General features: G+C 41.9%; 2 protein-coding genes across 2 annotated transcripts; both read right to left on the bottom strand.

The window, feature by feature from the left end:
- Positions 1 to 30507: 30507 nt before the first annotated feature.
- On the bottom strand, positions 30508 to 31683 carry LOC148041135 (large ribosomal subunit protein eL27-like). Its single transcript, XM_087677677.1, has 2 exons — positions 31511 to 31683; positions 30508 to 30977 (listed from the first exon to the last, which is right to left on the bottom strand). The coding sequence occupies exons 1-2, from the start codon at positions 31681 to 31683 to the stop codon at positions 30524 to 30526; spliced, it is 627 nt and encodes a 208-aa protein (XP_087533803.1). The 3' UTR covers positions 30508 to 30523.
- A 7851-nt stretch (positions 31684 to 39534) lies between these two features.
- LOC148041134 (large ribosomal subunit protein eL27-like) lies at positions 39535 to 40270 on the bottom strand. Its single transcript, XM_087677547.1, has 2 exons — positions 40244 to 40270; positions 39535 to 39956 (listed from the first exon to the last, which is right to left on the bottom strand). Exons 1-2 carry the CDS (start codon positions 40268 to 40270, stop codon positions 39549 to 39551), a joined length of 435 nt encoding a protein of 144 aa, XP_087533673.1. The 3' UTR covers positions 39535 to 39548.
- Positions 40271 to 72089: the final 31819 nt, after the last annotated feature.

The raw sequence follows: 72089 nt of genomic DNA, 5'->3' as shown, positions 1-72089 counted from the left end.
GTAAAGAGGGGTCTTTTACTACCTTTTCTTTCAGCTGGGGTTGCACCTGATAGGTCCTCCTTCAATAATGGTGGGCATGAAGGGATGCTTTTAGCCTATGTTGAGCAGGGCAAATTGGAGAATGCATTGCGATTGTATAGACAAATGCAAGAAGAAAAGGCTTAGCATTGGCGGTGTTTTGTATGATTCCTTAGTATGATCTTGTTTCATGTAATGCACTCCTTTCTGGTTATGGACAGGAAGGAAATATTGCAGCATGCCTGTAAGTATTTGAGGAAATGCAACCAGCAGATATGTTACTGGATGGTGTCACTTACCTATCCCTTCTCACTGCTTGTTGTCATGTAAGCCTTGTCGATAAAGGTGTTGAGATAGAATGTATGATCAGGGATTATGGGTTAGCTCCCAGTTTGAAAAACTATTTGGTTATCTTAGATATTTTGGGGGCGTGAGAAAGAAAAAGCAAGAAGGATTATTTTTAAAATGAGGGCTTTTTGGAGGGAAGAAAAAACGAAGATGACGAAGCGAAAAAAAGGGAGCATTATGAAGAAAAACAGACGGGGGGATAGCAGAAGAGGAGAGATCAGGCGCTAAAAATGAACATCTCTATTCGATTGTGATGAACCGGACTGCGATGAGCTAAAGCTATGTTAACCTAAAGAGTAGAAGTCTGTCGTCATGCGACGAGGCTTCATCAATGATAACCACAGCTACACGTTGGCAGCTTCTTCATCAGTAAGCGATGATTGTGAGAGGAGGACCAGCATGGTCGTTGAGCTAAAAAGGGGGAAGCCACTTTTCTGGTCTGAAAGGAGGATAGAGGGCAATGTTTTCTACTTATTCAATAGCTTTTTCTACAGAAAGCTAAGAATGACATTGATCTGATTCGGAAGCCATGGAGGTTCAATACACAGACCTTCGCCATCTTGGACCTTCGGAGTTTATGGAATGACACGGTTATTGACTTCTACATTAAGTACATCCAAAAAGAGAAGATCTCAGACGATGATAGAGGGGATTATTCTCAGTAACAGGGGAATTGAAGAGGATCTCTACAATTGAGGTGGAGAAAGAACAAAAGAGCTCGGAAGATGAAACTGAAAAGAGTCATGCAAACTCCGCGTAAAAGAAGACATTATCCAGAAAACGGCAAATAGTTAATCGTGGAAGATAGGAACAATGAAGGTGAAGTCCTGTTGTCCAACCGTGAGTAGAAAAATACGACAGAAAGGAAGGCAGCGCAGGTCACAATCGTCTTGTAGTGACAATTGTGGGAAAAATAAAGTGTTGAAATGTGTTTGTCCTTTCGAGCACAACAGTTGCAGAGCTAGATTTGCAGTGGCGGATTTTATTGGAGATGAGCAAAGATACAAAATTGTTTGAGGGCAAATAGCCATTTACATCTGTCAGGCTGTGCACAAATATCCCAGAGTTGGAACTGGCATGCCTGCTGGCAAGAATTGATTCTAAGTATCTAGACCTTTCCATCGATTGTTATCGTGAATCTCGAGAATTAACCAGAAAGGAAAGACTGCAACGGGGTGCTAGGAAGACCAAGACAATCGATAAACAGGTTGTTGGTCATGTTGCTTGCCAATCTGACACAGCTAGAATTTGAAACCAGACGCTTGCTTCAGGAGTCAGAGGTTTCGATGGTGAAGTACATCGGGTGGAAGGAGTACAATGACCTTCTAAGCAAAGGCCATCCAGATTATGTTCCGTATGAAGCTGACGGTGCATATGGAAAACTTTTTTCTTTACTGCAAACAAGAGTCCACTTGGCAGTTGCTGTTACAGAAACGTGCTGAAATTAAAGATTCATGGCCAGGGTCAGATACTGTATAGTCTACAAAGGAACAGGGGGAACAGGGGAGCTTAATGGCAAAGGACCAGGTTCGCAGAAAGGATATTATGGGAGCAGAGAGTTATAAGGACTGCAAATTCTGTCCCTGTCAAATGTGGGTTGGTGCTGCCATTCCGTCAACATTTTTATCTTTTTGATTGCACCCTTCACCTCAGAACGAAGTGGTTTTCATTCAATCCTCTTAACTTGCTTATTGAGTGTTGCTGCCTTGCATGACCCAAGAGGTGACATTGATTCAAACCCTTGTTTGATTGATTGATTGATTTCGGAAGAGCTTCATGATCACCCAAGATTTGAGTCTTGAAAGGCTTGATTCGAAGAGCATTGTTGGCCTACATCACTGTATAGGCCCAATATAAGTAGAGCATCATTCTCTGGTTGACTATTACAGATTTTTTTTTTTCATCTATATAATAGAGCTGAATGTATCTACAAAAATTGTACCTGAATACAAAGATACCTTCATGATCCTATTCCAACCCCTTAGATCTTACTTCAGATTTCCTTATTTCTTTGGAAAAGATAGGCTATTAACATGATATGAATTTTTGTCAAGATGTTTATTGGAAAGGTTTCCATTCAGATGAAGCTGAATATATGTCACATATTATCAAAAATTGAGCTTTCAAATTGAATTTGATCTCGCTAGATTGACCTTCTATCCTGAAATTATTCAAAGTCCTCTGTGGTCGCAACTTTGCTTTCGAAACCCTTCGACATCTTTGGTGAACCTGACGTGAAAGCGTCGCATAAGTTTCAGGATGGGAGATACTTCAGCATCCATTTCAGCCTCTTCTACAATTCCTGCTGTGTCCTCTACTTCAGCTCCATCATTGATTGCTGCGTCAAGTACTTCAACGGATGATCTAAAGCAGATTTTGTAGAATATGTCTATGTATATGCAGCTTCAAAATCAACAGACACAATTGTATATGTAGCAGTAGCAGCAATTGCATCAACAGCAGTTGTCTTAGCAAAGGCAACTATATTCGGGCCAGGAGAATGCAATCAGCGCGACTAAGGCGATTGAAGCAGTTGAGAATGAGAAGAAGCTATTTGATGGCTGTAACGTTTCAGCATATTTGAAGACATATGAGATCAAGGTGGGGTTTTTTGGAGTTCCAGCTGGACTTATGAGTAAGTATTTCCTTCGTCTTGTCACACCTGCCTTGAGGGCAAAAGTGACTGATCTTTTTATTCAAAATTCACATTGGCAAGATTTTAAGAAGGCCCTGAAAGAAGAGTATTTCCTTGAGGACTTTGGGATGGCTACACGGCGGTTATTCCGAGAGTGGGTCTACATGCCAAACAAAGGTCTAGCTGCTTCAGAGTTGATTCGAGAATTTGAAGAAAGGTATAGTCAGCTTGATGCCATTGAACAAAGAGCATTGGATGTTGAGAAAGTTGAGCTTTTCTTGCAAGCTGCAGATCCTGCTCTTCAGGAAGAATTAGGAGAGCTTCTTGAGGATCGCACGAAGCCTATGGGACTTAAAACGGATTGGCAAGATGCCCAGGATGCAGTCTCGACTTTGACCAAGAGGAGGATATGGAAGACCCGCCTACAGAATGGTTCTATGACACCGACACCGTCTTCTGCTCCTATGCCTGCTTCTATCCCTGTTATTTCTTCTCCTCCTCAGCCAGTTTCTTGGCCTATGCTAGTGCCTACTGTTTCTACTCCTCCTGTTCCTCCAGTTCCACGACCGATGCCAGTTCCTTCTGCTCCAAAACCATCCGCTCCATCGGTGCCTTCCTCTCTTGATGATATAATCAAAGGCATAACGGATTTGACACTGGAGTCAGTTAAAGCAGAATTGGTGGGGAAATTGAAAGAGGAGTTTGCTTCGACTGCGCCTACTATTTCTTCTGGTGCTCCTATTGCACCTAGGAGTGCTCCTAGTGCACCTAGGAGAGATCGAATATGTATTTGGTGCGATAGTACGGACCATCAGTATTGCAGGGATTGTGAATCTTTTCAGGATGCAAGGAGGAAGAATTTGGTATTTTGGGGACAAGATGGTAAGATTTGGTTGACTGAAATAGGAGCTCCGCTTGCTACCAACTTTGGGAAAGGCGGAATGAAGAAGTTAGTGGATGACATGGCTGCGCATACTTCTTATGTGGCAGGTAGAGGAGATGCTTCTGTATATGGAGTTCAGATTGAGAAGGGATCAGAGAATCAGTCAGCATTATGGACGTATGCTATGGAGACTACAAACAAGGGAAAAATTCAGCAAACTATTTTGACTAGTGCAGGCTCTAGCATCAGATCTGAGACAGGTTGGGATTCGCCTGTTGACAGGTACTCTATTTATGCCTACTTGACTGAGTCTCAGGGAGTAGATGTACTTGTTGAGGAGAAGCGTAAGAGGGATGAAGAAAATTCAAGTGCAGCTAAAAAGACTAGAGGGGGTGAGTTTGTTACTCTACCTACTACAGGACCGTCTTTGAGACCATGGCCAGAACGACAGATGGAAGATGCTCAAAAGAGAGAAAAGAGGCAAGAGCCTAGAGAGAGAAAGCAGCCAGGGTTTAGATTGATGTCTGATATTGAGACATCTGCAGACATGAAGAAAATCTTTAATGACAAGATACTTGGTAGTGAGGTGACTTTTACTATTTCTGAGGTTTTGAGCATCTCGAAAAGAGAGTTTCAAGATCAGTTTCAAGAGGTCCTGAAGAGGAAAAGACATGCATTGCCTACTATTGATACACAGGGAGTTTTGGTTGGGGAGTTAGATGAGGATGAGGATGAGGTTATGGTTGAGAATGCTTCTATTTTTCCACAGATAGAGAAGAGGGTTCAGCCTATGCATTATGCTGAAACTGATGAGCCTGTCTTGATACCGCATAGTCACTTTTCGCGGAGTCATTGGGCTAGGGCAACTACAGAGACGATGGTAAAAATTGGAGAGAAACAGGTGCCTTATGTTGCTTTGGTGGATCATGGTTCAGAGATTAATCTCATAGTTCGTGGAGTTTATGAGAGTAACAGATGGCCTATGGATGTAGAGCATGGGTGGCGTATGAGAGCTGCCAACAACACTGTAGGTGATTTGTATGCTGCATGTCCTAGTGTCAGGGTTTCTATTGGAGATGTAGAGGAGGATTTCCATTTCTTTGTGCAGGATTCATGCTCTTATCCCATAATTCTTGGACAGCCATTCATCACAGAGATGCGTATGGAAACAAAGGTAATGGATGATGGATCTGCTTATGCACGGATTCGCAGTAAAGATGGCATGAGAGCAGTTCAGTTTATGACTGTGTGTGTGAACCATGTTAGAAACAGGGATACTCTTAGAGATGCACCTTTGCCCACTGTGAGGGATTTGGGTTTTCGTTAGGTACCGCTGTTTTGCGAGACGACGGTGGTATAGAGCAGAGGAGATTGGAGTTCTCGCCTCCTGGCAGCAGTGTTTTCTCCTCCAGTTTTGTTGGGATTTCAGCAAACAGTTCGATGAGCTATCAGAAGACTTCTAAGTTGCCTAGAGCTGCCAGGCAGTACATATGCAGGAAGGAGAAAAAATTGAAAAATGCAGGAATTTTAGAGCATGATGAGCACATAGATGGGATGTATGACAGTATGATTTGTGCAGATACAATGACATAGATGGAAGATATGCTGAAAACTGATATGCAGAGTTGTCACAGTAATGTATTAGTGCAATCCCTGGACATGTTTCATGAAATTGCAGATTTTGTGTCACAGATTGAGTCAAAGGCTGAGGTGGCTCAGCAAAAAGTGTTGAGTGCTGAAGAAATTCAGCAAATAGAGTTTCCGGCTGATTATGATCATTTTACAGAGACACAGAGGGCTGAAAACTTTCAGCCAACAGAGTTTACTGCTGAAATATTTCAGCATCCAGAGTTTAGGGCTGTTCCTATGTAGTCCATAGAGTAGAGGGTTGAGGATATTCAGCCACCAGAGTGCAGAATTGCTGATTTACAACAAGATTTGAGTAATGTAGAGGATCATAATGAAGCCAGGGTTGACACGAAATACAAGACTGTGGATAAGAAGGTGGATTCTATAGGCAAGATTACAGAGTATTGTTTTACCACTTCAGAGGTACGGAGATTCATTGGAGTATGTGTGTTTTATATGATTTGGATACCCCATTTTGCACACATAGCACATTGTTTATATCAGCTGTTTCGAAAGGGGCAAAAATTATTTTGGGATGAGCGTCACACTAGAGCCATGCGAAAATTGAGGAAGTTACTGCAGATTCTTTGGAAGATGGTGAAAAGATGGTTTGGGCCGTACATAGTCAGACATGTCTTTGATAATGCAACATATGAGTTGACAGAATTGGATGGGACAGTGCTTAGAGTGCCTATTGCTGGAAAAAGAATCAAGATTTTCAAGAAAAGAGATGATGAAGATTATGCATTGGAAGAATTTGTAAGAGAAGAGCAACGAGAAGAAACTCCAATGGAAGAGATAGATGATATGACATATAATCTTGTTGATATACTAGAAATGCATAATGAAGAGATTGATCTGTTTGTGGATCTTGATGATAACGATCATGGGTAGTTGGCCCATCCGGAGGATGCGCAGGATTAGAGGGGGTGGATGTCGTATTGCTGCGCATCCGAGGTGTGGAATCCACCCAAAAGTTGTGTGTGTGGGAGTTGATATTTTGTACATACTTAGTTGTTATGTTTGCATATTTATTCTGCGTGGTAATATAGTAAAGAGGGGTCTTTTACTACCTTTTCTTTCAGCTGGGGTTGCACCTGATAGGTCCTCCTTCAATAATGGTCGGCATGAAGGGATGCTTTCAGCCTATGTTGAGCAGGGCAGATTGGAGAATGCCTTGCGATTGTATAGACAAATGCAAGAAGAAAAGGCTCAGCATTGGCGGTGTTTTGTATGATTCCTCAGTATGATCTTGTTTCATGTAATGCACTCCTTTCTGGTTATGGACAAGAAGGAAATATTGCAGCATGCCTGTAAGTATTTAAGGAAATGCAACCAGCAGGTATGTTACTGGATGGTGTCACTTACCTATCCCTTCTCACTGCTTGCTGTCATGCAAGCCTTGTCGATAAAGGTGTTGAGATAGAATGTATGATCAGGGATTATGGGTTAGCTCTCAGTTTGAAAAACTATTTGGTTATCTTAGATATTTTGGGGGCATGAGAAAGAAAAAGCAAGAAGGATTATTTTTTAAATGAGGGCTTTTTGGAGGGAAGCAAAAACGAAGATGACGAAGCGAAAAAAAAAGGAGCATTATGAAGAAAAACAGACGGGGGGATAGCAGAAGAGGAGAGATCAGGCGCTAAAAATGAACATCTCTATTGGATTGTGATGAACCGGACTGCGATGAGCTAAAGCTATGTTAACCTGAAGAGTAGAAGTCTGTCGTCATGCGACGAGGCTTCATCAATGATAACCATAGCTACACGTTGGCAGCTTCTTCATCACTAAGCGATGATTGTGAGAGGAGGACCAGCATGGTCGTTGAGCTAAAAAGGGGGAAGCCGCTTTTCTGGTCCGAAAGGAGGATAGAGGGCAATGTTTTCTACTCCTTCAATAGCTTTTTCTACAGAAAGCTAAGAATGAAATTGATCTGATCCAGAAGCCATGGAGGTTCAATACACAGACCTTCGCCATCTTGGACCTTCGGAGTTTATGGAATGACACGGTTATTGACTTCTACATTAAGTACATCCAAAAAGAGAAGATCTCAGATGATGATAGAGGGGATTATTCTCAGTAACAGGGGAATCGAAGAGGATCTCTGCAACTGAGGTGGAGGAAGAACAAAAGAGCTCGGAAGATGAAACTGAAAAGAGTCATGCAAACTCCGCGTAAAAGAAGACATTATCCAGAAAACGGCAGATAGTTAATCGTGGAAGATAGGAACAATGAAGGCTAAGTCTTGTTGTCCAATCGTGAGCAGAAAAATACGACAGAAAGGAAGGCAGCGCAGGTCACAATCGTCTTGTAGTGACAATTGTGGGAAAAATAAAGTGTCAAAATGTGTTTGTCCTTTCGAGCACAACAGTTGCAGAGCTAGATTTGCAGTGGCGGTGTTTATTGGAGATGAGCAAAGATACAGAATTGTTTGAGGGCAAACAGCCATTTACATGTGTCAGGCTGCGCACAAATATCCGAGAGTTGGAACTGGCATGCCCGTTGGCAAGAATTGATTCTAAGTATCCAGATGAATCTCGACAATTAACCAGAAAGGAAAGACTGCAACGGGGTGCTAGGAAGACCAAGACAATCGATAAACAGGTTGTTGGTCATGTTGCTTGCCAATCTGACACAGCTAGAATCTGAAACCAGACGCTTGCTTCAGGAGTCAGAGGTTTCAATGGTGAAGTACATCGGGTGGAAGGAGTACAATGACCTTCTAAGCAAAGGCCATCCAGATTATGTTCCATATGAAGCTGACGGTGCATATGGAAAACTTTTTTCTTTACTGCAAACAAGAGTCCACTTGGCAGTTGCTGTTACAGAAACGTGCTGAAATTAAAGATTCATGGCTAGGGTCAGATACTGTATAGTCTACAAAGGAATAGGGGGAACATGGGAGCTTAATGGCAAAGGACCAGGTTCGCAGAAAGGATATTATGGGAGCAGAGAGTTATAAGGACTGCAAATTCTGTCCCTGTCAAATGTGGGTTGGTGCTGCCATTCCGTCAACATTTTTATCTTTTTGATTGCACCCTTCACCTCAGAACGAAGTGGTTTTCATTCAATCCTCTTAACTTGCTTATTGAGTGTTGCTGCCTTACATGACCCAAGAGGTGACATTGATTCAAACCCTTGTTTGATTGATTGATTGATTTCGGAAGAGCTTCATGATCACCCAAGATTTGAGTCTTGAAAGGCTTGATTCGAAGAGCATTGTTGGCCTACATCACTGTATAGGCCCAATATAAGCAGAGCATCATTCTCTGGTTGACTGTTACATTTTTTTTTTCATCTATATAATAGAGCTGAATGTATCTACAAAAATTGTACCTGAATACAAAGATGCCTTCATGATCCTATTCCAACCCCTTAGATCTTACTTCATATTTCCTTGTTCCTTTGGAAAAGACAGGTTGTTAACATGACATGAATTTTTGTCAAGATGTTTATTGGAAAGGTTCCCATTCAGATGAAGCTGAATATATGTCACATATTATCAAAAATTGAGCTTTCAAATTGAATTTGATCTCACTAGATTGACCTTCTATCCTGAAATTATTCAAAGTCCTCTGTGGTCGCGACTTTGCTTTCGAAACCCTTCGACAACGCATGATGAGCACCTATTGAATTCCCCCGTCCACCATACACCCAACATCCATTTGAGGCCTTCTCCCACCCTAGGTTGGATTTCCCCCACTCTCCCTAGGAGCCCCCATGCAGCCCATATGAATCAGCCCCATCAAGGACAATATGGTACAAATGGCTGACTTGGCAATCATGGACATCATGGTTATAATGGACAACATGAGATTAATGCACCACATGGGATGTATGGACAGTAAGGCATGTATGGCCACCACCGGATGTATGGACAACAAGGATTTCATGGGCAGCATGGCCCCAATGATCTGCATGACAAGGTCATCCTAACAAAGTACAATGGGCAAGCCCCTTCGCCATCTAACTTGGAGGAATGGATGTCCAAGTTGGATTCCTACTTCAATATCTTACCTTGCACTAATGATCAGAAAATACATTTTTCTTCTCTCCACTTGGAAGGGTTTGCGCACACATGGTGGTGCTATATCAATCGAGAGAATCAACAGTTCATTGATTGGGAAGATTTTAAAATGCATATGGTCCAAGTTTTTGTGTCCCCTATAGAAAAAGAACGGTTGGCAAGATGATGGTACACTCTTGACCAATGTAACCTCACTGTACGTGAATACATAAATTAGTTCATGAACTTAGCCATGTATGTGGAGAGCATTAGCAATGATGCTCAATTACACAAGTACATCTATGGGTTGGAAGCGAGTCTATCGGCAGATGTCATGGCCCAAAAACCTACCACACAGTTTGATGCAATCAAATTGGCTGAGAGATATGCAAGAAAGTACCGTAAGAATGAGCATTTTCGGCAAGGTGTTGGGTAGCCCCGCATTCCTTCACGAGCAGCCCCATACGGAGGTGGTTTTCGAGGCACTTCTATGCCTAATAATAGCCCCAGAGTACCCACTTACCCCATCTTCCATTTTGAAAGAAAAATGGGCACTTTTGGGATAGCATTGAGCTTTAATGCTGAGAATAAGTATGCTAAAAATAAACAGTCTATTGCATCAGTGTACCATGGATCGAGTAACCAACGCTTCATCTCCCCAGATATTGTGAAGTAACCAAAGGAAAAGGCCCTATGCTTTAAGTGTGGAGATAATTACATTGTTGATTGTGCCTCCAAATGTCCGTACAAGAAAGCTAAGATCAAAGTTCATAGCATGTATGTCATGGAAGATTGGCACACTGAGGAGGATGACCTACCCATTGACTAGGTTGAGCCTATGGAGGATGTTGATCAGGAGCAGTTCTATGACCTCAAGGATAGGTTTCCATTTGACCCGGGTGGTGCTCCATCACAGATACTTGATTTGACACCCCACCCACCTCCCACTTCCCTTTGCTCGGTCTCCTTGGATGCTTGGACAGGTTCTCATAGCCCTAGTACCCTTCGCATTCAAGGCAATATCAATGGAAAGCATGTTTTTATCCTTGTGGATAGTGGAAGCACTCATAGTTTTGTCAATAAATCAGCCATTGATCGGTTGAAATGCACCCCTACGGCATTACACCACCCCTTGAGGTCCAAGTAGCAAATGGAGAAGAAGAAATCAGCATACATGTATGTGCTGCAGTTTCCTTATGCTTGGCTAAAAATTATGTGGCATTGGTTGACCTAATTGCCTTAGATATGGGCCCCATTGACATTGTCTTGGGGTGTGATTGGCTGAAACAATTGGGAAAGATTGCTATGGACTTCTCTCAGCTTTACATGGAGTTTATGATGCATCGGCAACCTATCCACCTAGATGGAGTTCAAGATCATGCTGATTTTGAGCTCATTATAACAAAGCAACTCAAATAGGAGTTTAAGAAATGCTCACAAATATTTGTTTTGTAATTAAATAAGGACAATTTCAATCAGTCCTCTGCAGTATCTCATGATTTAACCTTGTAGGCCTTAGTCTTGAGGAATACAATGACCTATTTTAGATGCCTACATCCCTCCCTCCCAAGAGACAAGTGGACCACCCACTTGACCTAGAGCCCCATTCCAAGTCAGTGAATAAACCCCCTATAGACTCTCCAAGTGTGAGCGTGAAGAGGTTGCAAAGCAAATCAAGGAGTTGTTAGAGATGGGTTTCATTAAACCGAGTTCTTCCCCTTATGCATCCCCCATCCTCTTAGTCAAAAAGAAAGATAGCTCCTTTCGCATGTGCATTGACTTTAGAGATTTGAACAAAATTACAGTAAAGAACCACCCCATCCCACGAACTGATGATTTGCTAGATGAGTTGAAAGGGGCATGCTTTTTCATTAAGATTGACTTGCACTCTGGCTACCCTTAGATTTGTATGCAGGCAGGAGATGAGGTCAAAATGGCCTTTAGGACTGATCATGGACTCTATCATTTTCTAGTAATGCCTTTTGGGTTGACTAATGCCCCCGCTACCTTTCAAAGCCTCATGAACAAAATCCTACAACCCGTTCTGTTCAAGTTTGTGCTTGTTTTCTTTGATGACATCCTCATTTATAGCAAGTCATCCACGGAGCACTTGACACATGTTCAGAGGGTGTTTGACATATTGAGAGAGCATCGACTATTTGCTAAGGAGAGAAAATGCATATTCATGCAAAAAACTATGGAGTACTTGGGACACATTGTGAGCAAAAATAGTATACAAGCCGACCCGAAGAAGATGCAATGTGTTAGAGATTGGCCTACTCCGTCGACCACCACTTCTTTGCGTGGCTTCCTTGGTCTCTCTACATTCTACAGACACTTCATTAAGCACTATGCCACCATTGCAGCACCTTTGATTGATCTCTTGAAAAAGGAGTCTTTTGGGATGCCACTGCGGATCATAGCTTCAAACAGTTAAAGGATGCACTTACTTTAGTCCCCATCCTTGTTTTCCCTGACTTCTCTAAGCTGTTTACCATTCATTCTGATGCCAATGGCTGGGGTATTGGTGCAGTATTGTTGCAAGATCATGGTGTGATTGCATTTGAGAGTTGCAAGCTTGATGAGAAGGAGATGCAAATGAATGTATATGACCAGGAGATATTGGCCATTCGCCATGCCATCAAGAAATGGCACCACTATTTGTATGGCAGCCGCTTCTAAGTAAAATGCGACCGCCGAGTCCTACAGTACTTCTTGACTCACTCTACTTTGACTTCTAAGCAAAGGTGATGGGTGGCAATCTTACAGAACTATGACTTTGTGACCAAATGTGTTCCATGCCAACAAAACAAGAATAGTACACTCAGGCCCGCTAGCCTCTTGTAGCCTCTCCCTATCCCTGAAGGGAAATGGACTCACATCACAATGGACTTTATCACTAGTGTTTCCTGTGACTAAGAAAGGGTGGAACAATATCTGTGTGGTCATTGATCGCCTCACCAAAGCTGCCCACTTTATATTGCCTCCAAGGTGGCAACTCAGTTTATGGAAAATGTCTTCAAGTTGCATTGCTTGCCACAGGTCATAGTACATGATCGGGATGCGAAGTTTATGAGTAACTTCTGGCAGACAGTTTTTACCTCCATGGGGACCAATGTCCACTACATACCGCCCTCAGACTGATGACCAGACTGAAAGAGTGAACAAATGGCTTGAGACATATTTGAGGCACTTTTGCCATGATGTACAACACAATTGGGATACGTGGCTTCACTTGGCTGAGTTTGCATGTAATAACTCCAAGCACTCTAGCATTGGAGTTTCCCCTTTTGAGGCCTTATATGGGTATAAGGTTCCCCTCCCCACAGTCTTATTTAATGATAAGATCAATCCTCAGAGTCAGGTTGACTTTGATCGCATGCAAGCTTTACTTCAGCAATGCAAAATGAACCTTCAAAAGGCCCAAACACACATGAAACTCTATGCTGATGAGAAACAAAGGCATTTGGAATTCCAAGAAGGGGAATTGGTCCTTTTGAAAGTGCCTAAGTCCCGCTACTCGACTCTCAAAGAGGGCAGCAGTAACAAGCTGGCCCACCGCTTCTATGGCCCATACCAGATCCTGAAGAGAGTTGGTGACTTGGCCTACTGCTTAGAACTCCCCCCCTTACCACCAAAATCCACAATGTGTTTCATGTCAGTCAGCTGAAACCCTTTGTAGGCTCCTCAATGGACTATGTGGAAGAACTTCCCCCCATAGATGAAGAAGGCATCACTCTCAATATATCCCTGAAGCAATCATTGGGCGGTGAGATAAGCACTTATGGTCCTGGTCCATTAAAGAATACCTCATCAAATGGCAAGGCCTACACTTGGAAGAATCCTCTTGGTGCCCAGAAACCATCATCAATGAATTTCCCTACCTCCGTGAGGTCCAACGGCTCGAAGACTAGCCGATCATGCCCCAATTGACCACCCTTTGCCCACACACTACACATTGTTTTAGAACAATTTTGTACATACTCAAATCCCAAGCATGTGCATTCTACAACCGTTGAAGGTACTCATCATAAGCTCTATTTCGACATGTGGTATGCCCTATTTGGAGCAACCTATCAAAAGTTATAACTTGTTTACTTCAGCAAACCGGTCCCAGACTGCATGTTGTCCCTAGTCTCTAGCCACCCAATTTTCATTGTCAAAGGAATCCGAGTGTACTCTGCAACCCTCCCTTTGCCCACCCATCACTTTCCTCTATTTCACCTTGTTTTTGAGGGCAAAAACCTTCCGAGTGGGGATGGATTGTAACAAGCGGGATACACACCGACTAGAGTTTAGACACCCTATCACACTGATCGGGGTATATAAGGTGTAAGAGCCCTAGATTTGGGCAATCAGTTATTATCAAGATCATACTCTTCACCTTCATCTCCAGCTTCCATGGCCTCCTCCTTCCTTCTCTCCTCTTTTCTCTCTTTCTCTCTCTTCTTCTAGTCTTCTTCATTTTTCTTCTTGGCGCTCTCTCTTCAGCTCTTCTTCTCTCTCCTCTTAGCTTCTTTCATTACACCAATACAATACAGAGTCGTGTGTGTGTGTGTGTGTGTGTGTGTGTGTGTGTGATTACACAATTATCAAGAAGTATCTATCCCTGAAGTGAAGGCTAATTGAATGAAGGGGATATGCTTTTATAATGATATGCATAAGGTATAAAATCAAATCATCAAAAGCTTCCCTTCTTCAATCACATGACATCTCAGGGAGGTCACTCTCATAAATATGTAAAGTATATCATGTGAGTTCAAATTATGAGATTTTAAAATACCATTTTTACACATTTTTTACACTCAAAAGGGTACCATATAAAAGTGTTATTCATAGTTTGAATCATAAATGGGGTGTGTTTTATCTAGACAAAATTCATAAATGTGGGTAGTTTTAATTAGGCCTTACATGCATGTGATATAAATGGTTTACATGTAGTGAACCCCTTGATAAGCTCCATCTCAAATTATTGGTGCTACACATGGTCTAGATAAGCTCCATCTCAAATTCTTGGAGTTGCATACAAGATCCATGGCTGCAAGATATGTGTTGCATGGTATAAGCTCCACCTTAAATTCCCTCCATATTTATGTGGTCGAACCTTGATAAAATCTTTGATATTACATATGGCATCCCTCCATGCATACCATATGTCAGAGATGTACACTCTAAAATTTGGTGGATTGCCTTGAAATTCAAGAGTTTGTTTATTTGTTTGCTAATCTGGTATTTGTGACTCATCGGCTCTTATAAAAAATCTTGCTCTCTCAACAAGCAACAATATGAAAAAGTGTTATTACTAAGGCTTGCTTATTTGCATGAGCGAGTGCTCTACCCTACTCTACGCCATCTTCTTGGTCTCCAATGTGTTAGCTATAGAGGGGTTTCTCTTTTCTCCGCACACTACTTGCAATTGGGAATGCATTACTTGCAATTGAAATGTGTCACATGGAGTTGCTATACACACAATTATTGACTATGATTGAACACACATTGTTGCTAGAGAAACAACTCATTAGTATTCCTCCTACTATGAACACACAATGCTATTGTTGGTTGCTAGTACACTTGCTCATTTGCATAAGCTATAAGACCAAGTAATGTAGCATTGAAAATAGAAGAAAAGGGAAGAGAGAGAGAGAGAGAGAGAGAGAGAGGAGGAGGAGGAGTAGTGGTGAAGATGGGTGGTTCTATCTCTCTTGCTCTCTCTCTCTCTCTCTCTCTCTCAGAGGATGGTGTGCATGTGAAGATGGGTGGTTCTTGTTGGACAAGCAAGGCATCAAAGAAAGCTAGTCTCATGCTTGCATAGCATGTCTCTAGAGAAAGGATGTGACACAAATAGGTTCCTCTCTCTCTCTACCAAGAGCTATCTTATGAAGTAGGTGGCTGTGCATGAACACGAATTGCTATTGTCATTTGAAGATGCAGAAAGATTGGAGGTGAACAGTAGTAGCATATGCATTTTTGCCAAAGTGACCTTAGAGGCACCACCTACATTCCCCTCCTATCTCTTAGTGTTAGGCGCCTCCAAGAAGGGTGTGAGTTAAAGGGATGACGATCCTAATCCTTTGTACTTATCAATGACAATTACTATATCAGAGGTAGAAATTGGACACTTTTGTGCGCAATGGAAGCAAGAAATGCTTTGAAGACAGTGACAAGATGATCTCCATCACATACAATCTACTTACTCACACAATGATGTGTATTAGACCTTCCCAAAACAAGTACAATCACATCCAGTTTTACTAGACTTGCATATACAACATCCATGCTAGCTGTTGTTATATAACTCAAATACTACAATCAGCACTTTAAAGAATGATGCTAACCCCTAAGGCAATCCACTCACAAAGCAATACAGACCCAAATTTCTCCTGAATTTAACTCCATTTTTAATTGCGAATGAAGAAAACGTGACTACGAAATTAATACCGAGTGTTTTTGGTAGTTTTTGTGATAACATAAAGGGATTGGATACATTTTGTTACAGACATGTTGCCAGGCGCGTGCGCGCGTGAGAGAGAGAGAGAGATCTTTTGTTTGGTGGACACGTTGGAGTTGCGCGCCTAGAAAGCCACTGTCTCGTAACAGAACTACAGAGTGATGCGGTTGTTATATGCGTATTGCTTCTATCAAAGAATGCAGGTAGCTTGGGAAAAGTTGCATTTTGATCAAATCATTCTACTGCATCACATTAGCACAACACTTTGATGCTGCTGCTGCTTGATATAAGCTTCTAATTACAGCACGGTTCTAATTTACATAAACATCGTATCGACAAGCGCCGATCTTAAAGCTCTACAAAATTAGGCAGTTGTTTGACGTTTTAAAAAGCACTGGATTTCAAAGTGCAGTACAAAACAAATGAAGAGTATCTTGCAGACCAATTTGCTGCAGATGTCTTTGCTCAGAATTACACTGGTTTTCAAAGTGCAGTACAAAACAAATGAAGAGTATCTTGCAGACCAATTTGCTGCCGATGTCTTTGCTCAGAATTACCACTTAATTGAGGGAGATGAACAAGCTGATGTTTCAGGGCATCATCCTTCCTTGACTACAACATGAATGGTGTGTTGACCATTACAGGTGCATTGATGCTTCATTGTTTTTTGCTTTCCTCCCTTAAATCCTTTTTGGGGATTATCCCTGACGTCAGGGTACCTTAGTGATCAATGCGGCCTGAGAATCAATGCGTACTGGAAGCCTGGTTTGGGCCACTGCAGGGCTGCTGATTCATTATTACTGAAACCTGGCGCAGTTGAGTACAGTTGGTTGGGGCCGCCACATATTGCATATTGATGTGCATATTGCAGGAGTTTGCCCATATTGCCCCACATTGCAGGGTACAATTGGTTGGGGCTGTCATACAGTCCATATTGCAGGAGTTTGCCCGTGTTCCCATCATGTTCAGGGAGCAGCTGCTCTGCTCACCAGTGTTTGGCCTTGTTCCTGCAGCAGATACCCGTTGTTGGTGCCTGCGTCTGTAGTACTCTGCGTCTGCATGTTGCTGCACTTAAAGTGGCAAAAGGCGGCTTTTTTGTTGCTTGCTTGTTTCTTTCTTCTTTCCTTTCTGCAGGGCATTATCCCTGATCTTGGGGTTACTGATCATCATCAATAGGTGGAACCGAACCATACAAGCCGCTGATGGCCGCGAACAGGACTATGGCCCCAAGAAGGCATACTGGAAGCCTGGTTTGGGCCACTGCAGGGTTGCTGATTCATGCTGAAACCTGCAGTCGGGTAAAATCTCTGCGGCTGCCACATGTAATTAGTTGACCTGCATGCTGCAGGACCTTGCCCATATTGCCCCATCATGGTACGGGAGCAGCTGCTGGGCTGATCAGCCGTAAAATTTGGCAGCATTGTTGCTGCAGCAGATATATGTTGTTGGTGCTCACTGTAGTACTGTGCATCTGCATGTTGCTGCCCATTGGCACTGCCATGAATGGGGTTACTAGTTCGGTATGCTGTAACTGCAAAAGCCTGCTGCTGCAGATGCTGAGTGTAAGTAGCAGCAGCACTTGAAGAGGCTGGCAGCACCGAAGAAAAATACAAGGTAGCGGCGGAGGCGATCTTCTCCGAGGTGATGGGATGTAGACGGTCCAATGCAGGGGATAGCTTGTCCGTGCTGAGGTAGAAGGACTGCCAGTGGTGACCATAGGGGGGTGGTTCTGTTGGGATCGAATGATGGTACTGATGACGATCCCTCAGTATGGTACCTTTGGAAGAAGAAGGAGAATGGTACTGACCCACCGCAGACGCAGTACAACCTGCGGAGTTCTTATCAGGAAGGGTTGCCCCTTGCTTGGCAAGCCAATCGGCGACCTCGTTGCCGGCGATGCCGCAGTGAGCCCGGACCTTCTGCAGCGTGATGCGGCACCAAGGCTCAACATCCTTAACAGCTGCCCCAATCCGCTCCAGCAACTTCAAGTCTTGGTGGTTTCGGAGAACCTGAGGGCTTTCCTGGAACACGCGAAGCAGCGATAGCGTCGCATAGGAGTCGGTGTGAATGGTCGCAGCTGCTGTTTCAATAGGAGGGTGATCAGATGGGGAGGCTGAGTACAGAGCCAAGAGCGACTCAACTGCGCAGCATATGGCCATGAGCTCCAAGCTCTGTGGGGAGCAACTGCTGACACGGCGCAGCTCTGCTTCCTGTACCTGGACTCCGATTCCGACATCCCAGGCTCGGAAGAAGACGCCGTAACCTGCAGTGATTGTTGTTGTGCCAGAATCAGTTGGTGGCATGCCTGCGGATGGCGTTGCGAGCGGTGGCGGTGGCTTCTTCTTCCATGAGCCGTCGGTGTAGATGTGGAAGCTCGTCAGCGCGGCTCTGTCAAGGATCATGTTTGCGAGTCCTGCGTAGTTATCACGGCAGTGGTTAGAGCCTATAGCTGTGCGGGTACTGGCCGTGCTGGCTACAGCAGCTTCTATTTGATGCACATAAGTGGGAGGTGATGGTGATGGCGATGCAGCAGCAGCAGCAAAGGCAGCAGAGTACTGTGGGGTATGCTCTAGGTCCCAATCGACAATCTGCATCAGCATCCGTGTAGTAGTTACTGTTCTTGTTCTGTTCGATCGAAGAACAGCTGATCTCTTCTGAAGCTGCACAGTGCAGAGGAGTGGTAGAAGCAGTAGTAGTACTCGGCCTGTCCTGCGCGAGACGATGGCAAGGAATTTGTTGAAGGTGCAGTCAGTCAGTCAGTTGTGCGACTCCTCTTCTCTGAAGGCTGCAGGTCCCAGGAGGAGTCCTCGTGAGTCGTCGACGTCTCTCCGATGAAAAGAGATTGGATTTGGCGGCGGCTCTTACGGATAATGGGAGTCTGGAGACAGGAAGTTTCGAGTCAATGCGGCCGCGTCGTCCTGGCTGGAATCTGCGTGCGGGTCACGCTGGACCTTTCCGCGTGGCGAATCGCGATCCACTGCCCAGTTATTATAATAAATTTGCTGTGAATGATATATGGAAAATGCAAAAAAGGCTTGGCCTGGGATGCGTCTCTCGCGTGAAAGTCAAAATCGGGCACGCGAAGCAGCGATAGCGTCGCATAGGAGTCGGTGTGAATGGAGACATCATAGAGAGGGAGGTTGACTAATGCACTTAACCTTAGATTCATTGATCTAGTTCCCTTTAAATAGCCATAGGCATACAGCTTAAGTTACGTTGGATACCTCCCAAGGCTAGCCCACAATCATATTCTTACCCCTTAATTGGATCGATGTACCCCTTGATTTAGGCCACTTGTTGCTAGAGTCATGTTGAGCTTGAACCTCTTCTAGACATTCTTCTACACATTACATCCTTCCTTGTGTTATTTATCGAGCACACAACCATTCTCTTGGACTAAGGTTTCATTTATCCCGAATAATATAAACCCTAATTATCCTTATTTAATCTCAACACAACTACCAATGATTGGATATGCCAAATAAAAATCAATGTGTGACCTATGATTTTCTTACAAATTGTTCTTAAGCTAAGTGCTTAGCCATGGTTATTAATTGCTCTTGTAGTAGGGAGTCAACTCTCAACTTTAACCTACTCATGGGCTATAACCCAACACCACTTACTCTGTAATTAGGATGGCCTTCACACTTAAGGAACTTATTTTCTTTGATGGAAAACATGGTGGATCACAACTATACATGCCTCCCATGCTCCACAAGCTCCATTATCGAAAGGATAATGACACTCTTGACATGTTGCAACTCCCTCAATGTCATTGACTCAATGTATAGATATTTTCCATGTATGGATGATGCCTTGGCTACCATCATCTCCATAAACATGAAAGCATAGCCATATATGGCCATATCTAATAATAGTAGCACCAACCCATCTCTTCATGAATATTTTTGGATACACAACTTTCCGGCCTATTAAGACGCACCTACCACATCACTATTGACAAGCATCACTATTATTATCCTTGTGGTAATCTTGTAAGAATAACATGGTGTCTTCATTGATAAGGTTCGGGCCACAAATCACATTTGCAATGAAAACAATGATAAAAGATAGCTTTGTATTAAAAATCTTACCATAAGTTGTTTATCTTAGACTGTAAGGCTAGTCACATGTCATCATAATCATGCAAGTTTTTTTATGATCATGCTGTGTAGGTATCTTAGCATATACCTTGATTCCATGGCGCACATACATGGAAACATATTATAAATGCTCCCATAGTCTCATATATCAATAGCTTATATCTTCATGATATATGTAATAAAGTAAAATTCACCCTTAGCCTTGTAATAACCTTAGAAACTTAGGAGCCCATATAAAAGGCAAGTGTTTGCCATTGTAAAGGATTTTTTATCATTTTTCATTTGAGCAATCTAGCTCTTGAGTCTTAAACCTTCCACTAGTCATTGAGGGTGTGTACTCATACCATGAGCTGAGTATCATGTTGCATATTTTTCCATTATACTTTTACATTTCAACTATAGCTTCTAGGTACCATGTGCTACTCATGAACATATGGTAAGATATGGATTTTGCTAGATATCTTCTAGTTATTGAGAATTTTATTTTCGGTTGAAGTCCCTTCCATTACATTGATATCAAACTACATACAAAAGTAGAAAGCTTGATGACAAAGAAAGGATGCACCATGTCTATGAGCAAGAGATGCTTGCAATCCTCTATGAAGCCATCAAGAAATGGCATCATTATCTCTATGGCAGCTAGTTCAAGGTCAAGGGTGATCATCCAATCTTAAAGTATTTCCTTTCGCAACCTAACCTTTCTCCTAAGCAAAGGTGATGATGAGCTACTTTAGAGAGTTATGACTTTGAGATCTCTCAGAAGCCATCAAGAAATGGCATCATTATCTCTATGGCAGCTAGCTCAAGGTCAAGGGCGATCATCCGATCTTAAAGTATTTCCTTTGGCAACCTAACCTTTCTCCCAACCAAAGGTGATGATTAGCTACTTTAGAGAGTTATTACTTTGAGATCTCTCACATGGCGAGGAAATATAATATAGTGACTTATGCTTTATCTAGAATGTGGGCATGTTTGATTCATGAAATTGAAGAGGACTACTTATTGGATGGCCATCCTACCATGTTAATGTAGAAATTACAGTAAGGTGACAATGAAGAACTTCTAGATTTCAAGTGGCATAATGGTCTCTTATGGTTCAAGGGACAAGTTTATTTGATGCTTCTAACCAACTTCAACCAAAAAAATATTCAATACGTGCATTCATCTCTAATGGTGGACATTTGGGCCTATTTGAGATATTTGATAAGATCCACAAAAGCTTTTATTGAAAAGGGCTTTGAAAGATGTGAATGATTATATGTCTCAATGTTTACTACTATCTGGGGATAAATGAATGAAACCTGAAACCATAGGGATTTTAGAAATAAGGGTGCAAAGAGTAAGGTTTAAAGAGATCAAGATGAGAGAAAGAATAAACAAATCACAATCTATTGAGGACTCAATTGCCTTGATTTTTGGGTTGATTTTTGTTGTGTTTGTGAGTTGAATGGTTTATTTTGAGGATTTATTGATTGATTTTGGAAGTATTTGAAGTTTTTTGGGATGGGTTGAGTAGTTTTAAGAAGCTCATGATGGTTTTGATTAACTTATGATGTTTTGATTAGTTTTGTGAATTGCTATTTAGTTCTGATAGGGTTTGTTTTGCCTCTGATTTTGATATGTTTTCTTTTTATTTGTAAGGTTGAGATTGTGAATGAGTGAGCTGAGGAATTATTGAGAGTGTTTTGGGAGGTTTTGAATGGTTTAAATTGGTTTTGGTTTAAGCTATATGGTGTTTATGCCTTCTATAGACCTTCTATAGTGTTCTATATAGAGCTTTTGTATGTGGTCTGCAAACCTTTGTTTGCTTTTATGAGTATTTTGATGGATGGATGTCTAGATTGGGGATGTTTTGCAATCTTGAAAGAGGAATAATGCAAGCTTGAAATAGCTTGAAGAAGTAGAGAAAGTAGCTTATGAAGATTTGAACTAAAGACCAAAGTGACAATGATACTGATGAGCTCTTAAGGAACACTGTAGTGGCACTGATAACTCTTCATTTTAAGCATACCTCTTGGGAGGGGTATCCATGACCAAGAGAGGATTTTTTAGAGTTATTATTTTTTATTACAATATACTACTGAGAGAAAGAATATGTGAGAGAGATAGTGTATGAGAGAGCCAATTTTCTATAAAAAATAATATATCTATGAGTGAGACTATGAGAGATATTGAGAGAAAGATTGTGATGACTATGAAGACAATGAAATATGAATACTATGTGATCAATTTCATTGAAAGTTGATCATTTCTTTGTGTCCTATTGATTATTAGATGGATTCTATGAAGAATATGAAGAATATGTTGAAGATTTTTTATGATAAATGTGTGGGATAGTTACTATATAATGTTGTGTGAAGATTGGTTGTTCTTAGTGTTTATTTTCTTATTGTGGTTGATTAAAGTATGAAGAATATACTTGTTTGTGTGACAAGATAATTTTTGCTACATTAGTTTGTCCACTTTCTTGGTGTTCCTCTCTTAGGACTCCATTTTTTTGGTGCGTAGTCGGGGAATACTACCATTAGAGGGCTGAAAACAGAAGTAGTAGCATTGTTGAAGACGAAAAAAAGTAATGAAAGAGTATACAATACCTACTACTATTGAAGAATTGGAGATCTTCATTTCTAAAGCCACTTTCTACAAGAAGTGCATTCCTCAGTGGAAGAAACATATCACCATCCTAATGTGGGCTCTATGTGACAAACTGATCCGATTGTCTTTTGAAGCTATCGAAAGTTGTTTCACTATAGTCAATTGTTTCTAAAAAATTTGAAGAGAAAAACAGACAAAATGAGTATCAATGAAAGATTTGGCCTTCATTGAAGAATTGTTTGATATCATCAACTAGGAGATTATGAAGAAGTTTTAAGAGTCCTGGACAATAGATAGAGTATTCTTCACCACCTATGCTATTGAAACCCTCTGAAGTTGGTATTATCAGGATAATGGCACTATGGCAATCCTCAGAAGAATGAATTTTGATATATTTAAAATTGAATATATTCCTCTCTCTAGTGGAATGAAAACCAAATTCAGACATGTTGAAAAGAAGGAAGTAGAAGAAATGTTAGTAAGAGAGTCATCTAGATACTGAAGCCCTTTTGATTTCTTTCTATTGAGTACAAAAATTTGGGTGGATCCAACTCCTTAATGTTAATGATGGATCAAGAGGCAAGCATTAGAACGAATCTAGAGGCATGTGAGAAGAGAGAAGAAAAAAATCGAAGCTAAGAACAAGCTAGTAGTAGAAGCTTCCTTTAATGCCTTTGTGGTACTCTTTATAGTAGTTCCATTGGAAACTCAAGGTCCCCTTTCAAGTCAGATCCATCCTAGAAATGTTGATGATATGCCATCAAATGTAGTCTTGTGTTTCCAATCTTTAAGGGAGAGTACAATGAACACATTGATCTTCATGTAGTCGGTTCATGGTAGCTTGTATGGCCAATAATGCTAGAATCCCCCAAGCATTGGTTGGAAATATTCCCCATCACTTTTAAAAGGGCGACGTTCCAGTGGTATGAGAGACAAGTAGCATGAACTTTTGGCACATGGGACAACCTAACAGTTGCCTTTCTTGCCAGATTCAGGCATGAAGGTTTTGAAGAGCAGATAGAGAGGAGTCAATCCTCTGGAGAATGAGTGAAAGCACGTGTTTCTAGAATGAAATCCATACTGAAGAGATGAACCAACCATAACTTGGATGAAGGTATTTAGAAGGGAGTTTTTCTTAGAGGCCTATAACCAAAAGTTTGTAAGTTTATGGAGTTGAGAAGACTAGTCAACCTGCAAGCTCCAGTGGAAGGTGCAAGTTTATATGATAAAGTTGAAGCAAGGCTCTTGATGACTTCAAGAAGAGGAGTCTTATATCCTCCCTTGCTAAGAATGGTATACCCACCAAATGCAATCCCAAGGATTTTTCCCTATTCCTCCCCTCAGATGCAAATAGTTCCATAGTACACTGCACCAAATCCACAATGGCCACATATAGCAGTTCCTCAAATGATGGTTCAACCACAATAATAGTGGCCTCAAACCATTCTCCCAATGGCAAGTCAACAACAACAGTGGAACCCTATCAACTAAAACAAAAAAACCAACAGTCTCAACAAGAGGTCTAAAAATCAGAATCAAGAGGACCCTTTGGACATATCCAAGTAGTCTATGTAGTGATTACAGAGACTTCCCAAAATCCTACTATGACTACTCGAGGAGGAGAAAAATTTAAGGACTATTTATCCAATTCAATTCAAGAGTTGATGGATGTTATTATAGAATAGCTATAGAAACTAAAGGTGAATATCTCCAACATCTCCAATACTATAGAACATGGAAGAGATATGACGCAATCTATTACATGGTGTGGAATGAACAATCAAGCAAGACATTTAGCCACTGAATATACTTGAAAACCAACTATCCCAGGAGCCTTCTGTTCATATTGTGTATAGAAGAACCGCGCAAAAGACATTTATTCTCTAAAGGAGATATATGAAAGAAGAAAGAAAGATGAGAAAGCAAGGTTTAACCTGCTAGAATAAGATGACAACCTAGGATATTGGCCCAAAGCCTAAAGAGTTTGGTCCTAATTTTGGCCCAAGGAAGTTTCCCTTCCAAAGCTATAGAGGAAGACAGTCTGGTGTAGCTAGAGATCAGAAGTGGAGTATTACAGATATGGAGAAAAAAAACACCATATTAGAGAATTTGGAAGTCTCTCAAGTCCCACTTTCAAATAAGGGGTAAAGATTTGGACATGTGGCTAAATCTTAACCCATGCTTCAAAGCAGGGTTTGGAAAGAACACCTATATAGTAATTAGGGTAGATTTCACTTTCAAGTAAGAGAATAAGATTTGATCATGTGGCCAAATATTAACTATACTAGGAATTTTTAAATTATATAAGAATTTCCAAATTCCCTAATATAGTATTAAGAACATATTTCACCAAATTTTTCATCGGGTAAGTTACTCATGAATATATGTGTGTATCATGTGGGTTCAAAATAAAGTATTTTTAAAATACCATTTTTATACACTTTTTACATATAGAAGGGTGCAATATAAAGGGTTTATTTATAGATTGAATAGAAAATGGTTATGTTTTATTCAAGAAAAATTCATAGATAAGGATATTTATAAATAGGCCTTGAACGCACATGATGTAGATGATATACATATAGTAACTTCCCCGATAATTTTCCAAACCCTACAAGGTCAGTGGACCATAAGCCCTTATGCAGCAGATGCAAAGGAGAAGGATATACTAAAAAGACTATCCCAATCTAGCCCCTATGAAGGTCAATGGTGCCAAAAGCTAGATCAAGGCCTAAGAACCTGCCTCCAACTTAGTGGAATTGAAAGTTTTCGCAATCACATATGCTAAGAAAAGCAAATCACTCATCCAAAAACAAAATAATCCTCTTTCCAAAACTATAAAGTCCAATCTTCCAATAGAGAAAATTCAACGGTATAGAATATAATAATGCAATACAAAGCACTGATGTGCTAGAGACAGACACAAAGACTATCTAGGAGATATGAATAGGTCTAGGAGATAGGTGATGTAGAAGTACCTCCAGTATTAGAAGAAGTTTAGATGTTGCCACTTATAGAACAAAGAGAAAAGATGAAAGTGGCTATCACCCATTTCTCTAGCCAGTTGGAGAAGTGTGTGGATCCTATCAAAGAGTACGATTTGGTCGAAGACCTAGATACCTTCAAACTAAGCCTAACACTCCGAAAGTGCTGATGTTGTCCCCTAGCTATTTCCGAAAGAAATTTAAGAGCATAATTACAAGAAGGCGTGGCCTAAGGATTGCTCCACAATTGCCATTAAGTCCAACAAGGCCCCAGAGCTAGTAATAATAGTGGATGTGGCTAATGCCTTCCTGGTTTGTGACACCTAGAGATTAACATTTGGATTGAAGGATGATTTATTACGAATGTATTGATTGACAGTGGAGACTCATCAGTGAACATAATGACGAATGTGACAATGAAGGATCTAGACTTACAATGTATGCAGTCTACACAGTGGTTTATCAAACTAGCAGACTAGAGAAGAATTAAGTCTTTGGATATTCTCCCATATGTGAAGTCAACTCTAGTGGAAAGAGACTATTAGCTAACTTATTTGGTGGTGAAACCAAATTCTTACAAGACCTCTTATCCTCTGTTTCTGGGGAAGACCATGGATTTTTGAAGTAAGAGTACAGACGGATTGGTTCAAGGAAACCCTAACCTTGGGTAGAGGACCCAACAAATTGATAGTGAAAGACCTGGGATTCAAGTGCAAAAGGACCCTAAGCGGCATAAAAGGGACATTTTTTGGTGCAAAATAAAACGGTTACAAATCAAGGAGCTCGAGTTTTTTAAGATGCATTTTGATTATAGGAACCCAACGCAAGTGTCAGTTCATCAATTAGAGTGCGTATTTGCAAGGGGTAGAGTTTAAAGCTAAAGTAAATTTCAATAAACTGAAGTCCTATTATGTATAGGGACTAATGTCAGACTTTGTGCCTTTGCAGGTCCTTCAAGATTCAACTTAAACTTATAGAGAGTACCAAGACTATTGGATGGGGAGAATCATTCTTTATCTTGAGCATCCATATTTAGAGCAGTGTTACCACCAAGCCATAATGATCTAGTGGAGTAAGGGTTATCACATTACTGAGTGGAAAGATTGATATTTTACATGGGATATTCGAGTCTATTGCTACCATTCTCATCGTGTGCTTACTAATATCCCTATTGAGTTACATACCTTACACACTCTCTCTCAATTAGATTTTAACTATCATAAGTACGAGTAAGTTGATTGCCATGGCAAGTTCCATCAATGAAGCCTCGGTTTATATGTGGTATTTTGATGGAGCTTCTGGAGGACCTCGGGGGGGGTCACTCATAAATATATGTATATATAACATGAGTTCAAAATAAGAGGTTTTTAAAACACCATTTTTATACAATTTTTACATACAGAAGGGTGTCATATAAAGGGGTTACTTACAGATTGAATAGAAAAGGGTTGTGTTTTATTTAAAAAAAATTCACATATTAGGATATTTATAAATAGGCCATGAATGCACATTATATAGAGGATATATATACATTGTGAACCCCCCCGAGTGGAGGACCCATTTAGCATGTGAGTATTGGGGTTGTCATACAAGATCCCCATTGTTGAGTAGTTTTAAGAATGGAAGTATATTTAGGAACTACTTTTACAAATAATATGGTATAATACAAGGCCTTGTTTATGAAAATAAATCTAGCCAAACATGGTGTTATTCCCCGGTTATTGGTTAAGGTGACTCGCAGTTAGTGATCAACCAATTGAATGGGACTTATAGTGTGAGAAATCTCATTCTAAGAATGTATCATCATGCAAACTAGGACATCCTTGGGATTTTTGAGGTAGTGATGTATCAACTTATGCCTTTCTTAAAGATGTCTTTCTTAATTGTGGAGCGGAGAGACTTTAACAATTGTCTCTTGATGTTAGTCCAAGGCTGGTATGAGGACTGCTTACTAACATATCCTATTTTGGTTGTCAATGGTTAGTATGGTTTATGAGCCAAGTAGTGATTGACCATCTTCCTATTCTATCATGGACACATCGGATCGTTCAATGACATATTCGTAGGACACCTCTTACCATTTATATAAGGGGTTAGCTAATAATTTGATGCATTTAGTGTAGAGCATGAGCAAGCAATCCCATTGGCCTAGTTTTTTGCTTCAATATGATTTATGTGGGGGCCAACAGTTTGTTTTCAACAATAGGATGTTGAATGGTATGCTTTGGTGGATTTATCTCATTAGGCCAAGAGGGCTGTTCTTGTTGGATTTAATGTTTGATTTCATTAGGCTAAGAGGGCCCTTTATTTTGTAGTGAATTGAATTTACCTCATTAGACCAAGAGGGCTATTTATTTGTTTGGTGCCGGTGTGGTTAATGGGTTTTTGTGTCAGTGATGCACTAAAAAAGTTCGATGGAGCATCATGAGCGAGCCTCATGCTGTGTAAAAGATTCTTCTAACCAAGTCAAGGTGATGTGCTTCCTTTATGAGGTCTTTTCCTTTATGCTTTTTGTGTATATATATACTTGGAAATTTTTTCTTTTTGTGAGGGGCTAGCATTCAAGGCATGAAGTCCCAGGGCTAGGTTTGGTGTGTCTAGGAAGGTTTTAGCAGTTGTCTGCTGCTTGTAAAGACATTGTTGGGCACTCTAAGAGCTTTTTTTGAGAGTAGTCCTAGTGACCTTGTTCTGCTAGCCTACTAGGCAATTGTTTCTAGGAGTCCCTATTAGTTATGAGATAGATAGAGAAGCCTTTCAAATATAAGAAACAGATCATGAATATATCATAAATATTTATAAGATATGGAGGTGTGTAAAAAGGAGTCCTAACTTTTGAAAAAAGAAAAGAAAGAAAGAAATTCCAAGAGTAGATGATCATGGCCTTGCGAGGAGCTGGTACTTTCTTGAGGGCGTGTTAGAGATGCAAGGCCAATGCCTTGTCTTCTTGGGGGTGGCATTTAACTGGAAAAAGAAATACAGATGGTTGGAGCTAAAACAAAAGTGAATAGAAGAAGAAAAGGATTTAGTGTCACCTTGCGAGAGCTTCGTAGGTTCTTGGATACTGAGACAGGGCCTGAGTCTAATGTCATGTTCTCCCCTTGGGTCACAATGCACTCAACTCTCTTCTTTTTACACTCCCAAGTATAAAATACTGAAGAAAAATGTGGTAAAATGGAAAAATCTGTAGACTAGGCTATAGGAGTCCTCGCCTAGTAGGAGTTCTTGGTCCAGTTCTCCTAGGCTAGGTAGGCACATTAGACCACCACTTATGATGACTCCTTTGATAGTTCTTTTTAGCGATTTGTGTTGGAGCAGTTGGTTAGTGGCTAGCTTTGGAGCTTTTCCTGATTGAGCTTGGTCTATCCCTTGTGGACTTCATGCTTTGATCTTATCATTGATAGGGTGAGAGCTGTGTTTGTGCATTATTTTGTACTTTTCTTTGTAGCAACTTGATGCTCTTTATGGTTTAAGTTTGTGCAAATTAGTTCATGGATTCCACCACTTGAGTCACCCTATCCCATGGTCGCCAATGAGAGCACATTTTAAAGTTGAGATTCAAGTACAAAAAGATCTTGAGAGGTGTGAAAGATGCATTTTTGGTGCAAAATGAAATGGTTATGGATTAAGGAGCTGTAGTCTTCCTAGATGCATTTCAATCCCAATATCCCAACACAAGTGTCCATTCGTCAATCAGAGTCCACTTGACCCCCCATTTAATGGTAGTAATGTTTGGTATTATGAAGGAACTACTATGATTCGAAAGCTGGAAAGAAATTTTGACACTGTTAACCCCCTCAACCAAGCCAAAACCACTTTACACAAGTGTGAAAACCCAAGATTGAACTAGTTATTTGAGAGACTTGTGGTAATTTTTTTAAAGAAGAGCTTAATCTCCAAGAAATGAAACACCATGGGAGAGGGGGAGACACATTTTTTGTCGTCTTCTTCTTTCCCCCAAAAAATGGATTTTTTTGAACTGCAACCATTCTCTCCCTACTCTTGGGTATTGGATGCTTCAATTTTTCACTCTCCGCTGTCGAAGGGTTTTCGAAAGCAAAGTCGCGACCACGGAGGACTTTGAATAATATCAGGATAGGAGGTTAATAATCAACTTCATCTGAATGGAAATCACTCCAATAGATCAGCTTGCTCCAGCACCAGACATCACATAAAAAATTGAATTAAATTACGAGTCTTTTCTCCTTTCTTCTTCCTTCTTTATATTTTTCACAGGATTTTGAGAAAACAGAGACAACGGGTAAGGAAGTGCTTCACTGTCTAGGATAACCCGGGTCTGAATATCATTATTGGTTACTATGTTTCCAATAGTTAGCAAAGTACTCAGGAGAATAGTGGTAACTCTTGCTGATTATCTTTACTTTGACACATCCTAGGCATTGAAGGGTAGCTGGCTTTGAAGAGTGCACATTACAGACTGTAATCCTTCTATCACTTTGAATTTGAACCACACATATTTGAGATAAATCCCAGTCACAGGTGCTGTTTCAGGGACATTGTCTGGAGTAATGGAGCCATCTGACAGTGCAAGAGAACATTGGGAATCAGCTCATAACCCACAATAGGAATCTCTGAGGGCAGGTGCATTCGCAGTACATTCAACAAGTACATTCAGCATACTTCCCACTCCCTTAACCGTGTAAACCTGTAAATTTCTGTGGCTGAAAATAGCAATGCCTTCATCTGGTTATCTTGACCAGCAATATCACGCATTGATTCATATACAAACTTGTGCCTTCTGTGTGAGGAGCTGGAGGTAGAGCTGAAGATAAAATTGAGAAAGGCTGTTGGAAACATCCGCTATCAGAAGACTACCACACTGTTCAATTCAGTAGGCAGCAGCTGTCCTACAGGCTTCAAAATCGCAGCTTGGAGAAAAACCACCTGTTCTTCCCCGTTTTGAATCTCTCTTCAAATATTGCCTTGGTCTCCTTTCTTGTTTCAACTCTCTTAGCCTTAGTCTCGAGCTTTTCAGCAGTAACAACAGTCTTAAGAACAACGTCAAGAGTGTACCTAGTTGGCATAATGTGGTTGTAGTTGACAAGTTTGATAAAAGGCTTCAAGCGAGACCTCTTGGCAATCTTCTTCTGAGAAGCCTTCTTTATCACCTTCCGGGGGTACCTGTCGATGCCTGCAACCAGAGCATGGCCATAAGAGCGGCTCTGCGTGTCATCGTCGTAGTTCTTGATGATGACAGCCTTCCGACCTGCGTAGCAGCCCTGTAGGATGACCACCACCTTGTTGGGCTTCAGGAACTTCCCCCCCCTCAGTTGCAGGTTTCCATCAACTTCCTCCTCAATGAAGTCTCCTCTTCAATTTCTCTACACGCTGGTGATAAATGATAACTTAACCACAATAATGTCGTGTTTCCTCCCTTCGGCTTCATCTCGGCTTCATCCACGCCTTTGTCATCCCGTTCCCAGCCTTCATTTCAGGAGAGTTCACCAGTTTCCTTGTCGTTGAAGCTACATCGCCTCTGTCGGCTCTCCCATTAGCTTCGTCGTGGTCTCAGATTCTCAGATTCTCGTCTTTTGCAGCAGCTTAGTCCTCACCTTCGTCCACGATTGACTGTCCGCCATCTTCAGTAGGTCTTCGCCTCATCGTCTGCCATATGCGCCCCCGTCACCTCCTTCTTCGTCTTATTCTTTAGCTGCACCATGGCCTCTTTGTCTTCTGCATCTCCTTCTGCTATGGTGCTCACAATCCGATAGCTCCGTTCATGGCGTTCCTCCCCCTATTTTCTTTCCTCATTTGTCTATTTTCCCTCTCTCCCGATTTAAAAAAAACTCTTCCTTTTTTCCCCTTAAAAAAACCTATTTTTCCTTCCTTTTTGTTCCACATGCCTCATATTTAGCACAGCACCAATCAATAGACCACCTGCACTTCTCCCATGGATACATAACTTGTCCTTAGCACCAAAATTGTGGGCCAATAGGTGTTCTGCTGAGGCAATAAAGTCAATAAACGTGTTCTTCTTTTTCAATAGCTTCCCGTCTTCATACCATTTTCCTCCCATCTCTCCCCCTCCGCGTATATGTGCAACAACATACACAAATCCTCTATCAATCAGCGCTAATCTATTTGATCAAAATTCTGGCTCAATTGGATACTCATATGATCCATAACCATACAACAACATGGAATCTGTACCATCTAGTTTCACAAGATCCTTCCTGTAGAGAATAGAAATTGGTAGTTTTGTTCTATCAACTGCCGTTTCCCATTCACGAGTTGTCACATAATTCATACATGTCCACAAGCATGTCATCAACAACAGAGTCTCTTTCTAGGCCCCTTAGGATGATCTCAGCATGTATCTCTTGGCCCAATTGGGAATGCTCCTATGCTGCCACAGCTTTCAAACGAACCCTTGGTCACAATCAAAGTGGTCCATGTAATTGCATCTCAAGTTACCAGTCTACCAAAATTCCTTATTCTTCTCTGTCTTCGGCATAGAATGAAAGAGCAAACATAACAACTAAATATGTACAAAGTATCAAATCACACACACGACTTTTAGGTGGTTTTCACACCTCGAAGGCGCAGCAGTATGACATCCACCCCCTCTAATCCTGCGCATCCTCCGAATGGGCCAACTACCCATGATCATTGACATCAAGATCCACAAACAGATCAATCTCTTCGTTATGCATTTCCGGTAGATCAACAAGATTATCTGTTATATCATGTGTCTCTTCCATTGGAGTTTCTTGTCGTTGCTCTTCTCTTGAAAATTCTTCCAATGCATAATCCTCATCATCTCTTTTCTTGAAAATCTTGATTCTTTTTCCAGCAATAGGCACTCTAAGCACTGTCCCATCCAATTCAGTCAGCTCATATGTTGCATTATCAAAGACATGTCTGACTATGTACGGCCCAAACCATCTTTTCACCATCTTCTGAAGTGCAGTATGCTGATTTTCAAGGCTGCTATCAAAGACCAATACCCAATCTCCCTCTTCTATTGCTCTAGGCCGCAAGCGATGCCTGCTGTCAAACCTGTCCTTGTTCCTTAGTCTAGCAACCTTCAACCTGTCAATAGCTAGTTGAATATCCTCTGGTCTCCTCTCCAACTGTCGAATCCGAAGAGCTAAGAGCTCTTCTCTCGTCAAATCCTCCTGCCAAGGTAAAACTGACCAAGTCAAAGCACAAGTCTCAATCGGCATAACAGGTTTTTGACCATACATCAACTCTGCAGGCATATATCATGTGGTAACACTATGAGTCGTACGATCAGCCCATAAAGCAAATGGTAGAAGTCTTGGCCATTCTCCAATCCGTCCTCTGCATGCTTTGGCTAATGCTTTCACTATCGGCGGATGCCCTCTTTCACTCTTTCCATTTCCCTCTGGATTATATGTTGTGGTTAGAGCCAACTTGATTCCTAGCTGAGAGAAAAACTCCATAGCTTCATCTGCATCCAATTCACCACGATCCGCAGTGATCTTACCCACACAACCATACCTGCAGAAAATTTCCTCCAATAAGAATTTACACACTGCACTAGTGGTCTTCGTTCTCAAAGATCTGCCCTCAACATGATTGGTAAGATCCTCTCTAGCCAAAACAATGTACCTCATCTGCCATAGACCCATAGGCATGGTAACCAAATCAACTACCCACTTATAATGAATGCATAGTGGATAGGTCGGATGAAGCTCATCTCGATGACGCACTACTGAATACATCTGGCAGTCTCTGCAAGTCTCAACAAAATGAGAAACATCTCTATACATGCCTTTCCACCAATATTTCTCCTTGATTTTCTCATAAGTAGCCCATACTCCTCTATGACCAGCCCAAGGACTCTCATGAAACTCCCTCATCACCTGTAACTGTGTCCCTCTATCGCAGACAACCCGCAAAGGTAATCCGCCTCTTTTCTTCGGATGCTTCCAAAGAAATCCATCCTTGAGAAAATAACCATAGGATTTCCTTCTGATCTTCTTGAAATCTTCATCTGTCCATTCATCTCTTTTGCTTAATGTATTAAGGTACCTGCCAATCTGCAACCAATCTCCAACATAGAGTTCTTCTATGAAAGCCACAATATCATAGACATGACAAACATGATCAACCATAGTGGCTGAAATTTTTGCATCATCCTCTTCTGCAAGTAGAGTCTCCTCATCATCATATCTGGCTCTAGACAACATATCTGCCACTGGATTATCCTTCCCTGCTATGTGTTTAAATTCTGGATTTAATGACTTGATATATGCAATCCATCTCAACATAGCTATATCTAGAGTAGAGCAACTCGTGATCATACCAATCAATGGCAAGCAATCTGTCTCTACCACAACTTAAGCTCCAATAAAGTACTCCTTGTCACATTTAAGAGCTGTGACAATCCCCAATAACTCCCTCTTGATTTGCGGATATCTCCTCTGTCTCTCGTTTAGGACTTTCGCCCCAAAACCAAATAGCATACCTGTTTTCCATCTGCATCATCTTGACCCACAGCCCAACCTATGCCAATTGGACTAGTGTCAACTGTCAATACAATAGGCCTTTCACAATTATAATCCGCTTTCTTGAGAGTAGGAGCATTCTGCAATAACTTCTTCAATTTCCACATGGCTCTAGTGTGGCTCTCATCCCAATAGAATTTCTGCCCCTTTCGAAGCAGCTGATACAAACAATCTGCTATGTGTGCAAAATGAGGTATCCAAATCATATAAAACACACAAGCACCAATGAATCTCCGTACCTCTGAAGTAGTAGAACAATACTCTGCAATCTTGCCTATAGCATTCACCTTATCAGGTGAGGGTTTCGTGCCATAATATCCACACATATGCCCAACAATGACAACCTCATTCACTCCAAAAACAGATTTTTGCCCTGAAAGTGTCAAGTTCACTTCTTCTAACCTGGCCAAAATCTTCTCACATGCTGAAATATGATCAGCCACAAAGTATCTGCATCCCTGCTCATTTAGGCTCTCATTCTTCTCTTCTTCTGCACACCCCTTAATGGGCACATCATCTAAGAAAGGCATAGTAAGCTGAGGTATGTAATCACGAAGGACCTTATGCATGGCATTCATCATATGCGCAACAGAATTAGTGGCACCTTGAGGCAAGGTACACATCCTGACAAGCCCAATAGGAGTTCTCATGGTGGTTATGTCCCTGCTTTCCAAAGCCAGCTGAAACTGATCATATCCTGAATACAAATCACCCAAAGAATAGATGGCACGTCCAGCAAATGCCTCTGCAAACTCATCCACAACTGGACCTATACCAACATTCCTGATAGTAACTCTGTTCACTGGCTGCATGTCCTGAATAAATCGGAGAGTACCATTCTTCTTTGGAACTGTAAACCACTTGTTTGAGTATGGTGCAGATGAAGGCTCAAGGATTCCCATCCTGATTTTCTCATTCAATAAATCAATCAGCTTTGGCAAGTGTGCTTTAGGCACTGGAATAGGTCGGAGATTCCATGGGATATGAGGAATAGTAAAAATGACCATAGGAGCAACAATATCAGGATTCACACATCCAATCTCATGTGGGAAAAAAGCAAATCCCCTTCCATGTCGCTCAAGCATATCCTGAAAGCATTGCTTCTCTATGGGTAACAAGAAATCACCATTTCCAATTTTCAATTCAGTAAGAGTCTCTGCTGAAAATTTATGACCAATATGCTCCGGATTCCTCAAAATTTGCTATTTAGCAGCCTTCTCTATTTGCTGATCACTGTCAGGTGGAAGCGGTACAACAACCGGCTTCACCTTCTTATCCACAGTTTTGTATTTCGTGTCAACCCTGGCTTCATTATGCTCTTCTACATTACATAAACCTTGCTGTAAATCAGCAATTCTGCACTCCAATGGCTGAATATTCTCAGCCCTCTGCTCTATGGATTGCATAGGAACAGCCCCAAACTCTGAACGCTCAAATATCTCAGCAGTAAACTCTCTTGGCTGAAAGTTTTCAGCCCTCTGTCTCTCTGAAAGCTGTTCATAACCAGCTGGAAACTCTGTTTGCTGAATTTCTTCAGCACTCAACACTCTTTGCTGAGTTACCTCAGCCTCTGACTCAATCTGTGACATAAAATCTACAATTTCATGAAACATGTCCAGGGACTGCACTAATACATTACCGTGACAATTCAGCATATCAGTTTTCAGCATATCTCCCATCTCTGTCATCATATCTGCACAAATCACACTGTCATATATCCCATCTATGTGCTCATCATCCTCCAAAATTTCTACATTTTTCAAATTTTTCTCCTTCCTGCATATATACTGCCTAGCAGCTCTAGGCAACCTAGAAGTCTTCTGATAACTCATTGAACTGTTTGCTGAAATCCCAACATAACCGGAGGAGAAAACACTGCTGCCAGGAGGCGAGAACTCCAATCTCCTCTCCTCTGTACCACCGTCGTCTCGCGAAACGGCGGTACCTAATGAAAACCCGAATCTCTCACAGGGGGCAAAGGTGCATCTCTGAGAGTATCTCTATTTCTAACATGGTTCACACATACAATCATAAACTGAACTGCTCTCATACCATCTTTACTGCGAATCCGTGCATAAGCAGATCCATCATCCATGACCTTTGTTTCCATACGCATCTCTGTAATGAATGGCTGACCAAGAATTATGGGATAAGAGCATGAATCTTGCACAAAGAAATGAAAATCCTCCTCTACATCACCAATAGAAACCCTGACACTAGGACATGCAGCATACAAATCACCTGCAGTGTTATTGGCGGCTCTCATACGCCATCCATGCTCTACATCCATAGTCCATCTGTTACTCTCATAAACTCCACGAACTATGAGATTAATCTCTGAACCATGATCAACCAATGCAACATAAGGCACCTGTTTCTCTCCAATCTTTACCATCGTCTCTGTAGTTGCCCTAGCCCAATGGCTCCGCGAAAAGTGACTACGCAGTATCATGACAGGCTCATCAATTTCAGCATAATGCATAGGCTGAACCCTCTTCTCTACCCGCGGAAAAACAGAAGCATTATCAACCATAACCTCATCCTCATCCTCATCCAACTCCCCAATCAAAACTCCCTGTGTATCAGTGGTAGACAATGCATGTCTTTTCCTCTTCAAGACCTCCTGAAACTGATCCTGAAACTCTCTTTTTGAGATGCCCAAAATCTCAGAAATAGTGAAAGTCACCTCACTGCCAAGTATCTTATCATTAAAGATTTTCTTCATGTCTGTAGATGTCTCAATATCGGACATCAATCTGAATCCTAGCTGCTTTCTCTCTCTAGGCTCTTGCCTCTTTTCTCTCTTTTGAGCATCCTCCATCTGTTGATCTGGCCCTGGTCTTGAAGACGGTCCTACAGTAGGTGGAGTAACAAACTCACCCCCTCTAGTCTTCTTAGCTGCACTTGGATTTTCTTCATCTCTCTTACGCTTCTCCTCAACAAGTACATCTGCACCATGAGACTTAGCCAAATAAGCATAAATAGAATACCTGTCAACAGGCGAGTCCCACCCTGTCTCTGATCTGATGCTAGAGCCTGCACTAGTCAAAACAGTTTGCTGAATTTTTCCCTTGTTTGCAGTCTCCATAGCATATGTCCATAGTGCTGACTGAGTCTCTGAACCCTTCTCAATCTGAACTCCATATGCAGAAGCATCACCTCTAGCTGTCACATAAAAGTACGTGTAGCCATGTCCTCCACTAACTTCTTCATTCCACCTTTACCAAAGTTGGTAGCAAGTGGAGCTCCTGTCTCAGTCAACCAAATCTTACCATCTTGCCCCCAATATACCAAATTCTGCCTTCTTGCATCCTGAAAAGAATCACAATCCTGCAATGCTGATGGTCCGTACTATCACACCAAATACATCTCCGATCTCTCCTAGGTGCACTAGGAGCACTCCTAGGTGTAGTAGGAGCACTAGAAGAAGTAGCAGGCGCAGTCGAAGCAAACTGCTCCTTCAACTTACCCACCAACTCCACTTTGACTGACTCCAGTGTCAAATCTGTGATTCCTTTGATTATGTCATCAAGAGAAGTAGGTACCGATGGAGCGGATGGTTTTGGAGCAGAAGGTGTAGGCATCGGTCGTGGAACAGGAGGAATAGGTGGAGTGGCAACAGTAGGCACTGGCATAGGCCAAGAAACTGGCTGAGGAGGAGAAGAAATAACAGGGATAGAAGTAGGCATAGGAGCTGATGATGGTGTAGGTGTCATGGAACCATTCTGTAGGCGAGTCTTCCATATCCTCCTCTTGGTCAAAGTCGAGACTGCATCCTGAGCATCCTGCCAATCAGTTTTAAGACCCATAGGCTTCGTGCGATCTTCAAGAACCTCACCCAATTCTTCTTGAAGAGCAGGATCTGCAGCTTGCAAGAAAAGCTCAACTTTTTCAACATCCAATGCTCTTTGTTCAATGGCATCAAGCTGACTATACCTTTCCTCGAATTCTCGAATCAACTCCGAAGCAGCGAGACCTTTGTTTGGCATGTAGACCCACTCTCGGAATGACCACCGAGTAGCCATACCAAAGTCCTCAAGGAAGTATTCTTCTTTCAAGGCCTTCTTAAAATCTTGCCAATGTGTATTTTGAATAAAAAGATCCGTCACTTTTGTCCTCAAAGCAGGTGTGACAAGACGAAGGAAGTACTTACTCATAAGTCCAGCAGGAACTCCAAAAAACCCCATCTTGATCTCATATGTCTTCAAATATGCTGAAACATTACGGCCGTCAAATAGCTTCTTCTCACTCTCAACTGCTTCAATAGCCTTAGTCGCGCTGTTTGCATTCTCCTGCTCCGAATAGAGTTGCCTTTGCTGGGACAACTGCTGTTGATGCAATTGTTGCTACTGTTGCATATACAATTGTGTTTGCTGATTTTGGAGCTGCATATACATGGACATATTTTGCAAAATCTGCTTTAGATCCTCCGTTGAAGTACTTGACGCAGCAGTCATAGATGGAGCTGAAGTAGACGCAGCTGGAAATGTAGAAGAAGCTGAAATAGAGGCTGAAGTATCTCCCATCCAGAAATTTCTGCGATGCTTTCACATCAGGTTCACCAAAGATGTCGAAGGGTTTCGAAAGCAAAGTCGCGACCATGGAGGACTTTGAATAATATCAGGATAGGAGGTTAATAATCAACTTCATCTGAATGGAAATCGCTCCAATAGATCAGCTTGCTCCAGCACCAGACATCACATAAAAAATTGAATTAAATTACGAGTCTTTTCTCCTTTCTTCTTCCTTCTTTATATTTTTCACAGGATTTTGAGAAAACAGAGACAACGAGCAAGGAAGTGCTTCGTTGTCTAGGATAACCCGGGTCTGAATATCATTACTGGTCACTATGTTTCCAATAGTTAGCAAAGTACTCAGGAGAACAGTGGTAACTCTTGCTGATTATCTTTACTTTGACACATCCTAGGCATTGAAGGGTAGCTGGCTTTGAAGAGTGCACATTACAGACTGTAATCCTTCTATCACTTTGAATTTGAACCACACATATTTGAGATAAATCCCAGTCACAGGTGCTATTTTAGGGACATTGTCTGGAGTAATGGAGCCATCTGACAGTGCAAGAGAACATTGGGAATCAGCTCATAACCCACAATAGGAATCTCTGAGGGCAGGTGCATTCGCAGTACATTCAACAAGTACATTCAGCATACTTCCCACTCCCTTAACCGTGTAAACCTGTAAATTTCTGTGGCTGAAAATAGCAATGCCTTCATCTGGTTATCTTGACCAGCAATATCACACATTGATTCATATACAAACTTGTGCCTTCTGTGTGAGGAGCTGGAGGTAGAGCTGAAGATAAAATTGAGAAAGGCTGTTGGAAACATCCGCTATCAGAAGACTACCACACTGTTCAATTCAGCAGGCAGCAGCTGTCCTACAGGCTTCAAAATCGCAACTTGGAGAAAAACCACCTATTCTTCCCCGTTTTGAATCTCTCTTCAAATATTGCCTTGGTCTCCTTTCTTGTTTCAACTCTCTTAGCCTTAGTCTCGAGCTTTTCAGCAGTAACAACAGTCTTAAGAACAACGTCAAGAGTGTACCTAGTTGGCATAATGTGGTTGTAGTTGACAAGTTTGATAAGAGGCTTCAAGCAAGACCTCTTGGCAATCTTCTTCTGAGAAGCCTTCTTTATCACCTTCCGGGGGTACCTGTCGATGCCTGCAACCAGAGCATGGCCATAAGAGCGGCTCTGCGTGTCATCGTCGTAGTTCTTGATGATGACAGCCTTCCGACCTGCGTAGCGGCCCTGCAGGATGACCACCACCTTGTTGGGCTTCAGGAACTTCCCCCCCTCAGTTGCAGGTTTCCATCAACTTCCTCCTCAATGAAGTCTCCTCTTCAATTTCTCTACACGCCGATGATAAATGATAACTTAACCACAATAATGTCGTGTTTCCTCCCTTTGGCTTCATCTCGGCTTCATCCATGCCTTTGTCATCCCGTTCCCAGCCTTCGTTTCAGGAGAGTTTACCAGTTTCCTTGTCGTTGAAGCTACATCACCTCTGTCGGCTCTCCCATTAGCTTCGTCGTGGTCTCAGATTCTCAAATTCTCGTCTTTTGTAGCAGCTTAGTCCTCACCTTCGTCCGCAATTGATTGTCCGCCATCTTCAGTAGGTCTTCGCCTCATCGTCTGCCTTATGAGCCCCCGTCACCTCCTTCTTTGTCTTATTCTTTAGTTGCACCATGGCCTCTTTGTCTTCTGCATCTCCTTCTGCTACGGTGCTCACAATCCAATAGCTCCGTCCATGGCGTTCCTCCCCCTATTTTCTTTCCTCATTCGTCTATTTTCCCTCTCTCTCGATTCAAAAAAAGCTCTTCCTTTTTTCCCCTTTAAAAAAACCTCTTTTTCCTTTCTTTTTGTTCCACACGCCTCATATTTAGCACAGCACCAATCAATAGACCACCTGCACTTCTCCCATGGATACATAACTTGTCCTTAGCACCAAAATTGTGGGCCAATAGGTGTTCTGCTGAGGCAATAAAGTCAATAAACGTGTTCTTCTTTTTCAATAGCTTCCTGTCTTCACACCATTTTCCTCCCATCTCTCCCCCCTCCGCGTATGTGTGCAACAGCATACACAAATCCTCTATCAATCAGCGCTAATCTATTTGATCAAAATTCTGGCTCAATTGGATACTCATAGGATCCATAACCATACAATAGCATGGAATCTGTACCATCTAGTTTCACAAGATCCTTCCTGTAGAGAATAGAAATTGGTAGTTTTTTTCTATCAACTGCCGTTGCCCATTCACGAGTTGTCACATAATTCATACATGTCCACAAGCATGTCATCAACAACAGAGTCTCTTTCTAGGCCCCTTAGGATGATCTCAGCATGTATCTCTTGGCCCAATTGGGAATGCTTCTATGCTGCCACAGCTTTCAAACGAACCCTTGGTCACAATCAAAGTGGTCCATGTAATTGCATCTCAAGTTACCAGTCTACCAAAATTCCTTATTCTTCTCCGTCTTCGGCATAGAATGAAAGAGCAAACATAACAACTAAATATGTACAAAGTATCAAATCACACACACAACTTTTAGGTGGTTTTCACACCTCGAATGCGCAGCAATACAACACCGCTCCGATCTGCACAAGAAATGGTGTACTATTTAGCAAGATAAAAAATCAAAATTTCTCTCTTATTTCTCTCTCCTCCTTGTTATGTTCATATGGTTGTTTAAAAGAGAGAGAGAGAGGGAGGGAGGACTGATTTGATGAACCAGTGATGAAAGATGGTTCAAAAGCATAATGAAAAGTAGACTAAGTGATTTGGAAGTGTCAACGGCTAGGAAATTGCATCACTAACTTCATTTTTCTTGAATTACAAGACATATATATGTAAATTTTTGAGTAAGCAATCATTATTTAATTTTAATGATTAATTGTTAGGGAATATGATGAGAAAATGGTTGCAAATAATTGAATATTTTCTTATGTCTACAATATCAAAAAATCATTCATTTTTCTTTTCGTATATTAAAAGTAATAAAACTACAAAACCCAAAACATAAGATTTAATGAAAACTTGAGATTGTTCTTGGGTTTTGGAATTCAAATGATATTCATATGGCATGAAATTGAATATCCTAATGGATCACACTTCACATAAGTCATACAAATTAAAAAACTCAAAAAAATTAATAATTTGTGTTGAAGTGAAGGAAACAATTCATTAAAAAAGTCAAATAAATGTAAAAAATTAAAAGAATATTGGGAGAATATTTGTGAGTATCTAATGAAGGTGAAGCATGAGGATTTACCTCAATTTGCCTTTGTTTATATATTAGAGAACGTATTTTAGGGCTTGTTTCTATAAAAAATTGTAATGAGATCTCTCTATATTTGCACAATCAATCTAAATGTAAATGGTAGGGATGTGGGCCTGAAAGGGAAATACATTTGATTAAGTTGTTGATTTCTTTGCATATCTTAACATACAGGATGTGATTCATATAAGTTTTAAGAGGTTCAGTAGCACAGGTTGGCTCGATGATATTCCTTAGCAATGCAATACGACACTAGTAGAAAAAAGTAATGAAAGATTATTTGTGCACTTCACGTTGGTTGGTTTTTAGTTATGTTGTTTGAGCATGGAATGCCATACACTTTGCACATGCAATCTAGATATGGTATCGGAAGATAAATTCCTGGATGCATTGCAATTGTATGTCTAAGTGATAACAAACATTGAGAGTAAGATTGCCTTTTGCTATAGGTTAGTGCAATATTTGGAAAATTGATTAAGTGAGAAATATATATAGTCTCCTGGATCGTTACGCTTATATTATGAGAGGACTTTGTTACATTCATGCTCTATGTGTAAGAGGTGCATCCTAGGCCTGATCCTTGGAGTGTAGGAGGGTCGTAAGAGCCACATCATTCTGCTAGGGGGAAGCTCTTTATTTATGTGAATCAAGGTGCTAGCCACTTGTATGTTTCGGTACTCCCTCTGTGGAGTTGGGAAAGGACAAAACCATTGGACTGAAATCGATACAAATATGTTATTTCTTAGAGTAGTGTATAACCTCTAGACGTTCCTAGCTACGAGGCTCTGAGGATGGTTTGGTGAGCATAGGAGACTCAGCTAGAGCCCTAGAGCTAGTGTCGGGCCAGTTTTAGATCCTAACATTTTTTCCATGTCTACACTTAGTAAGGTTCTACTCACATGACAACCTTTGTATATTCAATGTTTTTTTATGGTTGTGATTGAGAAGGGATATTGAGAAATATTTAATCACACCCATATATGCCTCTTTGTATGCATCTTGCAACTATAAAAGAATGTACTTGTCAATCATTTGAATATGAATGCGATTTCACTTTGTACTTTTAGTCTTGTCCATGTCCTCTCAAGATTGTGTTTATGAGTCCAAGTCAATTAATCTTGGAATCTAATTCAAGAGTAATAGTCAATGTGTCTAGTCTCATTCATTATGCATTTTGTCATTGACATCCATTCCCCATAGCTAAACCTTGCTCAAGGATCTGTGTTTCTCAATATAGCAATGACTCTTATTGCTCTAATTTACCCTTCTCAAGAAAGGATGATGATGATGCACCTTGCCAACAAGCACAAGTCCTACAACCTGAATAGAATACAAACGGTCCCTGTTATGTGATGTTCTTGGATGTGTCTTTAGAAGATGAGTCCTCAAGTCAAGAGGTAATTAATTCTCAAACAAAATTTAAAAAAACGATGATACCATTTCAACATCCCAAAGAGCCAGCTGAGTCCCCATGGAAGGAAGAAGTCTGTTTTAGTGGAGCATCAAATGAGGAGGCCACTCCCTTGAAGGAGTCAAATTTATACCCAGAAGCAATCCTTCAAACCTTCATTTGCAAAGTGGAAGGTGAAAAGAAATTAACTTTTGTGGATGAAGATGATACGAAACATCACTTGAAGGGGAGTATCAGCCTTTCAGAAGAGGAGTTGTTGGTCCTGCGTGACCTGCTAAAGGATAACTTGGATGTTTTTGCATGGTTGTATAAAGATCTGAAAAGGATTGATCCCATAGTGTGTCAGCATCACATCGACCTTGAGCCTAATGCCTAGCTGGTATGGCAACAACAAAGGTGCATGAATCCAAATTACTTAGTCGTGGTGAAAGCAGAAATACAAAAGCTATTAAAAGCTAAGTTCATCTATCCAGTATCCACAATAGTAAATGGGTTTGGCCCATCGTGGTAGTATCCCAACAAGAATAGAAATTTTGTGGATTTATATGGACTTTTGTAAGTTGAATTCCAAGACAAAGAAGGATCATATTCCTATCACTTTAATAGACCAATTGTTGGATATAGTGGTGGGACATGAGCTCTATTTCCTATTGGATGGATTTACTAGGTATAACCAAGTCCAAATAGCAAAAGAAGATCAATCCAAGATGGATCTTTACAATAGAATGGGGTACCTATGCTTATAGAGTGATGCCATTTGGGCTCTATGTAATGATCGTGTTACCTTTCAGCGAGTCATGATGGTTGCATTCCAAAATGGCTTGCCTCACTTCATTGAGAGTATATCTAGATGATTTTTGTATCTTTAGTATGCTCTGTGAGCACTAGAGACACCTAGAATTGTGATGAATGTTGGGAGTATGGAATCTCCCTCAACTCCAAAAAATACATTGTTGGAGTCTCTTCGGGTATTCTATTAGGCCACATTGTCTCAACACAAGGGATAGCAACAAATCCTACCAAGATTGAGAAGATTGCAACTCTAACTACACCAACCAACCTCAAATAGTTGAAGGGATCTCTTGGCCATGTGGACTATTACACACAGTTCATCACACATTTTGCAAAAAAAGCGGCCCCTATAGAAGCTCCTACTAAAGATTTAGAGTTCATTTGGAGAGATGATTGTGAAGACACCTTCAACACTTTGAAGCAGTGTCTGATTAAAGCATGCATCATACAACCCCTTGATTGGACAAAGGAGTTTCATGTGCACTATCGAAGGGTTATGCACAATCCTTTGCCAAAAAGGCTCTTCAAAGTTGGATCAGATATCTATTATGAAATCCATAAGGTTAGTGTCGAGTGAGGAACTACACAATGACTTAGTTAGAGTGCTCACAACGATGTTTGCCTTGGAGAAGATTCGACACTACCCTACTATCAACATACCTCAAGTTTTATGTGGATCATGAGACACTGTTCTTCTTGATGAATGAAGCCGATGTGAAAGGTAGAATGATGCAATGGTTACTCATGTTTAGGAGTTTGAATTTGAAGTGGTTACAAAGACCGATCGCTCCCATGTCTAGCTAATCATTTGTTATGGATCCCTTAGATTGAAGAAGAGCAAGATGATCCATATCTCTCTAATGATTCACTATTTCTGGTCAAAATAGTAACCCCAGGGTATGTAGACATTGCCAACCTCTTGGCCACACAACAGTATCCCCCTGGCATCTTGAGTAGACAGAAGAAGAAGGTTATGTTGGAGTCAATTCCCTACACTTTGCTAGGCGATGCATTGTACAAGAAAGGCAAATATGAAGTGCTATCTACATGTATTGCACAATAAGAGATGGAGATCATGGTGAGATTTTGCTGAAAGCGTGCTATGATGAGCCCTATGGTAGACACTTTGTGGGAGAAGCAATGGCAAAAAGGCTCTACTCATAGGTTATTGGTGGCTTACACTGCATAAGGATGTGTACGACTAATGCTTGTGATGCTTGTTAATGGATGGAAAAGCCCACCAAATCCAATGCCATGCCATACAACCTATCCTTTCCCCTAAAGCCATTTGAGATGTGGAGAATCAAATTCGTGGGCCCCATCGATCCTCCAACTAGAAGGAAGTAGAACTGATACATCTTGGTATATACAAACTATGTGATAAAGTGATGTGAAGCCAAAGATCTCAAATGAGACGATGGTAACAATGACGTGGCTCTATTCCTATATGAGAACATTGTTACTCGTCTTGGAAGTCTCTTAGAGAATGATAGAGACACTCACTTTGTGAATAATATTATGGAGGAGTTGATAGAGCTTTACAAGATCTACCATGTTAAGTCCACACCCTACTACCTCCCTAGAGCCAATGACCAAGTCAAATTCACCAATCACATCCCTTGCTTGATCCTGATAAGGATGAGTGTTGCATATTATGGTGATTGGGATGATTGACTTATAGAGGCCTTCTAGGTGTATAGAACTTCCCATAAGGCTAATACAAGATAGACACCTTTCCAGTTGTGGTGTAGGCACAAAAGCCATCTTCCCTCTTGATCTAGAACTACCCTCTTTGCAAGTAGCTCTATCAAAGAGAAACTCCAAGATGGCAAGTCCCTGCAACACTATCTCCTACACTTGGAATGTTTGGATGAGACTCACAAGATGGCCTTATAGTATATGGAACCCACACAAGCTTTGAATATTGCTTACCATGACAACTTCAACAAGCACAAAGAATTCAAAGAAGTTGATCTCGTCCTTGCTTATGATTCATGCTTTGGAAAGTGTCTAGAAAAGCTCCAACAACACTGGATATGCCCCTACAAGATACTCACTGTCAACCCTAATGGCTCTCCAAGTGCAAACCATCAATGCCATAGGATGCAGTTTGGAAGCCATCTCCCTTGGCGCATTGTTTCTTTTTCTTTGACAATTACGTTTAACCCCTACAATAGATGACCTCTCCTACACGACATTCAAGTTCCTGATTTGTTGACTGCCTCCTTGGGTATGCCTACTCATCGGCTAATACTCTTGGACATCATCGATAGGATGAAGCCAATCATCATTTAGGACTCCTTGAGTGATGTGAGCTTTTATTCTAACTAGATGGGGATGTAAGTATATGGGCTTCCCTCTTGTATCTATCAAGAGAGTGTGAGACAGTTTGGGGGGCTGAGTGTAAATAGTTTTCCTTCAATCAACTCTGAGAGGTGAGGATTGTGGAACGTTATGATACTAGCACCGATATATTTCCATTTTCCTATGAACACACAGGATAGGCCTTTGCCATTACCACAACATATGTCACTTTGCTCTCTGTGCACTGCACTATAAGATTCCATGGCCTATCTTCTCACACCTATGCCAAATGGGTTGGGATGCATTAATGTACCATCAACTATGCACACTAGCATACTACCTCTATGCCATTCCTCTTGTCAATTTCTCAACTAAGTGTGAGATATGGGTTCTCTTCCTTCCTCCTTGAGTAGTAATAGCCATGGGGATGAGAGACTAATCTACCATTCTTACATGAGTGCGTGTTGAGATGAGTGCTATATTCTTTGTCACATTGGCGACTTACTAGAACTTCATCAACAATGCTATCACATTGGCTACTACTGCATGGTCTCTGCTATGCTGGATGCGTGTTGTGGCAAGCTATGGTACCTCCTGCATAATACGACCTCAACATCCAACATGTACACCTAGACCATTTGAACATGCCAAGTGTTTCTAACCTTACCTCTTGAATTTATATATATGTGCTCTTGAATTTATATATATGTGTTATGTTTTAAGCGTATGAATGCAAGGATTTGGTTCATGGTCAAGTGAGAGATCCTTGTTGATTAGACAAACCAATCCATTAAGATTTTAAGTGTGATGGAGCTCCAAGAGGAACACCAAGGAAAAGGGGATTCTATTGCAAGAAAATCTATCTTGTAACATCAACAAGCTTTTATTTCTTTCTTTTGATGACCAAAACAAGGAAAATAACAAATCTTCACACAACAACATAGTAGATATCTCCCACGGATTTGATAGAATCAACCATAATCTTCAATTTTTTCATAAAGTCCATCATAAAAAACAAGAACACAAATGAATACACCACTTTTGAATCAAAATCAATCACATAGTATTCATCTTCAACGTCTTCATAGTTTTCTCTCTCAATCTCTTATAGAAAGATACATTGGTTTTATAGAATTGGCTATCTTTGACTCACTCTCTCTCTCTCTCTCTCTCTCTATCAATAGTACATAATCTCCTCACTACAATAGTCAAGAATGGCACTTAATAATCCTTCTTAGGTCGTGGATGCACCTCCCAAGAGGTATGGGAGGTATGAAAGGGCACCAGAGCCACTATAGTGTCTCTTCATAGCTCACTACTGTCACTGTCACTCCAGTCTGCTCTTCAATCTTCAGCAACTACTTCTTTCATTTGTTTTAGCTCTTTTGAACTTAGATTCATCATTTCCAAAAGTTAGAAAACTTTTCCAAAATCACACATACATTCTACAGAACACTTACAGAACATAACAGAACAGAAACAGAGCAAAGACAGAGCAGAGACAGAGGCTCTACAGAAGGTCTATAGAGGGTTACAGAAGGTCATCAGAGAATAATAGATCCTCATAACTCATACTAAAACCATTCCAAACTATCAAAAACTATTCAATAAGCTTTCAAAAGACCTCAACCTTCATTAATCATCAATCCATACTTCATACAGAAGAAAATTAGAACAAAACACAAGCTAAATAGAAGGTATCATAACCTCAACAGAACCTACCAGAACATCACAGAGCCTCATATTTCTACTAAGAATCATCATGAGCTTCCAAAACATAATCAATATCATCCAAAACACTCTCAAACACTTCCAAAAACAACCAATCATCACTCAAAATTCATCAAAAATCAACCATTCAGACCTTAGAAACAACAAAAATCAGTCAAAAATTCAATCTTTTTCCACTCTCAACATATGTTCCCACACTTAGAAAGGACGTCCTCGTGACCTAAGGAAAATAAGAATATAAGTTCAGTAAAGAGCTCAATTTGATCTTCTTTAGTACCTTCAATAATCACCCAAACCACGACCCTAACTTATCACCTCTATCTAAGAAAGAATACTACTAAAGGAAAACATCATTATTCATTAACACATCTTATAAATAATAGAAATTCACAACAAATTTGTAAAGGATATAAGAGGTTCCTCAGCTTTGCATCGTAGGTTTGCCATCCACCATTACCATCAATATCAGTAGTCGAAAAGAGAACTCTCGAACAACTTATTTAACCAGCATGAACTCATCACATACAAATTAATACATCACAAACACAAAATTGTCAAAGATGCGGGATCTAGAGCATGGCAAAGGCGGAAGCTATAGAGGATGGAAGATAAAGATACTACTCATGTTGACATGGCATTGTAGACAACTATTACACAAGTGAATTAGGTTTCAAGATTGAGACTTGAACTCATAAACACAATCTTGTGTAGGACTGACAATGACACAGACACTTGATTGATAAGAAAAGAGTACTATCATTGCATTAAGAAAAGGAAGCAAGTACAATGCTTTATAGGAAAGTAGGAAACTGCAGTAGGCACCACTGTGCATATGGGATAGGTAAGCCTGCATGTCCTTGGCCCTGAACCTCCATATAAAGAGGCTGTTAGTGAGTGTGATTACTGAATCTCAACACCCCTTCTCAATCACAACTAGAAAGGCATAAAGTGTGTAGAGGCTGTAATGAGAACCACCTGCAAAGTGTGGGCACACTACAAACATGGTAGACACCAGAGGCTGTCGCAGAAAAGGCTAAGTGTGGGCACCAAAACATGATGGACATCCAGAGGCTGTAACAGGGGCCTCAGAAAGTGTATAGGGACTGTAATGCCAAGTTACATGAGGAGTTTACAAAGCTTATGGCAGGAAGTATTAGGGCAAGGAAATACAAGGATTTTTAAAACAGTCTATTAGAGCAATGAGAGTAGAAGGACTGATGAGGCTTATCCTTCCGATCCTGGTGGTCTTCATCTTCATCTTCATCTTCTTCTTTTGGTCCATGGTCTTCTTCTTCTTTCACAGCTACAAGATAGGCCTTTTGGGACCTCTTTCTAGCATGACAGAACTTCTTAGTGTGTCCAGTCCTTTTGCAGAAGTCATAGAAGAGCGGTTCCTTTTTACCTTTGTATCTGTTGTTTACATATAACATTTGTTCATCCTTTGAAGTGCTAGGCTCTTCTTTGCTTTTAAGTTTCTTTTCTTCCTCTAGAAGAGAGGCTTTAATATCAACAAGTTGAGGATCATGCATATTGGTTAGAGTGGTTGATACATTATCATAGGCAGGAGGCAGGCTTTTTAACAAGACACCAATACAAACAACTTCATCCATTTTTAGCTTTATCCCTGCAAGTTGGGTAAGCAGGCTTTCCATTAGTTCAGATGGGATGCTAGGGATGTATGAGGCTTCATATCAAGTCCGAAAAATTCAATTAATAGACCATACTTAGACAACTTTGACTGTGCACCAAATAAGGTATCCAATTTGTCCCAAGTGTCATGGGACGTGTCACAGGGATCCACATGATGGATGTAGCTGTCATCCAATTCCAGTTTAATGATGGCTTGTGCCTTGTCATCATTCTTTTGCCAAGTAATTGCAAGGTCCGCATCTCGAGGTTTCTTCTCTTTGCCATTTGTGATGGCCCAGAGACCCTTCTTCATCAGGATGAGCTTGATGCGGGTTTGCCAGGGACAAAAAAGGAATGGTTGGGAGGAACATACTCCTAAAATTGCTCAAATCTAGACCATAATAAATCCATCCTGGACTGCAATCTTTCCACTTTAGCTTGAAAAAACAGACATAATGTGGCTTGTCTTTGGAGAACTGCCAAGTCCTGCTGAGATATAGAACGAATCATGGGGACACTGGGACTTGGAGGGATGGACTGTGATTGCGCTAGTTTGTCCTTTAACGGTTTAATCTGGGAAGCTTGGAATTCCACTATATTGTGAGTAGTCTGCAAAGCTGACAGTTTCGTATCCAGAACAATCTTAAACTCTTGAGCTTCTTTTGACATTTTCTATTTCTCCTCTGAAACTCTAGTGACCTCTGATTGAGCTTCTCCTAACTGAGTTTTCAAAGAAGATATTTCTTCTCTCTGGGTATCAATCATTTGTGTCTGATGCTCCATCTACTTAAACAGATCAGAAAGAGTGTCTTTAGTAGAGGCTAACTCTGTGTTGCCTTATGCATCTGGTCTTTGGATTGCATCAATTCTTCATAGAAAGAAGCATATAACTGTTGAACACAAGCTGTCATTGAGAGTTCAATAGAACTCTGGATGTCATTACAAAGGAAAGGAATGGCATCCCCTGTCACTAAGTTGTTTAGCGAAGGAACCGATATATCCAAAGAAGCCTCTCGATGTGCCCTAAATAAGTTGTTGCATGTGAGGTAGACAGGGAGGTCACTTCCAAAGGTAGCAGGAACTGACATTGAAGAAATGACTAGTGAAATTGTCTCTGCTACACGCATCAAGCGCTTCCACTGAATGACCAACGGAGGAGAGGAGTCAATATCCTCTATGTCAATGGATTTTGAATATTCTAAAGGTGGAGGGGGAGGGACTGGATTAGATGGAGGAGGAGGTAAAACACCCTTCTTAAGGCTTGAATATGTACGGAAAGCATATAAATATGAACCACAAGTTACATTGGTAACATTTCCTCTAATCACCTTGACAAAATGCTGGTCCATCTTCGTAAGAAGATAAGTACTCCAGTCAATGGAAACCCCTTTTAAAACCATTCTAGAAGCTGTGAAGAGCTCCTTGGACAAATAGTGAGATGGTGTGTTGGCAGGCATGAACTTGTCTTGGAGAAATTGGCAGACTAGCTTCCAGAGAGGATCAGTGATCATTGAGAATGACACTCCTGAAGTGTTAATCACCTTCTTGACATCAAGGACCTCTTTAGTCTGCTTTTGTAATAGCTTGAGGATCTCTTCATTTGAGAATAACTTTCTGGCTGTGACAAAGGGTTCTCCTTTGTAGGGAAGAGACGAAGCCTTCCCTAACCCTCTAGCTGTCAGGACCATGGAAGTACCATGAACCAAGCCCGATTTCTTACTATATGACGCGAGAAACTCATCACAAAGGGATGGATTGTTTGGAATCAGAGGGAGTGGAGTAGCCACAAAAGATGCAAGGCCAGCTTTCGCAATAGGCTCAAAAGTCAGTAGGAAAGAATAATCCCTACTGATTAATGACATACTGAACAGGAGGAGTAGCTTGAGGTGCCATTTAGATGGAATACACATACACACACCACACACACAGACAATCACAATGAATGCCTGCAAAACAATGGAATATCTATCAAAAAGAAGTTGATAAGAATAATCACACACAGACATGTCTAACCAATTGACCACCCGAAGCAATCCACATCCTAGAAAAAATTCGGCATGACCCCTACACATATGCAATCGAAAGCTTCATGCTATGCAACAAACATGCACCCAAGACCTCGTATCAGCAAAAAAAAAACTACAGACCGCGCCCGTAATCGTATCATACAATCAAACCATAATACCTCAATTACCCTCTCAGGACATAACTAGAACTTCTATAAGCAATAACAACTTGAAAGACTGCACGTGCCCATCCCACGAAGTGTATTTATTGAAAAGGGAAAAAAGTGCAGTGAGGGGAATCATTTTAGTGAAGGGTTCATTTTAATAAATTATTAACAATGCTTGAAATTTTATTAGGTTGTAAACCTTAATAAGAAAACGATGGTTCATTTTTAAATTGTTAGTTACAATTTATTAATGTGAAACGGTGCTTTTAACGAATCTTGGACTTCGATACCTAGACTCAGGTCTCTAAATGCATATTCATTTGTTTAAAATTTTATGTGTTTGAAGTGCTCTTCTTTTTCAGTGAGTGTATTTTTGTGACGGCTGATTCATTTTTATTTAAAATTAAGGTGCCTCTGAAACGCATGTAGCACATGCAAAGTGAATGGCGGGTTGATTTTAATTTATTAAAAAAAGGTGTGTTTTGCGCAAGTACACGTGCCATGGTGGTGTTTAGGACTCATTTTAAGATTTAATCGTGAATTTTGGGATATCGAAAAATAAAAAATAGAAAGGAAAAAATATATCTAGAAGGGGGTATGTGTGTATGCAATGAAATGGAATGCACACGTCTCAATCCCAAGATGCAAGTCAGCATTCCAAAAAGGAAAAAACCACGAACTGAAAATGATGTGACACGTGAAGGCAAGGTTAGTGGATGTATATATGTTTGGTATGCACGATTTATTTTGTTTTTTTTTTAAATTATGTTGTTATGTTATTCTTTATTTTTATTTTTATTTTAAATATGATTAAAATGGAATAAATGAGACACATGAATATATTATAACTTTTTTTGGTGAGGTTTCAGTAGTCCACTGATGGCAGGAGGCATATTCCACGGTGGATTCCGTGAGGTTTTACGGTGGATTCCGTAAACTTAGATGATCGGGGCTCATACGCAAAGAGGATTCTTTGTGCGAGAAGTTGATGGGGACGCCTGTCCTTTTCGGGCGTTTCATTAATTTAGTGTGTACATGGGTGATTCCATAGCGGGTGATTCCGCAAAATGCATATTAAATTAATAAACGTTTATGAGTTTAGAGTGCGCACTCGTAATAAATTAAGGTTAGGATTTATTTCTAACCAGTTGATTTATTTATGTAGCTGAAGACTGCTAGGTATTCACTTTTGTCGGTTTAATTGTGTTATTTTACTAACGATTGTGAATGCTTCAGTTGATGTGTAGAGATAGCAGCAGTGGCGGAGGAAAGCATTGGAGTCTAGCGGGTTTTCGACTCTTGGACTAGATTTTGATAGGCGCCACGCCTATATTTTGTTATGTCTATTGAGACATCGATTATTTATTATTATTTTGTATGCGCTTATGCGCCTGGATATGTTATTTCTATTTCACTACAAGATATAGACCTTATAGCGACGTTTAAAGCGACGAAAATACAAACAACAAAATTTGCCCCCGTCGTCGCAAAAAGCGTCGTTATTGACGACGCCATAGAATCGTCGCTATTTGCGTCGCTATATGCGTCGCTATTTGCGTCGCTATATATAGCGACGCATATAGCGACGATTGCAGAGATTTTGCGACGCTGATAGCGACGCATATAGCGACGATTGCAGAGATTTTGCGACGCTGATAGCGACGATAATAGCAACGCCTGCAGTAAATTTGCGACGCAAATAGCGACGGTAACAGAGAAAAAAAAAATTTTGTGGCAGGGCAGCAAGCTGCCCTGCCACATATAGCACTGTGTGCTGTATGAGAGCCATACAAAATAGTTTCTGCACTGCTGCATATAAAGCGTTTGCAAACAAAAAGAATCTATACTGAAATCATAAAACTGATAGATGAAATAAATACATGATATCGCATAAAATGCGATTGGTACAATCATAAAACAATATCACTAATACATAGAAAATGTCTACATAGATCGGGCGACTAAAAACTAAAGGTATGTGAGCGCTAAGGATCCGAGGGCGAGCTACAAATCGTCGTCCCCCGAAAGCTCGTCCCTCTGCAAAGGAGCATCAAACAAATTCTGCAGAAAAAGAAACAACATATCAATCCACCATACAATAATGCATTCAAATATCTCATGGTAACTACGGACATGAAAGATGAGAGACTTACTGGGCCGCCGCGTCTGTACAATTGGTCGATCAATGATCTGAGACCGTGCCTCTCTGCATATTGAGTCTCAAGGCCTTGCGGATCACGATTTGTAATGGAGTGCTGCAAAGAAAACAAAATGCTAATTGTTAGAAACATGATTGTCAGTACAAATAACATCTCAAAAAAACAAATAAGCAAAACAAAAGAGAAACTTACAAAGTCCTCCAAATATGTCATGTGGCCGCCACTCCCAAGATGATGTACTGATCCGGCCTCGATTCGTGCCCTCGCCACCTCCCGCTGCTGACTCCAACGTCCTGGCGAATTTGTAGCCTCCTCCCTCAGTCGGCGCCAGTCCTCTGCATCTAACCACTCGGGCTTTGGAGCCCCACTCTTGATTGCCTTGCGTGCGTCGGATCGTCTATGTGACATGTATGCACGCATGCAATCCATCATCCAGCCCGTAGAGAATCTATCCACTGCGGCTGGCACCGGGAACTCCTCGTGCAAGGATGCTACTATGTACTCCTTGCTCCCCTCCGATATGTTCCTCCAATGATCCAGGACGTTGTGCCGAAAAACTTGTTGGCACAACTCCCTCATGCGAGCCATCACCCTCCTCCCCTCATCATTCATGATGATAGCTCCTGACCTGCCATCCACTAGGTATCCATAATCCCTAGGAGTGTGCCTCGTATGGGCCCTCTCCCATCTCCGTCCACGCTCCTGGGCATATCCAGGAGACCCCTGAACATCCGGTGTACCGACGGGGGTACCCTCTCCCGGAGTGCCACTGAAAGGGGTGCCACCAGAGGGGGTGCCACCAAAAGGAGTGCCACCAGAGGGGGTGCCACCAAAAGGAGTGCCACCAAAAGGCGTGACATCTGCCGACGGCTGCGCAAAAGCCGGAGTAACTAGAGTGGACGTCCCCACAGGTGTGACAAATCCCTGAGGTGACCGAGCTCTAGCTGAACGACGAGACGGAGACACCGCGTCCGTGTCTCCATAGCAGCACCCCCCTGATCCTCCTGCAGTCGCAGTCCCTCCCTCTGGCCCAAGTCGCGAGCGTCGAGATCGTATGCTCGAAGCTGAAGCATCTGATCGCACTGAAGCTGATCTAGTAGAGCGCCCTGACGAAGAACGAGACAGCTCCTGATCTACTATCTCTCTGAATCTCGCGAGCTGATCTGGAGACATACGTGCCATCATCTCCTGAAACTCCTCATCGCTCATCCCTCGACTCATCCTGAAAATATCGATACCTGCAGAGATAAAAAATAATGTTAGAATAATCAATTGAAACTATACAAAGCGCATTAATATAAATCATTTTTGAAAAATCCATCTTAAAATGCATATCTTGTCTACCTTTATGGAAGATCTAAACAACGAATTGAGTAATACAATTCTCCAAGAATGAAGTATTCTATGGTCCCATGTTAATCTCCTGACATAACTCTGCATACACTGGAAGGTCGATAGACATGTCACCACAAAAGAACGAGTCTACCTCGTTCTCAAAAAATTCTACGACTTCTGTATTTCCATCATTGTTAGCCGATGCAGGCTCCAAGCTTGCGGTGGCCTCCACCCCTTGTAATTTCGATCCCTCTATTTGCATATATTCTTCATCTATGCCTGGAACATCGCTTTGATCGTATACTCTCACGCCTCGAGGAGTTGAAGGTATAACATACCACCATCGAGGTTGTCGGGGATTTGGATAGAAGATTACCTGTTCACAAACACTTACAAACCGTCTTCAAACCATTGTGACATAAAGCATGTCGTATTACAATTAGAAAGCAAATGACTAGAAGATTACCTGTTCACAATGTGCCGGCAACACAAAGGTGTCGCGCAAATCCATCCATTTTTTTTCGGAATCTATTTCGAGAAATCCAGATGGACCTCGTCGAACCGTTGCGCCAGCTCCTCCAAGTACCACTTTGAACCACTGCACATCGAATATTATCATGGAGAAGCTACGGTAATCCACCGTAATAATACTTTGCAAATTCCCAAAATACTCCATGTCATCCACAACCGTGTTCGGATCCGTTGCTCGTCGCCGGCTCTCTTGCTCAAACCTTGCCATGACACCACAGTCCATTGTGGAGCACATTTTGTCAATACGCTCCACCCGAAAATGCCGTCCGCGCGACCACGCTGCACTATATATTTTGTACTGCACATTGAAACACTCAAATTAGATGTAGCAAACAAATTCAGATACGACACATTCTAAACCCCTCATTACCTTTGGACTACATCCCCTCGAGAACTCCCACTCCTCCATTGAGACCTCTGCCCCTTTGCTGGATGCTGCGATCAAGGCTCCATGCAACCATCGTGTTGACATAAACCGCGGCATCTCCTCCATGCCTTCGGGATATCGAATCGGTCGGTGACGCGTACTGCGTCGGAATTCAGCTCGCGCTTCCTCTCGATCTTGCCTTGCAATTTGGTACTTGGCGAGCCACGTCTCCATGGAGGCATGGTGCAACATACAAAAGCGATTCACCTTCTCTTCCATTGAGGCATCCATTCTTTTTTCTACCCCATTTCCAACCACCACATCTCCAGTCAGCCTGTCATCGTCCTTGAGCGTCCATAGCATTTCATTGTCTGGTTCCACCGTTGGTAGCCATTGTGAGATATGCACTAATGCCTCTGACACCAACCAACCCTCCACCATGCTACCTTCCGGACGAGCTCGTTGTCGCACAAAGCCTTTCAGGGTTTTCATGAAGCGCTCCAGGAAGAACATCCATCGCGTATGGACAGGTCCGGCAATCTCCACTTCGTCCACAAGATGCACAAGAAGGTGAACTTGTATCGTGAGCATGCTAGTGGGCAGGTATTTCTCAAAGAGACAGACCGTCTCAACTGCTCCCCGCCTTGCGGATTCAATAGAGGACGTCTTAATCTCTTTCTGTGAGATCCATTGCACCAAAGTCGACAGCTTGTAAATGGCCCCGCGAATTTCTGGAGTTAGGCATCCCGCGATCGCGATCGGTAGGACAAACTGCCACAAATGAGAAAGCATTAAGAATAATGGTCACTTTTCAAATTTCAAAATGTCCACGCTAATTAAAATCCATTCTGTTCACAAACCTGACATATCTTATGCCAATCATGGGATTTTAGCCCAGACATTTGGTCATCTTTAGAAAATGCGGACCTGAGAGAACGCATCATACCCGTCGGAGTGCGGATAGACTTGATTACTTGCTTCACAATGCGCTCTTCTTTGGTAGACAAAACCCAGGGAGCGCGAGGAAGCTGCACTCCCCCTTCAGCACTCGACTGCGGCCAAAGCGCCTCCATCTTACCTACCTCCTTTAAATCCATTCGTGACCCTATAGTGTCTCTCTTTCCTGTGATGTGGTCCCATAGCAAGCTGCCCACATTTTTGAAAATATGCATGGGATCCAACAAGTGGTTGACCTGTAAGTGGGTCCAATATGGCAACTCGTAGAAAACTGAGAACCGTCGCATTCCATTTGGATGTGATTCCGGGTTTACCATTTTCAGCTCGTACCAGCTTGCAGCGTTCATACGTGCTGGAGGTCGTCCAAGAAAACCTTCCCTGAGTTCATGATCCTCCGGCAAGAAAGTGGCGTGTCCTTGATATACCATCTTCTTCATGGTTCGTGACCTTCGGGAGTCTAACTATGGCCCACACAATGGACATGCATGATAACCTGAGGTAACGAGACCTGCAAGGCGATCCACGACCTAGTGAATACTTGATTGAATGAAATAAAATATAGATATTACCGGTGTGAACAAAGGTCTGCTCACCTGAGCACTCTCCCAATCCCGGAAAGTCATGCATCGCCCACATGAGAATGCCTCGAATGTTGGCTGACCGCCAACCATCGCGCCTGCTCATATCTTGCACCGTGACCCCCTCCTCCCACAAAATCTTAAGCTCATCGACTAATGGAAGAAGATACACGTCCATATTTTTTACTTTGTAGCGGCCCGGGACGAGCAAGCTAAGGATGAGATGTCCTTTCTTCGTAGAAAGCCATGGAGGAATGTTGTAGTTGACAAGCACTATAGGCCACACACTGTAAGAAGTCGAGCGCAGACCGAATGGGTTCACACCATCCATGGCGAGACCGAGCCGAAGATTCCTTGGCTCTCGCGCAAAGCCTGGGAAGGTAGAGTCAATGTGGCTCCATGCGCGCGAATCTGCTGATATTCGTTGCACTCCATCCGTAGACCTATTCTGCACATGCCACGTTGTCAAGCTTGCCATGGCAGACGTGCGAAACATGTGGTTTATGCGGGGGATGAGCGGAAAGTGTCTGAGGACTTTTTGAGGGATGGTCTGCCCTTGCAAGTCCTGTCGATACCTATGAGCACCACACTTTGGACATGTCTCCATAGTCTCGTATTCATCTCGAAACAATATGCAATCGTTGATACATGCATGGATGTTATTGTAGTCCATGCCAAGCTTCCGTAAAACATGTCGTGCATCATCACGAGACTCAGGCATGGTGTTTGCAGGTGGCAATATATGATATTTCAATAACCTGAAAAAATCATAAAACACCTTGAAAAATCCATCCATATTTACAATAATACTGTTTTTAAAAAAAACAATGAAGTCTGTATGCAAGGTACCTGAATAACTCAGTCACACTCGTATCGCTCCAACCGTATTTTGCTTGCACACTTAAGAGTGCAAGCAATGTCTTCAACCGAGATACTCGGCACCCATCATATAATGGTATGGATGCTTCCTCTCTAAGCGGGTCAGATGTCTCAACATCCATGGGAATCAATGCATCGATCATTGCCTCCATCTCAGGCTCTAAGATTGTAGGCAAGTCGGGAAGGTTGTCTGTCTCCTCTGGCATTGACGATATAGATGGGCCTTGCGAGTGGTCTATTGGCTCCTGCCATCCATCCATCGCACGTCCACGAACTCTTCTAATTGGCCGCAAAGGGTGCACTCCCCCTTGGGTCGAGACATCACCCCCCTGGACACAAAATTTGCCAACAAGTCCCAATCTTATTGTGTATGGTTTTCAATTAGCTTGAGAGTACAATGCATGAAAAATGCTAACTTGAAAATACCGTTTGCTGAAAATCTGCAATCGCCTGATCAATAATCTCAGGTTGAAACTCGCCAAATCGGCGTACGTGTTCTATAGACAATCGGCGTTTTCGTCTAATTGCCAACTTGCATTGAGAGCAAGGACATGGGACACGCTGATTAAGATACGACTCGCGGTCTTGAACAATAGGACCTTCTTCGTTTGCCATCTTATCTACATTACAGCAAATGAGGCTTAAATGGATAGCTTTTTGGAGATGTACATCAACTTGCAAGTTGACCATAAACCTTGCATTGTATATAGTAGTCGAGAGATTTTCCGATGTTATATCTCGGCCTTGTATCATGCTCAACGATTTGTTTGTCCCGGTAGATAATTTTTTGTTATATCTCGGCTTTGAGTATAAGTAATCCATTTTAAAATTAATGCGCGCCATCTATGAAATTTTACAACTATAGTAATAAAATTTATTTCAATCAATTCTACTCATAGTCATAAGACCTGAGAGAAATTATCCTATACTCAATTTAAGGGATCTCCACTTCTATAACAATAATTTTGGGTTAATTTTGATGAAGTACGTGGCCGTATGCAAAGCACATTGCATACCATTATCGATACGTATATTATCTTAAATTTCATTCCCTTCCCTCTCCCTCTCCCTCTCCCTCTCTTCCTCTCTTTCTCTCACCCTCTCCCTCACCCTCTCGTTCTCTTTCTCTCCCTCTCTCATTTCCTCCCTCCTCCTCCCTCTCCCTCTCCCTCCCTCTTTCTCCCTCTTTCTCCCTCTCCCTCTCCCTCTCCCTCGCTCCCTCTCCCTCCCCCTCCCTCTTTCTCTCCCTCTCTCATTTCCTTCCCCTCCCCCTCCCTCTCCCTCTCCCTCTCCCTCTCCCTCTCCCTCTCTTTCTCTTTTTCTCCCTCTCCCTCTCTATCTCTCTTTCTCTCTCATTTCCTAAACAAGCAAAAAATAAAGTGATTTAAACATCCTCCAAGCAAAAGGGAGAGGGAGAGATACAATGCACTCTCCCTCTCTTTCTCTTTCTATCCCTCTCTCATTTCCTTCCCCTTCCTCTCCCTCTCACTCTCTTTCTCTCTCATTTCCTCTCCTAAACAAGCAAAAAATAAAGTGATTCAAACATTAAACAAGCGAAAGGGAGAGGGAGGGAGAGAGAGAATGCACTCTCCCTCCTTCTCCCTCTCTTTCTCTTTCTCTCCCTCTCCTATTTCCTCCCCCTCCCTCTCCCTCTCCCTCTATTTCTCTTTCTCTTTCTTTCTCTTTCTTTCCCTTTCCCTCTCCCTCTCCCTCTCCCTCTCTTTCTCTCTTACTCTCTCGTTTCCTCTCCTAAACAAGCAAAGAAGAAAGTAATTTAAACATTAAACAAGCAAAAGGGAGAGAGAGAGAGAGAATGCACTCTCACTCTCTTTCTCTCCCTCTCCCTCTCTTTCTCTCCCTCTCTCTCCTTCTCCCTCTCCTTCTCTTTCTTTTCCTCTCCTAAATAAACAAAAGAGAACGATTTAAACCTTCAACAAGTAAAAGAAAGAGAGAGGGAGACTCACCAATGAGATATGGCGAGCGTGGGCGGCTTCTCTTTGCAACGAGGGCTCCTCCTCTCCTTCGCGAACAACGACGGTGGCGGTGGCGGTGGCGGTGGCGGTGGCGGCGGCGGCGGCGGCAGCAAGTCTTTTCCTCCTCTTCTCTCACAAAGCCTTGGCTCTCTCCCTCGCTCTCTCCCTCGCTCTCGCTCTCAAAAGGCGAAGAAAACAAAATGAAAACGGCGCTCTGGTTTCGACCGCGCTTTTTTTCCTTGCGGCGTCGCTATTTGCGTCGCTATTTGCGACGCAAATAGCGACGCCAATAGCGACGCCAATAGTGACGCCGATAAACGCCGTCGCTAATCGGCGTCGCTATTGCCCCAGTCCCTTGTAGTGTTTGGACATTGAGATTGGGCGTGCCAGACACTATGGGCACCGTCCATTAGCTTTATTTTACTATTTTTGTAGAAAGCAAACTCAAAAGCTAAAAGCTTGTCATATTTTTGTAATTGGGCTATTATTGAGCATGAAGATTGGAAATATACATAAAATACATGCTTTGTGAAGCGCTCACACAAGGCATGGGGGGAGATTGAACCCAATTTGTCTCTTGCCTCTTGTTGTGCTTGCTTTTACATGGGTTTTTGTGCTAAAAGGTAGAGTACTTTGTTCTTGGGGACCTTCCGGGGGACCTTCCGGGATTCACCACGTGAGCTATCTGCGACCGATCTACGCACCAGTGGTATCAGAGCGGAGCAGAGATCAAGAGCTTCGAATCGCTACCAATCTCGGGCGAAGGCGGAGCTCCAGGAACAAACGGCCTCTACAGTCAATCTCATCGCGAACCGTCGATACAGGCAGACTTCTGGCGATCAAGAACCCCTGTTTCCACTGTCAGATCGTGAAGGACCAAGCTTTGCAGGCGGAGGACCACTCAAACACTTCCATCATCAAGTCGTGGAGTTACAGAGATAAGCCTCATTGTTTTTATGATAATTTCTTTCAAAAAAGCTTAAGAGAAAGCTTATGAAGCTTGACTATCAACAAGAAATCAAATCGATTAATCTGGAGAAGCCCCGAAATTTCCGCGTTGAAAAAAAGCACCCCCCCCCCCACGAAAAAAAAACGGCGGCCTGTTCTCCACCATTAAGCTCTCTTAATCCTTAAGTCAAAGCTTAAATCACTAAGCTTTCTTCAAGTCACACAATCCTCTGCAAGTCACACTGGGCAAACAAGTTCAGTAACTCCGGGTCTCGCACTTCTGAAGTCAAGTTCCGTAAGTCGACAGTAATCAAGTTCTGCAAGTCGGCCTAAGTCCAGCAAGTCAACAACTCTGCAAGTCTGCTAAGTCTGCAACTCTGCAAGTCAGACTAAATCAGAACTGACTAGTGCTTAAAACTCATAGAAGACTTGTTCGTATGCAAAAACTCTGAACTGGAAAGTTGTTCGCAGCAAGCTGTTCTACCTATCTACAAGTTCGTTGAAGTACTTTCAACAAACGGATACAAAAATATTGCAGAATTTCTGAAAATTGAAGAAGAAAATACCCAAAAATACATAGCCTTGTAACCCCAAATTTGAGCTACGCTCATCCCGCTAACTGATTTTGAGTGAGAAAGGTTTGTTGAGTTTTACAGGATGACTACCCCACATATGGATGATCCTATGGCTGAAGACGATCTACCCGAGCCTACCGTGGAACAAAAGCTGGATCTTATCATGCTGCAATTGGAAGAAGAGCGAAGAGCTAGGCAAGCCTTGCAAGCGCAATTGACAAAGCTACAAGGAGCGTCCACTGATAAAGAAGAACCCCAAGCTGAAGATTTGATTCGCCGTACCATCAACGCCACTCTTGAAGCACAAACCATTCGCAAGGAATCCAAGATAAGTAAACGAAGTTTCAAGTTTTGCACTTTCAATGGCATAAGAGAAGGAAAGACTGTTTTATCATTCATTAGCCAGTTTGATGACTATTTCCATGAGGAAACTTATCCCGAAAAAGATAACATCAAGTGTGTTAGTAATCATCTGATAGACAGAGCATCACTTTGGTGGACTGTAGTCCGCAAGAGCATAGAATGTCCTGCTACATGGGAAGATTTCAAGAAGAAGTTCATGCAAAATTTCCTACCACTGCAATTTCATGAGAAGGCTATCAAGCAATGGGATTTACTTCAACAGCGCGATCGTGAGCCTATTCCACAGTATACAGAGCGTTTTTGGAATGCACTCCTACAGCTACGCATGCTTGAAGACGTACCAGAGACGACACATAAGCGGAAGTATATGTCTGGACTTCTTGGACATTACTACGCTGTCGTATTGCTGCGCATTCGAGGTGTGAAACCACCCAAAAGTTGTGCATGAGATTTGTTACTTTGTACATACTTAGTTGTTATGCTTGCTCTTTCATTCTATGCCGAAGGTTTTTGATGGATTGGAAACTCGAGATGCAATCTCATGGGCTACACTTATTTCAAGATATGTTGATTATGGGTTTCGTGAGGATGTTTCTAACATCTACAACTGGATGTTCTATGTGTGAATGGCAGTAGTATGGGCATAAAACCAATTGATCATGATGAGTCTAGAGAGCTTATCAAAGTGTATCCTAGAAAGATGTGCGAATGTCTTCCGAATCTGAATGGAGAGAGTGTTGTGGAGTGTGATCAAGTTTCTTCCATGCTCACAAAAACATTTTGTGGAGTGTAATTAAATGTAATGTGTTAGTGGGTTTATGGGTTTGGATGTTTCTTCAAGGCCTCTATGGATTCTTGGAGATGTTTTCATGGGCGCTTATCACACGGTTTTCGGTTTCAAAGCTAGCTAAAGGAGAAGTGTTGATGTTAAATATTGGTTCTATGTCTACTGGTGCCCGTGTGCTTGCTGTGAAAACAGATCTTGCTAAGCTGCAGCTTACTTCTCCAGTTTGTACGAGTAAGGGGGGGAAAAAGCATATTTGAAAGGAGGAGACTAATAAGGGATTTTTCAAAAACTAAAGAGGGAAGAACAGAGTGGTGGGAACAGAAAAAGGAGGTGAAGACTAATCCAGGAGGAAAACAAAACAGAGTATTCGGGGGGGGGGGGGGGGGGGGGGGCGGGCGCAGAATTTGGGGAAAAGAGGAGCCTATTTTGGAGAAAGGAGGATGGACGATGGAGGAAAGCGTGAAGGGGAGCCTTGCTTTAGGGAAAAAAGGAGCCTATTTTGAGAAAGGAAGAAGACGTAGTAAAACGCAGGGATGATGATGATTCAAGGGGGCTTGTCTGCTTGGCTTCTCTCTCATTCTATATACTGGATGGACGCCCGCAGCTCTAAACAACGAATGAGCTGATAAGGCTCCTTTCATCCATAAAAGATCTGAATATGCCATCTATCCTCGCTTCTCTGAATGGCAAATTGTGAACGATTGAGGATGGCATTAGGGGCGAATGCATATGGCATATGCAAGCAATTCAGTATAGGGGAAACAGGAGGTGGTAAGCATTGAATTCGACGGGCCGGAGGTTCAGGGAAGCCAAGGGTCGTTTTGCTAGTCCGCGAGCTGGAAAAGTTACTGGTTAAGACTGAACTAGATGGACCACCAGTAGATGAAGTTGCTGAAGGTAGCACATTTGCACCAGAAGGGATTACGACGACGAAAGGGGGAATCGAAGGAGTTCTCTGCAATCTGGGGAAGACGGAGGAGTCGACGAGGGGATCGATTTTTTATTGACAGCGACGGCAGCTCCTGATGATTGATAGTAATCTTCTCACTAACCACTGGGATGCTCTTGGAAAAACGAACTCTTTTCCACTGATTAAAAACGCAGTATGGCTCCTAAACATTCAGAGACTGGTGATCGCCAGAAAATTTTTCCGCTCTGAACTTCCATGGGTAAAATAATCACTAGCCTTTCACCACGGACGAATAATCCATCTGGGCAGAAGATTTGAACTCAGAAAAAACTGCTGTCGACATTAAAAAGAATTCCAAGGATGATTTACAAGATGGAGTCAAGCTGTCCTTAATACGTCATCGGCATGGCGGCCTGCAAAACAGAATTGTTTGACAGCGCAAGGGGTTCTCCGACTTCCGAGAGGAGGGAATCTTTGAAGAGGAGAAGATAAAGACTAGGACGACGCAGAAGACAAGAAGACCGTGTAGTAGCTGAAGGAACGGAAAAGCGAGATACATGAGAGTGCGGAATGAAGACTAACGATGAGCTCTGAAGCTGACGACAGTTTGCAAAGCTACAGAGAGGAAAGACGTAGGCGTTCCTGAACTAAGATGGTGCTAAAACTGTAAACGAAGTGAAGTTGATGGAGAAGAAGACAAAAACAAAGCTTGCAGATGCAACAAAGGAGGAGGCAGCCAGGTCAGCCACTGCAGAACGCTCGGGCTGCAAGAATGCATCATAACAAGATTGCTCGAGAACAGAAAAGGATTGCACTACTATCTGAGAAACGGATGGGATGCACATTGAAATCTCCTCCACTTGTACTTGCACTTATTGCAGTCTCACAAAAAGCAAATTTGGCTAAGAGAAAAAAAAGCAGCTACTTGAACAAGTCTATAAATCTGCTGACAAGCCTGATGGTAGTATGGATGTTGAAGTGTGTTACAGCCAGGAGAATACAGATGGTGACTTGTTTCCACACTTCTGTCAGCAGCACAAAATGCGATTGATGGTTATTGAAGCATGGCAAGAGGATCTGCAATGGCAATCAGGACTGTCAAAAACTACAGAACCTATCATACTACAAGAAATTGTGTCAGTCTTGTAAACTGAAAATCCTGAATGTGATTACACACTGCCACAGTATTGTTTCCATAAACCCTATGAGTTCCTTCTGTCATGAACTTACAACTTCCCTCCCTTCTTCACCACAAACTCCATGCTCAGTATGAAATATTATCTCATCTTTGATTATCAACATTAGAGGTCCTGTTCTTCTGAAGGACTAACACCTGATTAAAAAGCTTGCTCAGTTTGACAAAATATTTCTGAATGTGTTGTCCATGTCAGAGGTGTCAATACAAAGGAAAGCCCTTTGATTTTGTATCTCAATCCCTTAACCTTACTTGGAGGATTTATTGGCACAAAAACAGAGCATATTCAGTACCCTGTATGCATTAATCAGATTTCAAAGGAAATTCTGAAATAGAAATACACTTCTTGTTTTTTGGCCAGAAGCATCTATGAGAAATTTGCAAATTGAGATAGGTATAACGGTGATAAGAATTTTATTGTCATCATCCTAATCTCTTCTAACTCCTAAGGAAGTAAGCGACTACATTTAAACACCTTTGGACTTGAGAACTCTTCTATCTTGGAATTTCTTAAGAACCTCTGTGGTTGCGACATTGCTTTCACAAACCCTTCGACATCTTTGGTGAACCCGACGTGAAAGCGTCGCAGAAATTTCAGGATGGGAGACACTTCAGCCTCTATTTCAGCTTCTTCTTCAACTCCTGCTGCGTCTACTTCAGCTCCATCTATGGCTGCTGCGTCAAGTACTTCAACGGAGGATCTAAAACAAATTTTGCAGAATATGTCCATGTATATGCAGCTCCAAAATCAGCAAACACAAATGTATATGCAGCAGCAACAACAATTGCATCAACAACAATTGTCTCAGCAAAGGCAACTCTATTCGGAGCAGGAGAATGCAAACAGCGCGACTAAGGCTATTGAAGCAGTTGGGAGTGAGAAGAAGCTATTTGACGGGCGTAATGTTTCAGCATATTTGAAGACATATGAGATCAAGATGGTGTTCTTTGGAGTTCCTGCTGGACTTATGAGTAAGTACTTTCTTCGACTTGTCACACCTGCTTTGAGGACAAAGGTGACTGATTTATATATTCAAAATACACATTGGCAAGATTTTAAGAAGGCACTAAAAGAAGAATACTTCCTTGAGGACTTTGGTATGGCTACTCGGCGGTCATTCCGAGAGTGGGTCTACATGCCAAACAAGGGTCTTGCTGCTTCGGAGTTGATTCGAGAATTCGAAGAAAGGTATAGTCAGCTTGATGCTATTGAACAAAGAGCATTGGATGTTGAAAAAGTTGAACTTTTCTTGCAAGCTGCAGATCCTGCTCTTCAAGAAGAATTGGGTGAGCTTCTTGAAGATCGTACGAAGCCTATGGGTCTTAAAACTGATTGGCAGGATGCTCAGGATGCAGTTTCGACATTGACCAAGAGGAGGATATGGAAGACTCGTCTACAGAATGGTTCCATGACACCTACATCATCATCAGCTCCTATGCCTACTTCTATTCCTGTTATTTCTTCTCCTCCTCAGCCAATTTCTTGGCCTATGCCAGTGCCTACTGTTTCTACTCCACCTATTCCTCCTATTCCACGACCGATGCCTACACCTTCTGCTCCAAACCCATCTGTTCCATCGGTGCCTACCTCTATTGATGATATAATCAAAGGAATCACAGATTTGACACTTGAGTCAGTCAAAGCGGAGTTGGTGGGTAAGTTGAAGGAGCAGTTTGCTTCCACTGTGCCTGCTACTTCTTCTAGTGCTCCTATTGCACCTAGGAGTGCTCCTAGTGCTCCTAGGAGAGATCGGAGATGTATTTGGTGTGATAGTACGGAGCATCAGCATTGCAGGGATTGTGACTCTTTCCAGGATGCAAGGAGGCAGAATTTGGTATATTGGGGGCAAGATGGTAAGATTTGGTTGACTGAGACAAGAGCTCCACTTGCTACCAACTTTGGTAAAGGTGGAATGAAGAAGTTAGTGGAGGATATGGCTGCGCGTACTTCTTATGTGACAGCTAGAGGTGATGCTTCTGCATATGGAGTGCAGATTGAGAAGGGATCGGAGACTCAGTCCGCACTATGGACTTATGCTATGGAGACTGCGAACAAGGGAAAAATTCAGCAAACTGTTTTGACTAGCGCAGGCTCTAGCATCAGATCAGAGACAGGATGGGACTCGCCTGTTGACAGGTATTCTATTTATGCTTATTTGGCTAAATCTCATGGTGCAGATATATTTGTTGAGGAGAAGCGTAAGAGGGATGAAGAAAATCCAAGTGCAGCTAAGAAGACTAGAGGGGGTGAGTTTGTTACTCCACCTACTGCAGAACCGTCTTCAAGACCAGGGCCAGATCGACAGATGGAGGATGCTCAAAAGAGGGAAAAGAGGCAAGAGCCTAGAGAGAGAAAGCAGCCAGGATTCAGATTGATGTCCGACATTGAGACATCTACAGATATGAAGAAAATCTTTAATGATAAGATACTTGGCAGTGAGGTGACTTTTACTATTTCTGAGATTTTGGGCATCTCAAAAAGAGAGTTTCAGGATCACTTTCAGGAGGTGCTGAAGAGGAAAAGACATGCATTGGCTACCACTGATACACAGGGAGTTTTGATTGGAGAGTTGGATGAGGATGATGATGAGGTTATGGTTGATAATGCTTCTGTTTTGCCGCAGGTAGAGAAGAGGGTTCAGCCTATGCATTATGCTGAAATTGATGAGCCTGTTTTGATACCGTGTAGTCACTTTTCGCGGAGCCATTGGGCTAGGGCAACTACAAAGACGATGGTAAAGGTTGGAGAAAAACAGGTGCCTTATGTTGCATTGGTTGATCATGGTTCAGAGATTAATCTCATTGTTCGTGGAGTTTATGAGAGTAACAGATGGCCTATGGATGTAGAGCATGGGTGGCGTATGAGAGCCGCCAATAACACTGCAGGTGATTTATATGCTGCTTGCCCTAGTGTCAGGGTTTCTATTGGTGATGTAGAGGAGGATTTTCATTTCTTTGTGCAGGATTCATGCTCTTATCCCATAATTCTTGGTCAGCCATTCATTACAGAGATGCGCATGGAGACAAAGGTCATGGATGATGGATCTGCTTATGCACGGATTCGCAGCAAAGATGGTATGAGAGCAGTTCAGTTTATGACTGTATGTGTGAACCATGTTAGAAACAGGGATACTCTCAGAGATGCACCCTTACCCACTGTGAGGGATTCGGGTTTTCATTAGGTACCGCCGTTTCGCGAGACGACGGTGGTACAGAGGAGAGGAGATTGGAGTTCTCGCCTCCTGGTAGCGGTGTTTTCTCCTCCGGTTATGTTGGGATTTCAGCAAACAGTTCAATGAGTTATCAGAAGACTTCTAGGTTGCCTAGAGCTGCCAGGCAGTATATATGCAGGAAGGAGAAAAATTTGAAAAATGCAGGAATTTTGGAGGATGATGAGCACATAGATGGTATGTATGACAGTGTGATTTGTGCAGATACGTTGTCAGAAATGGGAGATATGCTGAAAACTGATATGCTGAATTGTCATGGTAATGTATTAGTGCAATCCCTGGACATGTTTCATGAAATTGCAGATTTTATGTCACAGATTGAGTCAGAGGCTGAGGTAACTCAGCAAAGAGTGTTGAGTGCTGAAGAAATTCAGCAAACAGAGTTTCCAGCTGGTTATGATTAGCTTTCAGAGAGACAAAGGGCTGAAAATTTTCAGCCAACAGAGTTTACTGCTGAAATATTTCAGCATTCAGAGTTTGGGGCTGTTTCTGTGCAGTCCATAGAGCAGAGGGCTGAGAATATTCAGCCATTGGAGTGCAGAATTGCTGATTTACAGCAAGGTTTATGTAATGCAGAAGAGCATAATGAAGCCAGGGTTGACACGAAATACAAAACTGTGGATAAGAAGGTGAAGCCGGTTGCTGTACCGCTTCCACCTGACAGTGATCAGCAAATAGAGAGGGCTGCTAAACAGCAAATTTTGAGGAATCCGGAGCATATTGGACATAAATTTTCAGCAGAGACACTTGCTGAATTAAAAATTGGAAATGGTGATTTCTTGTTACCCATGGAGAAGCAATGCTTTCAGGATATGCTTGAGCGTCATGGGAGGGGATTTGCTTTTGTCCCACATGAGATTGGATGTGTAAATCCTGATGTTGTTGCTCCTATGGTTATTTTTACTATTCCTCATATTCCATGGAATCTCCGACCTATTCCAGTGCCTAAAGCACACTTGCCAAAGCTGATTGATTTATTGAATGAGAAGATCAGGATGGGAATCCTTGAGCCTTCATCTGCACCATACTCAAACTGGTGGTTTACAGTTCCAAAGAAGAATGGTACTCTTCGATTTATTCAGGACATGCAACCAGTGAACAGAGTTACTATCAGGAATGTTGGTATTGGTCCAGTTGTGGATGAGTTTGCAGAGGCATTTGCTGGACGTGCCATCTATTCTTTGGGTGATTTGTATTCAGGTTATGATCAGTTTCAGCTGGCTTTGGAAAGCAGGGATATAACCACCATGAGAACTCCTATTGGGCTTGTCAGGATGTGTACCTTGCCTCAAGGTGCAACTAATTCTGTTGCACATATGATGAATGCCATGCATAAGGTCCTTCGTGATTACATACCCCAGCTTACTATGCCTTTCTTGGATGATGTGCCCATTAAGGGGTGTGAAGAAGAAGAGAAGAATGAGAGCCTAAATGAGCAGGGATGCAGGTACTTTGTGGCTGATCATATTTCAGCATGTGAGAAGATTTTGGCCAGGTTAGAAGAAGTGAACTTGACACTTTCAGGGCAAAAATCTGTTTTTGGAGTGAATGAGGTTGTCATTGTTGGGCATATGTGTGGATATTATGGCAGGAAACCCTCACCTGATAAGGTGAATGCTATAGGCAAGATTGCAGAGTATTGTTCTACTACTTCAGAGGTACGGAGATTCATTGGTGCTTGCGTGTTTTATATGATTTGGATACCTCATTTTGCACACATTGCAGATTGTTTGTATCAGCTGCTTCGAAAGGGGCAAAAATTTTATTGGGATGAGAGTCACACTAAAGCCATGCGGAAATTGAAGAAGTTATTGCAGAATGCTCCTACTCTCAGGAAAGCGGATTATAATTGTGATAGGCCTATTGTATTGACAGTTGACACTAGTCCAATTGGCATAGGTTGGGCTGTGGGTCAAGATGATGCAGATGGAAATAGGTATGCTATTCGGTTTGGGGCGAAAGTCCTAAACGAGAGACAGAGGAGATATCCGCAAATCAAGAGGGAGTTATTGGGGATTGTGACGGCTCTCAAATGTGACAAGGAGTACTTTATTGAAGCTTCAGTTGTGGTAGAGACAGATTGCTTGCCATTGATTGGTATGATCACAAGTTGCTCTACTCCGGATATAGCCATGTTGAGATGGATTGCATACATCAAGTCATTAAATCCGGAATTTAAACACATAGCAGGAAAGGATAATCCAGTGGCTGATATGTTGTCTAGAGCCAGGTATGATGATGAGGAGACTCTACTTGCAGAAGAGGATGATGCAGAAATTTCAGCCACTATGGTTGATCATGTTTGTCATGTTTATGATATTGTGGCTTTCACAGAAGAGCTTTATGTTGGAGATTGGTTGCAGATTGGCAGGTACCTTAGTACACTAAGCAAAGGAGATGAATGGACAGATGAAGAGTTCAAGAAAATCAGAAGGAAAGCCTATGGTTATTTTCTCAAGGATGGATTTCTTTGGAAGCATCCGAAGAAAAGAGGCGGATTACCTTTGCGGGTTGTCTGCGATAGAGAGACACAGTTACAGGTGATGAGGGAGTTTCATGAGAGTCCATGGGCTGGTCATAGAGGAGTATGGGCTACTTATGAGAAAATCAGGGAGAAATATTGGTGGAAAGGCATGTACAGAGATGTTTCTCACTTTGTTGAGACTTGCAGAGACTGCCAGATGTATTCAGTAGTGCGTCATAGAGATGAGCTTCATCCGACCTATCCACTATGCATTCATTATAAGTGGGTAGTTGATTTGGTTACCATGCCTATGGGTCTATGGCAGATGAGGTACATTTTTTTGGCTAGAGAGGATCTTACCAATCATGTTGAGGGCAGATCTTTGAGAACGAAGACCACTAGTGAAGTGTGTAAGTTCTTATTGGAGGAAATTTTCTGCAGGTATGGTTGTGTGGGTAAGATCACTGCGGATCGTGGTGAATTGGATGCAGATGAAGCTAGGGAGTTTTTCTCTCAGCTAGGAATCAAATTGGCTCTAACCACAGCATACAATCCAGAGGGAAATGGGAAAAGTGAAAGAGGGCATCCGCCGATAGTGAAAGCATTAGCCAAAGCATGCAGAGGACCGATTGGAGAATGGCCGAGACTTCTACCGTTTGCTTTATGGGCTGATCGTATGACTCATAGTGTTACTACAGGATATATGCCTGCAGAGTTGATGTATGGTCAGAAACCTGTTATGCCGATTGAGACTTGTGCTTTGACTTGGTCAGTTTTACCTTGGCAGGAGGACTTGACGAGAGAGGAGCTCTTAGCTCTTCGGATTCGACAGTTGGAGAGGAGACCTGAGGATATTCAG

This window comes from Lygodium microphyllum, chromosome 1, assembly GCF_053477565.2.
Source record: "Lygodium microphyllum isolate KBCC chromosome 1, Lygodium_microphyllum_v1.1.10, whole genome shotgun sequence".
In the NCBI taxonomy this organism is placed as follows: Eukaryota; Viridiplantae; Streptophyta; class Polypodiopsida; order Schizaeales; family Lygodiaceae; genus Lygodium; species Lygodium microphyllum.
Note: the sequence above shows the minus strand (reverse complement) of the source record. Positions and strands in the feature narration are given on the sequence as shown.

Bases quoted from the DNA above. Each gene is read 5' to 3' on its own strand.
- LOC148041135 (XM_087677677.1), bottom strand. From the start codon at position 31,683: ATGGGAGGAAAATGGTATGAAGACGGGAAGCTATTGAAAAAGAAGAAC. The intron at 30,978-31,510 runs GCATGTGGAACA...GAGAAATTGAAG, and splicing joins GGTGCTGTGCTAAATATGAG to AGGAGACTTCATTGAGGAGG.
- LOC148041134 (XM_087677547.1), bottom strand. From the start codon at position 40,270: ATGGCGGACAATCAATTGCGGACGAAG. The intron at 39,957-40,243 runs GTGAGGACTAAG...CCTGCAACTGAG, and splicing joins ACAATCAATTGCGGACGAAG to GGGGGGAAGTTCCTGAAGCC.